Genomic DNA, 72,089 nt, shown 5'->3' on the forward strand with positions numbered 1-72,089 from the left:
AGCTTTATATGAAGCGCAGGAAGAAGAATGTCTCCGGGAGCAACAAGGGGCTCATTTGCGATGTCCGAAGTTCCTGCCTCGTATGTTTGTCTAGGTGGCCATGTCGACTGCACGTAGGGCTTGGAAGTTGCACGGCTATCCCAGAGGCATAAGAAACAACAGTGTTTTGTGGAGCCTGACTGCAGTCCCATCAGCAAACCGATCACTTTCAAGTCTCCACACAATTTTCATTTGTATTCTTCACATTTTATGGCATCTAAGAGGGCCTGTGTGTTTTATTAGCACCTTTCATGTGCACTGAACGTCCTAAAGGCACAGAAGGTTTCATATTCCCACTGTGCAGCAATGTCACCTTCAAGTTTTTCTTCAATGAATCCATGAACAAACGCCAGTGAGAAGGATCACGCTCCTGTGAAAGGCAGCAGAACAATCCATCTATGTCGTTGCAAAAACATAGTGATCCATCAGCAGAAAAATATGAAGAAAGATCATCATCTTTCTTGAGCAGACATTTTTCCCTCAAACGAGATGGCAAAAGTTCAGCTTTGTCCTTCGGTAGTCCCAAATCTCGAACTTAGTAATTCAACTCTCCTTGAGAGAACTGTTCAGGTGTGTCTTCATTGTTGGCTAAAAACTCTGCATCCTCAGCTGCTTCATCTAACTCAGTTTGGGCTACATCATCGTCCTCATCGTCGCTCTTGGCGATACCATTTTCTGATATTGGAATGGGAAGATATTCATCGTTGTGCGGCACTAGTCTTATAGCGGATTCCAAACCAGGGTAAGCAATCTTGTGCTTGTTCTTAACAGAAAACCCGGATATGTTGACACTGAAGAAGTAACAATCTGTAGCATGATCTTTCGGCTCCCTCCGTATCATAGGAACGGCGAATGTCACTGCGTGTTTTCTCTTATTCAGCCAATCTCTTAGTCCATACGAACAAGCTGTACACAGTACATGCGGTGCCCATTTTCTGTCTTGATCTGCAAGAGCACAGCCGAAATACAGATGACAGACCTTCTTGATATCGTTCGTGATGTTGCGTCACTGTCCCCTGGGGGTGAACGAACCACAGACATAGCAGAAACAATCGGGGCTATTTTTGCATTGCCTTGACATTTCAAACGATTCAATGAACAACAACAGCCGCAAAAAAAGCATAAGCAGTGTTAAGAACAGTAATATATGTGAATAGTGTTATATAGGCTACGGTTTCAACATGAAGGTTCATCACTCATCATAAAAACTAGACGTTGTAGGAAAAAAATGGATAGAATTTTTCGGAATCAGCACAAAAAACTCTCATGATGACTTTTTACTGTTGACCGGTATAACTCTCGCACTGCTTGGATTTCTCTCTGCAGAACAAAATCGTCTGGTGTCAACCTAAATAAAATTCCTAGGTAGAAAGGATTATTCAAGATATTCAGTGAAGCCTTTGACTGACAGAGATCTCGCAGGTATAGAAAATCGACTGGTGTTAGTATGAATATCTAAGTATGCCGAACCCCAGTGAAAATATTACGTTTCCCCCAACTTGGGATGGGGTACTATCACGGAAAACTGCATACTTACCCTTGAGCAATGTTCGAGGTTTGCGAGGTCAGTGAGGGTTTCACAAATTGTTACCTTAGTGAGAGCTGTAGTTAGGCTAGCTAGTATGGCAATGCACGGTTACGTGAGTTCTGCTCTTCGCACCTGTACAACGTCTCTTATTCTCTTTGTATACTTACTTATTTCACGTTGTAATACTGTAAATTTCTATTATTTCTGACGCCACACACAATGCTAAAGGGAAAGTCCTTGTCACACATACGCGACTCAAGGTCCGACCGCGGCAGGACTCAAGGTCGTGTCCTAGTTAGCTCCCACGCCTTCCGATTGGCCCCGAATCTAATCTGCTCATGACTGCCTCACGACTGGTCGTGACGTCCTCAAGAACGCGACCAGATCACAAGGCGACCACGAGGTGACCGCGAGGCGACCGCAAGGCGACCATGGGGCAACCGCAAGGTGACAATGGGACAACGGAGCAACGGGTCTTTATGTTTGAAATTTTAATGGATTTTTGTCAGCCACGACAGCCCAAGAATCCAACGCGACTGCACGACGCATTTGGGGAATGCACGACGACCCCCCCCAAGCCTCCCCCGGCTTCCTGCCGACCACCCCACGATGGCAAGCGCGGGCCTCTCACGCTTTATACATCGCTCGCTCGCCGGCAAGCAGATGCCATGTGTGAAAGGTGTTGACAGATCGCCGACCACGCCTGGTTTCCCGCCAAGACTCTTGGCGCATTCTTTGCACGGTCTGGGAATAGTCCTAGCCAAGGTGATATGTGGTCTGCTTGTGGTCTGCTTGCAGTTGTCACGTGGTCGTGAGCCATGATTCCGAATCGCCGACTGGACTGTCAAAATGCGTTGCATGGTCGGCTCAGGGTCTGGTTGCGGTCTGATCGTGGTCTGGTCGTGGTCGGCGACTCGTTACACAATTGTAACATTTTTTTTCGGTGACTGCACGCTGACACGCAACAAACGCTTCACGATGCATCCAATTGAGCTAAGACTGCATCAGGACTGACCTACGACACTCCCGACTACGATGCAACGGTGACCCAACTTTTGGCAAGTCGTGAGGCGGCCACGATTTTTTAACGCGCTCGTTAAAAATTTGTGGGGCTCGAGGAGTCGTCCCAGTGGCTCACGACCGCCCTCCAGAGTCCAGGCTTTGTCGGAGAATCAAGAGACGACCGATGACAAAAGCCGTTACGAGCTTGAGTTGCGCCGCTGTCGGGCCTTGAGTCCAGTATGTGTGACAGGGGCTGAATGCTCAAATAATCACAATGTATTTAGCACCTACTTGGAAACCACATTATTGCCCTCACTACTCCGTCCCTTGAACTTATTATCTCTTCATCTTGAACAGATGAATACTAGAACAGATTATACTATTATAGAATACAATTATATTTACAGAATCATAAGTCCTTCCGGTACGACAGAAGGCTAAAGTCTGTAAGTATACACCGGTAACCTGTACTACTTTTCATATTACGAGGAGTTTGTAAATGGTATATGAATGCCATTCTTCAGGCCTTCAGTCCTCTATGCTAGCTTCCGGCCTTTCAGAATTAGGCCATTAAACTTGGTATACAATAGTCCTACAGCATTTCCAATCTGATATCATTGTTTCCTCTAAAATACCAATCCCAGAAAATACAAATAATTCCTACCTTATGTGGTTTAGTTTTCGTTTGCAGCCAGCCAGACAACAACAATGAAAAATAGTTCATAAATTAACTGTCTATTCACACGGTAAGAGGTACTGTAATTCATGACAGTTCAACTTTCAGCGGTCTTTGGTCAGTTCTGTTGTTTCCCTTGAGAAACATAAGTTTCAAATGGAAATATTTTACTTGTGAGCAAAATTTTCAAACCACCCGAGGTAATAGCGATTCTGAGAGAATTAAAGTGTAACCTATGTAACTTGGCGCGGTTTATCCCTTGCAAATAAAGCAAACGAACATACAGGCACACATTCCATATAGCAACACACGCAGATCACTCTTGTGGTACAGATAGCGGGGTGAGGAAAGGCGTGGGGGAGCAGAGGGTTCGAAGCGATGGATGGGTGGAAAGCAATATGTTTTGAAGCTCACTGTGACCAGGAAATGAAGTAGCAGCGTGTAATTTCACACATGCAGGAGCGACCGGTTTTGCTACTATTAATTTCACGCATATGATTAGCTATAGACGTGGTGTTGGTTGAGAGTCAAGTGGAAATGTTGTCTTTTACACATCTCATTTTTTTGTAATGATCATTGATACTTCTCTTTTTCATGAAACATTAAAATTCCTCATACAGTATTTCATACAAGGCTTTTCTTCCCTACAAATATCTTAACTTTATCCACTACGTCAAATATGCTTACAATATTTCGGCATTACAATCACTGTACCATTCTAGAGATGTTTTATTCCCGTCGTCAGGTTTGTTTACATTCCCAGTGACACCTCTCAGTCGCGTCATGTGGTGTTGCGAGGGGAGGATGCTCGATCGCGTCGTGCGGTGTTGTGACAGATGGCTGCTAGAATATTAGTGATGGAGTACTTTTTCTTACTATATTCATATCAGTTTAACGATTAACTCTTGTTGTGTAAATGAAGAACACCGTCATATGAAACTCCGCGAAAAGTATGAAGAGAAATATAGTGACAAAAACAATGCAAGGCAGTGTATTGGAGTTTGCCAAGTGGGGATACTGGGAACAGCAGCTCGTTTCAAGCTCACGATAATGGATGCCAGATTCTGTTACGTGTGATGAGGTAAGGTTAAGTTGGTATATTCCGTAAAGAATATTGGCGTTAATCAGTTTGGTCGCTGAAATAGTTACCCTGCGATTTTCTGAGATAAACAAATTTAAGCTGGTTCTCTCTCTCTCTCTCTCTCTCTCTCTCTCTCTCTCTCTCTCCTTTTCGTGGCCCCACATTTCTTCCTCGCCTTATTCGGTGTTATCATACATGTTTTTTGGCACGTGACCCTTTATCGAACAAGGTACCGGTATTGGCATCATTGTTTCTCTCGTAGTCCCTAGGAATGTAGTTCATCATTCTTTTCGCGATTTGCTTTTGTTATGGTAGTGATTTAGTCAGCCAGAAAAGAAAATTATGATGAACTGAAGAAATCGGTGTTTGAAGAGAAAGGATGTGCGTAATATGCGAAAAAAAAAAAAAAAAAAAAAAAAAAGGGGCTTTGCAATAATGCACTGGCAGGTCATTTCACTCCCTTAATAACCAGTCTGGGTTATCGTGTGAAGTGGCTTGAGTTAATGTGGACAGGTTTTATTGATTTTGGTATTGTTGCTGTTGGGTTATTGGATTGGATGATCGTTTATTATTATTATTACTCATTATTATTATTATTGCTATTGTTATTGTTATTATTATTAGTGTTATCATTATTTTTATTAGTTATTATTATACCATATCTCATTGTAGTGAGTTTGTTAATACTGTTTGAGTTATTTAACATACCACTACCTAATGAAAGAAAAACATTCGGGAGCCGAATGTTAATCGCCCGCCAGAATATGCTGTTGGCAAAGTCCAAGATTTTGGCCTTATTGTGATACCCTGATGGTTTCATAATAATAGCTCAAGCCGTTCAAGAGATATCATGGTGCTAAAGGCGAGCGATAAAAACTAGTTGACATTTGGCAGCCATTTTGGTGACCATGACTTTGACTCCGAGTGCTCATTTTCGAACTTGTCCAACATTTTACCATTATCTTGATATCCTGAAGGTTTCATGTTGATAACTCAAGCCGTTCATGAGATATAATGGGAACACACACACACACACACACACACACACACACACAGAGGCAGGCAAAAACATTATCGCTCCTCCTTGCTAAAAGGCGGGCGATAACAAGCAGAGGGGATGAACAATACACTTCAGGTCCTTCGTTTATTAATATGGAATTTTCATTTTGCACATTAAATACGAGACTGAGAATTCGCACCCGTATGACAGGGACATTCACTCTGTTGTCACAGTGCATGATGAGCGTTGTATAAGTGTGCGTCCACACGTGTGCTCGAACAAGTGTTGGCGACATGCAAGCAACACAGTAACAAACACGCATGCTTGGTACAGCAGCGCCCAAATCGTTTTGGCAATATCATGATGAAGTCTCAGCTGCCTGATATGGACACACTTATCCCATCGTCTCCGCTGTCAGTGTTCGAAGCTGCACTGAAACATGTTTGCTTACATCTGTCCAAATATTGCTGCATACAGTACATGTACCCGAACATGTTTCCAGATGTGTTGCCAACACATGTTCGAGGGCACGTGTGGACTCGACCTAAAGGCGTGGACATTTTTAACTGAAGCATATAATCGACGAAAGGAAAGGGGGCGCAAGATTCCATCCGTGATTCAGAGTTTGGTAGCGTAGCATCACCAACCCTGTGCTTTTTCTCATCTTGTCGATTACATGTTCCGAGAAGTGTGACTGCTCCGTAAGGTGTGTATCATGAGACGAGTATAGTGTTGGAGAGGTGAGGTTTGTGTGGTAGTCTGGCGTGTATATTGTGTGAGCCACATATAGCACAGGGGTTAATGAATGTGGTGTTTGAGGTGTCAGCATTGTGTAGCCTGTTAGTTATGTGAGTCTTTTTAGTAGGCTGAGAGTTGTTAGTGAAAGTGAGAAACGATTGGCACTGTGTCATCTTTCCCTCTTAACATATTCATTTGCCGTAGGCAGCACTTCCACTCCCACCGCCGCCGCCACCACCAATACCGTCGCCGCCGCCGCCATAGCCGCCCCCTCCAAAACCACCACCTCCACCACCACTGCCATAGCCGCCACCGATACCGCCACCTCCACCACCACTGCCATAGCCGCCACCGATACTGCCACCTCCACCACCACTGCCATAGCCGCCACCGATACCGCCACCTCCACCACCAGTGCTGCCATAGCCGCCACCGATACCATCACCTCCACCGCCACTGCCATAGCCGCCACCGATACCGCCACCTCCACCACCAGTGCTGCCATAGTCGCCACCGATACCACCACCTCCACCGCCATTGCCATAGCCGCCACCGATACCGCCACCTCCACCACCACTGCTGCCATAGCCGCCGCCACCGATACCACCACCTCCACCTCCACTGCCATAGCCGCCACCGATACCGCCACCTCCACCACCACTGCCATAGCCGCCACCAATACCGCCACCTCCACCACCACTGCTGCCATAGCCGCCACCGATACCGCCACCTCCACCACCACTGCTGCCATAGCCGCCACCGATACCACCACCGCCACTGCCATAGCCGCCACCGATACCGCCACCTCCACCACCACTGCCATAGCCGCCACCGATACCGCCACCTCCACCACCACTGCCGCCATAGCCGCCACCGATACCGCCACCTCCACCACCACTGCTGTCATAGCCGCCACCGATACCACCACCGTCACCGCCACTACCACTGCCGTAGCCGCCGCCGCCAAACCTGCCTCCTGGGCCGCCTTTGCTGGGCCGGAGATTGAAGTTGATGGTAGCAGTTCCTCCCACACGACTTCCTCCTCCGCCATATCCTCCACCACCACCACCACCACCAATGCCACCCCCACCTCCAGAACCACCGTATCCTCCACCATGACCTCCAGCAAATCCACCTCCACCTCCGGAACCACCGTATCCTCCACCACTTCCTCCACCATGACCTCCACCAAGTCCACCTCCTCCTTCAGAACCACCGTATCCTCCACCACTTCCTCCACCATGACCACCAATACCACCGCCACCACCATCACCACCACCACCACCGCTGTATCCTCCACCACCGATGATTATTACACTACCTCCAGCACCTCCACCTGATCCACCTCCTCCATACCCTCCACCACCACCACTGATTTTTCCACCATCACCACCACCACCACCATAACCGCCTCCACCGCTGATTAATCCACTTCCACCGTGACCTCCTCCACCAATTCCACCTCCGCCATAGCCTCCACCTCCACTGATTAATCCACTTCCACCATGACCTCCACCAAATCCTCCACCTCCACTTCCGCCATAGTCACCTGCATCGATGATTATGCCACCACCACCACCTCCACTTATCAATCCACTGCCACCATGACCTCCACCAAATCCACCTCCTCCGCTTCCACCTGCACCATAGCCACCGCCATCAATGATTATGCCACCTCCCCCACCAAATCCACCACCACTGCTTCCACCTGCACCATAGCCACCTCCACCAGTGATTATGCCACCTCCACCACCTCCTCCTCCTCCACCAAATTCACCACCACCGCTTCCGCCCGTACCATAACCACCTCCAACAATGATTATGCCACCTCCACCTCCTCCACCATAGCCTCCATCACCACCACTAATCAGGCCACTGCCACCATGACCACCATCAAATCCACCTCCACCACCACCACCATAGCCACCTCCTCCACCGCCACCCGCCACAGCAAGGGTGGAGGCAGCTAGCACCACCACGCAGGCTACCAGTTTCTGAAAATGAAAAAAAATAATGGCTTCAGTATACACAATAAGTCAGTTTTGTATTGTGGAAGGGATTAATAATATCGCAACACATTTTAGTCCGACAGTGATGAAACTAGTAAAAAATTAACTGAAAATTTTATTGGATTCCGTAGATCGCAATACTGGATTTCTAAAGTTATCATTCACTCTCTCATTATTTATCGTTCTAAAGCAGGGGTGGAGAACATTTCTCCTATTAAGGGCCACTAGGATATTTGTAACATCATTCGCGGGCCATACAAAATTATCAACTTAAAATCAACTGTAGTCCAGTACGTAATTATATATATATATATATATATATATATATATATATATATATATATATATATATATATATATATATATATACATAGTCATGTGGAGAGGATGGAGGGTGAGAGACTGACGAGGAGAGTGTATGTGAGTGAGGTGGAGGGGGAGAGAGGGAGGGGGAGGCCGAGGATGAGATGGAGGGATGGAGTGGAGAGGTATATGAGAGAGGGGGGGGGGTGAGTTGGGAACAGGGCAGTGAAATGGCGGGAGACAGGGCGACGTCGAGGCGATTTGTTTGTGGCCACCCCGTGTGGGATTGAGGCGTCTGGCAAAATATATATATATATATATATATATATATATATATATATATATATATATATGTATATTATATTCGTTCATGAGTTTATGAAATTGCATTTATGAACTGCCTCGCGGGCCTGATCAAATGGTCTTGCGGGCCTTATACGGCCCGGAGGCCGGACGTTCCCCACCCCTGTTCTAAAGTGTAGCGATATTTATGTCCGCCACTGTGCGTACCGTAGCTACCGATAAAGGATACCGGTATTATAACTAAATGATCAAGTAGCTAATGCAGTTAAAGGTAAAACAGAATGCAAAATCCTCCTCCTCATCATCATCATCATCATAATCTTCAGCCAGATTAAAAAAAAAAAATCTCCTTGGTTTAAGACTTATTGCACCGTATTTTTTGTTTTCTAGTCTTAGTTAACCTGTTTTTTTCTTTCCTTTTTTTTTTTTTTTTTATTCCAGCTACCGCCAGACAATAATGTTCGAATTTGAGATACATGCCTCCTCCTGAAGAATTTAATATACTTAGCCTGCCCGCGTTTTGCCTACTTGGAAATTTGTTTTGCTTATGTCGTTTCTCTGGGAGGTGGCCTTCAACTTACTGACACTGTGGCCGTCAGGTGCCGTACGTTATTAGGGAATATGAGAGAGAGAGAGAGAGAGAGAGAGAGAGAGAGAGAGATTAAATAGCAGGTATATGCATCAAAACTGCCTTTTTACAAGAAACTTTACACTAGCTAAAACTCACAGTATTAAAAACTACTTAAACATGTAGCGGAAGATTTCTCTTGTGTAGCTAACCATAACTAGAATCTAATATTCAGAAACACAGAAAATGTTCAGTTCACGCAACACATGTCCCTCAAACTCTCTACAAGCATTCACATTTGCCAGGCAGTTTATCACCTTTTAATGGCAAAAAACTCATGCAGTGGTAATAGCCATAATATCGAGGGCAAAGAGCACATTTTTTCTCCCCTCGCACCTCCTGACTGCAATTAACCTCATCCACTTCCGGCTGGTTGAGTGTGAAGAGAATGTTCATCTTTGTGCAGTTATTGCAAGTGACGGGCGTTGCAGATGCGGAAATTTATCATGAAGAAGGATATTTTGTATCGATGTCTAGGTCGTGTTTTGGCGTAATTTACACTTTCCACCAATTATACATCTTTACAGTATGAGTAAGCGTGTTTTGGTGATGTATCGGTAAGACTTCGATCTAATCCTCTTAATGATAGTACCTCAGAGTTTAAGCTATTTTGATGGTTTTACGGTAAGGCACTATAAGTCTGGGGAGAAGACCGTGCTGTATGTTCAAAGGTTCGAGCCCTGAGGAGGTGACTGGAGGGTTTTCTGTCTTGTAAAATGCTGCCATGGAAATAGGTTAGTCTCCTCCCCTTACATGATCTTGGACTTCCTTGCGTCCAAACTCGAGTGATGTGGGATTGGATGTTTTTGCTTTAACCTGTTGGGAGATCTGTTGACGAGATACACCTATTTACTGTCAAAATTGCAAGAACTAAAAAGTCACTTGTTCAGCAAAGGTTGACGGTTGTATTTGTTCCGTGTGTGTGTGTGTGTGTGTGTGTGTGTGTGTGTGTGTGTGTGTGTGTGTGTGTGTGTGTGGAGGTGCTCACCATGACTGTGTAGCAGGAGATGTGAGTGAGGATGAGGGGCAGGTCTGGTCTTTTATACTCATTCACTCCCTCATACCTCCCCCCCCTCCCTCTCTCCCTCCCCCGTAACAGTTCACTCCCCCCTTCATCTTCTCTTCTTTCCTTTTTTCTTTTCGATTTACATCTCTAAATTATACATCTCTTCCCTTTCCCTCCATCTTCCTCCACCTCTCCATTCCTTTTATCTCATTTTCCATTTTCTTTCTCGCCCTGTTCTCTGCCCCTTAGTCCTAACCCTCCCCTCTCTTTCTTCTTTTGTATTTTCACCCCTTTTTCTTGCTCCTTTCTCTGTTTCTCCCGTCAACTCCTCTCTCCCAAACAATTCTGTTCTTTTCTCTTCCTCTTCTACACGCTTCACTCTGTCACCATACCTTCTTCCTCTCCATCCGTCACTCTCCCATCCTTCATTCTCCCATCTTATTATCTTACCATCCTATCTTCTCTTTCTTCTCTCCCCACTTTGCTGTCTCTCATAAATTCTTCACGACGATGCTTAACTTGCTTATTTATTTTGGTTACTAAAAGGTGGTGCCAAGTAGAGTTTGAAGGGCCTCTCTCACCCAGGAAAAGTAAATCACTTCCTACAACGCTTTCACTACGAGTGATCTTCCCAAACCTACTGTAATTTTTTAATAATCTGGTGGTGGTAAAATATGAAGAAAGCGTCATCGTACTAAAAGATTAATTTCCCTTCTTTAATTTCTCTTCTTCCTGTCGTCTTTTCCGCTGCCTGCGCCGCTTCCTGTCCTAGCAGTATACTGTACCTCATTCCTCCCACTCCCTTAGCCCTCATCCCGTCTCCACCGTCCCTCTCCCTCCCCTCTCCCATCTCTTCCTCTACCTACTCCCCTTCCTTCCCTTCTGCTACACTTCTTTCCTTTCTTCTTTCCCCCCACTCACCTCTCCTCGCCCCTTCCATTAGCCCCTGTCCTCAGTGTCTTCATCACTAGCTCGCCTCCTTCATTACTGTCCTACTTCCTTCCATCCTTCCTACCTCCATACCTCCCTGAAACCTCTCTACTTCTTTCCCTCATCTCTCCACTTTTTCCCTCACTAGTTATTCCCCTCTCATCCTCACTACCTCTACTCTCTGTTCCTTTTTCCTCCTTCCTGCTCTCCATCCTCCCTCAGTCTCGTCCCATCTCACTCCCTTCTCCTACCTACTCCTTCCCCTTCACCCAAATCATTGGCTACCTCCATCCATTTATCCTGCTTCACCACCACCCCCTCCTCTTCCTTCGTCCAGAGTCCCTTCCCCTCGTCCCTCATTCCTGACGTCGCTCTCTTTCATAAAAATGTTGACTTCTTTCTTTTATTTGAATTTTCACCAATCTCACTTTTCGCTCCACGTCACATTGTTAATTTCACTCCACATTCATCCCTCTCCCTCTCACTTCAACCCACGCTCGCATATACTTCCACTGGCCCCTCCTCACCTCCATTCACGACCTTTCCCTGCATCATAAGACTTTTGGCCTTCGGTTTTTATTTTAATATTTTCACCAATCTCACTCTTCTTTCAACATCCTGTGTTTGTCACTGTCACTCCACATGGCTTCTCTGTCCACTCTTATCCACACGTACTGTTGCAATCAGTAGTTTAGTAGTTGTGGTATTTTATGCTAGTTTGCTCGAGATGAACTGAAGTTGCAGAGAGTGTCATAAGGAACCTGAGTCAATTCTCGTTCTTTCTTAGATGATACTCTTTCTTCATCTTTTCTTCTTGCATGTTACTTCCATATACTATCTCTTTCTTTAATAATTTCCTTTGTTTCCATATACACGTTTTTTTCCCTTCATCAGAAACATTTTCTTCCCCTCATATATACATCCTTCCTTCCTTCCTTTGTCATCCTTCTCGTTTATTCATTCTGTTATATATCTCCTTCAGAGCCACGATAGTCTTTTGCTTTTCACATACCGGTACTCCTTCTCTCCCTTCAAACTTTACCTGCTCTGTTTTCTCCCTTCCCTTCCTTCTTTCTTTCATTCTCTATTTTCATAATATGTAGACTGCATTGCTGTACTTATTATTATTATTCTACATCATCATCATCATCATCATCTTCTTCTTCTTCGTTTTCATCATTCTTTCTCTCTTTTTCTCATAGCCTATTGTCTCTTCCCTTTCCTGATACTTTTCCTTATTCCTCGGCATAAATATTCTCTCCATTTTCTTATTCTTTCCCTTCCCTCTCATATAAACTTTTCCTTCTCTTCCATCTCCTCCTTCCTGCTTCCTTCTTAATTCTTCTCTTTGATGACTTTATTTTCATGCCTGTTACCGCCAGCCAGTTTATTGAATTAGAGTGATTTAGAACTAGCTACATATGCCTTCACTAACCCCTTCACTACGAGGGAACTGTCAGTAGCCGAGTAAAGCAGTGTGATAAAAGCTGAAGCTAAATAAGTAAGTAGGTCAATAGACAAATAAATGAATAAATAAATGAAATAAGTACTTGCGCAGGCAACTGTTGTTAAATATTCTTCACTGTCATCTGCTTCCTTTTGTTTCAGGTTTACGCCTTCATTTAGCCCCTCGTAATTGTACAGTTCTCTCTCTCTCTCTCTCTCTCTCTCTCTCTCTCTCTCTCTCTCTCTCTCTCTCTCTCTCTCTCTCTCTCTCTTTCCTGTTGGCAGTGAAGGTACTTAAACTCACTACAGACTTGTCCGTACCCCTTCACTGTGATGACGTCTTTTTATGTTTGTCTTGGTACCTTCAGACAGTTTTCTCCAGCTTTAGTGTGAGTTTTCGAATTAGAGGCTTTAGTTGTACCGTCACTACTACAGTTAAATAAAAATATAACCACTTATTTTAAATGAAGTCTTTGCCGAGTTGGGGAAAAAATAAATTGGTACCGGGTAACAATAATAAACTAGACAAAGATGTAATTTTTCTGGATGGATTAAGAAAGATTTTTTTTCCTAAGCAGTCATGTACGAAAAGCCTTTCCTTAAAATTAAATAAAAAAAAAAAAAAAAGGTAAAACAAACTTCATTGTATGTATGGGTTCACGTTTTACCCTTTAGCTGCGGTGTGTGTGTGTGTGTGTGTGTGTGTGTGTGTGTGTGTGTGTGTGTGTGTGTGTGTGTGTGTGTGTTTTAGCCAAATAAAATTGCCTGGCAAATGTTGGAGTAAATCGCGACTTTCCCTATTCTCGTCCACGTTTGTCCGTTGTGATAGCTTTTATGTCTTGGTGTTCTAATCCGTTTTGAGCATAGTAAAGTCGTTTGCCATTAACTGCAGTGAAATGCTAAGTGTTTATGCCGCAGCTACAAATAAATCGTCGCTAAGGGAGACGTGCTCGGGAGCCTCCGCAAGTTCAAGAGAATGCGTTGCTTCGCCTAGCCATTTTTCCATAAGCCCTCCCTCTCCTCCAAAGTCTCACCCCCAACAGAAAACGGGAGCGTAATATCTAGACCAATAAACTTACCTATTCAGGGTGTTTCACGGGCCATCAATTTATACCACTCATGTAGCGATCGTTGACCCATTGTTAGTTTTATTATTTGGCAGGTAAACGAAGGCTTAGGTGCTATGTGGTAAATGAGTTGCTTTAGGGGTTGTAAAAGATATGTGAAGGGTTTAGAACGAGAGAAACTCTGGGATTGGGCGTCTGGAGAGAGAGAGAGAGAGAGAGAGAGAGAGAGAGAGTTAATACATTAGCCTAATTCTTTCAAACTAAGGGTTTTGATCACCTTGAATGGATCTGGGGTTGTGTGTCAGGGATTAGATAAATGGACATGCAGAGAGACTGAGAGAGAGAGAGAGAGAGAGAGAGAGAGAGAGAGAGAGAAACATTACATTCTAACAATATGTATTACAAGGCTGTTTTAAATATGTTCATGACGGACTAAATTTCAACTCAACTCGTATTTATGGATCATAGCAAGTGGATGAACAAAAAAAAAAATCCCCTCTCCGGTTTCGCAAGCATGAGGTAACAGGAAAATGAAAAAATGATGAATAATTCCCAGTTGAATTTCTCTCACCTTAATATGGCTGAGATTTTCGTCCTTTTGAATTTTTTTTTCCTTTTTTTATCGTAGCTCAGTAGTAGAATAAGATAACACGACGGATCCGCCTTACATCCTTTCAGTAGCACTTCTTCGTGACTATTGTGCATTCACTTTACCGTGACGGAGGAGAAAAAGAGGAAAACAAAGAATAAGAGAAGTCTGTTTTTGCGGGAAAGACAACGAGTGGGTAGAATGTCACAGTGCCTTAGAGAGAGAGAGAGAGAGAGAGAGAGAGAGAGAGAAAATCTTAAGCTATGTAGTTTTGGAGGAAGGAGAAAGGAAGTTCAGAAATTTCCCATGTCTCTGTTCACATTAACCTGATGTCAAATGGCCACCATTCAATTTTGAGCACTGACCTGTAACAGCAGATTACCACAGTAATGCTAGTCGCGATGAAGTGTTATGTAAAGGACGTAGAACCGTAGTATTACGTTATTCTGCCACTGAGCTAAGTGAAGTAGGCTGCACAGTGATTTTTTAAAATAATCCAAGTTAAAATGACAACTATAAAGGTTCTTGAAAAATATAATCTAACTTATTGCTGGAACTCGATCGTAAATATTTTCAAGAATCACACCTTTTTTCAGTTCTTATATTTATTTATTTTTGTTTCTGGAGCTCCAAAATAGTGAACGAGAAATCCCTGCTCACTGGTTTATGGGAAAGCCTGAGGTACACTGGTTAGCTCATTTAGTTTGCAGTTGGAAGAACCAGGGCTTGGATTCGTAGGATGATTTAATTGGTGGACGTTTTTGCTTCCTCCAGTTTTGACAGCACTTTAGGTCGGTGTAAACTGTAAAGAAACAATCAGCCGTAACTGTAAGCCAGCCATATCTCTCTCTCTCTCTCTCTCTCTCTCTTTCTCTCTCTCACACACACACACACACACACACACACACACACACACTTTATACACTTTTCTTCTGTATCCCCTCCTCTGTACACTTCTCAAGTTTTCTTTACTCTCTGTCTCTACCCTCATTTCTCTCGTTTTCTGCACCCAGCGTCCACATTTTTTATTCACTTTCATCTTCTTTCATACATATTCTAGTCACCTATTCTCTAGTTTTCCCTGTTCACTCAGCAGTATTATTAGGGACCTGCATGGAACATCGACAGTTGAAAGTTTTATTGTAGGGTACGACTTGGACTGCACAAATTGATTATCTGCCCTAATGACCCTCCTGGAGTCGGTAGGGGTATATTATTGTTATGATGATGATGATGATGATGATTGTTATTCACGTCTTCCTGTTTGCATTCATTTCCTTCGTTTCTTCGTGTTTTTTCTTCCAGCATCTGTCATTATGTTAATCTTTCACCATCTCCTTTCCTGCATCATCCACGGACTCCGCCATTTTAGAAGCACAGAGATGGTTAACTTAATCCATTTGTTTTATTGTTTTATTTCGAATGTTTTCGTGCATAATATACAAACTTTTCAGTCTGCAAAGGTTAGATATAGCCTTCATTAACTACTGCTGGCAGGATCTTGTAAGCCAAAAAAAAAAAAAAAAAAAGTAATTAACAAAAATAAATACTAATACTAATATTAATACTAATACAACTACTAATAATTTTTTAAGAGCAAGATTAAACTACACAAAAACATCCTTCTGGTTTAATGAATAGCTCCTCAAAATGAAGAAGTTGGTAACGTGGTCGCAAATACTTCTTATCTTTAATGTGGCGCGCGTCTTTAATTTTTCTTCGGGAGCGTCTTATGATTTTAGCCATCTTAGAAGACGTTTTATGGCCTGGACTGAAGGGACTTGAGTGACTATCATTTAAGATGCGGCTAACCTAATGGACAACTGAAATAGGTGGCGTGTGAGCTGTGTGTAAAAAAAATATATTGAGTGAATTACGGGTGTCTGAATCTAATCATTGATCTTTCAGATGTTTTTCTCACTGTAATAGATAGATAGATTGGTATACAAATAGATAGGCAGATAGATGGATAGATAGATAGATAGATAAATAGATAGATTAAAAGATAGATAGAGACAGATAGACAGACAGAAAGACAGATAGATAGATAGATAGATAGATAGCTGGATGGATAGTAGATATAGATAGATGGATAGACAGATAGACATATACGCATACAATATTCCTTGGGGTAATTAGACCTCTTTAACTACGATCGTTTGAACCAATCAGTAAGAATTAATTTACATATTCGCTTCTCGATTAATGAAAGAAATTTTTAATCATGAAACAGCATGAATTTAAGAGACTATTTCCCCTTTTTTCCCCGGCCCTTGTGCAATATGGTCAGCATTATCTTTACTTACACAGTGATTGCATGTACTGTGTGTATCATGCTGTCTCTTTCCACACCACGAAATTATTTGCGAGCGTCTACTATTTTTGTGGTAGGTAAATTGATAGACAGATAGATAAATAGACTGATAGGTAGATAGGCAAGTAGGTGGTTAGAGAGAGAGAGAGAGAGAGAGAGAGAATTAGTTTGCACGAGGAAATTAGAGACTTATTAACAGAGCAGGTATATAATGCATACATGTACATTATGCCATAGTTTTTACCAGTATTTGCAGATCCTGAGATGTCTCCTGAGATAAAATCGAAGAAAGATGATGTCACGGTCTTCAAGGAGCTGATGAACGTCTTAAGTAACTTGTAAAGATTTGTTTTGTTTACACTCAGATGGGGATACAATTTTATTTATTTATTTATTTATTTATTTATTTATTGTGAGGGACTTGGGAGAAGGAGGGAAGAGACAGAGACCGGGCAAGATTGAGAGGCGGTGCGAACGTGTGTAAGGGAGGGTACTGTAGTGATACATGAGGGAAGAGTCGTTACTGAGAAGGGACAGAAAAGCCTTGGGATCTTTAGCCACCCCTTACAGGATGCTTCGACAGACAGACAGACGGACAGCTAGATAGATAGATAGATAGATAGATAGACAGGTAGATAAATAGGTAGATAGATAGATAGATAGGTAGGTGTATAAATAAACGTGGGTAGATAGGTAGATAGAAAGATAGATAATTTACAGAAAAAAATAGATAAACCTCCTCTCACTTCATAATATCGTAACCCAATATTATATGAAGCTTCGTTCTGCCTCACAGTTTTAAATAAAGGAGTTGGTATACAGTATATCAACCTCATCACTGCCTAAAATCGTCCTGTAATCCGAAAAAAAAAAAATCCTCCAACGGTGGCTAAGACCAAATATACAACGTCATTGAGAAGAAGGGGATTAATGGATTTTTGCCTAAAGATAGTCACAAGGTAGTAAGTTTCGTTACGATGTGTAGTCCTAAAATTACTTCATTGGTATGGAGGTATTTCGTAAAGTTTTCTTACGATATGCTTCTTGAATACAAAGATCATGTATTTGTACTCATCGACATAAAAAGCGGGAATCTAGTTGTGTATTCATTATATTTATCATTCCATTGCACGCCTGTCAACACCACTTCCAGCAACAGATCAGAATGTTGCAAGTCCCCCTCCTCTCTTTCAGTCTCACTCTATCTGTCTATCCATCTCTCTCTCTCTCTCTCTCTCTCTGTCTCTCTCTCTCTCTGGGTTTGGTGGTCGTGCAGTCAATTTCCTCAAGTAGCAGTAATCATGGGTGAGGGGCTGTGGGAGTTTACACTTTCTATGCTAATGTTTGATCCGCGGATTTTCATTGTGATCGGAAGTGACTGAACTGTGGCAAGGTTACGAAACGTGTTATGGTTAACGGTAGTGTGTGTGTGTGTGTGTGTGTGTGTGTGTGTGTGTGTGTGTGTGTGTGTGTGTGTGGCTTGATTGCAGCCGATTCACTGAAGGAACTACATGATTTTCATCTTCATAATAATGTCCAAGCTCCAGATTCAGTGTGTTCACGTCAGGTACCGGGTATACTTCCTTGTAACTCCTACCATGATTCAATGAAAATAGCCTAACTACATCTTTTTAGCTTCGTAGTAATTTTCAAGCCTGCCTTCAGACTCACCCTGTTTACATGGACTGTCTTTTCTTACAGCTCCTACCGAGAGTTACTGAAAAGAACTACATATAATATTTCTCTTCATAATGGTTTTCAGATTTATTTTCTTAGGCTACTCTGCTTGTTTAAATCAGCTGTCATTTCTTATAGCTCCTCGCCTGATTCACTGAAAATACCATTGTCATTGGCACTCTGACGACGGATTAACTGCTTACTTTTGATGGTAATTCCTTTCCCATACCAACATAAATTTCCAGAAACGTCCTTTAAGCCTTTTGTGAGGAATTTGTGTGACGCTGTCTCTTTTTATGATACCTTTCTTTATTGGTATTTCATGGCAATCTTTCCAGATCTTTATGGTAACGGTGCAATCCCTGTAAATACTAAATTGTACTTTAACATATCTTTGTCTTGTCAAAACTGTGCCCTCGAGCTGATATCACCGTCGCTGTTTCAATCAGTTGAAATGGTTTTTCATGAACAGTACATGTCACACAGAGGCTCTCTTTTCTTTAAGTTTTCTCACTTAGATACTTTTATCTGGTCCGCTGTTGAATATGCAACAAGATATCTGGCCGATTCTCTTAACCGGTTTGTGTCAATGTTAGACAAGTTCGTTTGGTTTGATTTTTGTAGAAATTTTATACACGACATGGAGATGTATTGTTTGGATGGTAGCTTTTAGGCTTTTAATGTCTTTTTCGCGAAGCAGCATAACACTTTTAGTAAAATGGTCTGGGTATTGCTTTGATTTATCAACATTAAAAAATATATTTACTGTTCTCTTAAATGTAAAGTCACCTACATCCATATTAAAATCAGTGGTGCGATTGTTACCATTTCTTGCATTACCCCACATCTAGGATTCACTGTGCCCAATCTTTCTCTGTGCAGAGCTATCTGTTCGATCATAGTGTTGTCAGTTTGAGGTTTGCAGTAAATTCCTCGTCTATTTCGATCACTTCCTCCTGCAATTTGTTACTTCTGTATTAGGGTTCCTCTGGTCAAATGTCTGTTTTTTTTCCTTTACCAAACTTTCTTTTACTTGTCTTCAGGCTTTCTTGATTCCTTAAATTTTCTTTAGTTCAGCACCTATTAAACTACCTGATATTTTAATTGTTCTTCTTAATATTTTTTTTTTTGGAAGGGGGTTCAGCTGTGTGCTCTCTCCTTGTCCTCATCATGGTGTTCTTGGTTCCTATTTGAAAGAGTTTATCAGTCTTTGAACGTTTGCCATTGCCATTTTGGAGCTCTATGCCTCCTACAACCAGAACTGTTTCGTTTACCATTCTGGTGAAGCTTTTGTTCATTTATGCTGTGTTGTCTTCTTCTTAATCCATCAGCTGCAAATAATAAAAATAATCACAGGCTGCACAGCTGCTACACCCACAGACCACCCACATCAAGAAACCAAAGTCCTCAAAGTCAAGGATCACCTAGACATGAGAGGCACCCAGTTTCTTGCTCCAGCCTCCACAAACCCACAACATCCACTACAGTACATGGCAGCACATCTACCCACACCAAGGAACATCAAAACAACACCCAGCACACGATACCATACACAAATACTGTCATCTGTCCCCCCTTGCCCACCTCAGACCAGCTTCCAGAAGCATATCCACACTCAGATCACTCGACGCTCCATTCAGTCACTTAAAGACAACACACAGCTGCATGCACGGCCTCCTGACATCCACCCTTCTGAATCCTATCTTCCTCGTGAGGACAGGGTCCACCTGGCCAGGCTGAGATGTGGGCACCATCCAGCCCTCTTAAGCTACCAGAAGAGGCTGGATGACTCCGTCGCTGATGCCTGTCCAGGATGCAACACAGCACCCCATACTATTAAGCACATTATGGAAGACTGCATTGCACACAATCACCTACGCCAACAACACAACATACACTCTTTGAGAGCTCTGTGGGAAAGCCCGGTCTCGGCCATGGCCTTCCTAAGGGACTCGGGGCTGTTCGGCCAGACTGCCTAGGGAACAACTACTACTACTACTACTACTACTAAAAATGTTGAACTAAGAAACCGACCAAACTCAATGTAAGAGTTTGACTATTACTTCCATGTCAGTCTGTCCACCCCTCACCCTCCCTCTCTCTCTCACTTCCAAGAACTAGAGTTTCCTGACTTTTCATCAGTCTGGTCGTTGCCTACGTTTACGCTTCGTGATGCATATACATTCTTCACTCTACTATTTGGCCCTTTCCGTGTCCAATATTCCCAGTTTCTTGTGGACAGAACATTCACCTCTCCAAGGCTGTACCTTTTTACAAGCTCCAATTGCATTTTACCCGTTGTATTTCTGTTACACACTCCAAAATTCAGTCTCATATACCGTTTTACATGCCTGCTTTTACATTAAGGTCCCCTGTCATCAACGTATTCAAGGTTATGAGATTTTTCATTGCTATCTCTACATCATTATATGACTAATTCTTTACTTTCACAGTTTCATGTTCGAACAAGTACTTGGATTATCTTCATCGTGTAGCCTATCTCATATTCTGTTTAGTGATTAGGCCTGATTTTCTTCGAGATTCTTCGGTATTACCACCTTGGTGGTTGGTGATTTCAAATGCTACGCCTTGTTCCTTTTTTTCGTGTTTCTATCTGGAGCCTGATATTTTGGCCTCTTTTGCATACTATGAGGCCAACAGACGATTCTGTGAACTCTTCCTCGGGTCGTCTGGCCCCGTTAAGACTTACGACATCATAATTCACGTCTCCCATTTCTTTAAGACATATAAACAACACAACTGTGCTAGCCAGGGTCAAGGTGTTATGCATTACCATTTTGAGTTTGCAAATACTTGTTTCACATCGCCAAGAGTGGCAAACAACGAGCTAATAAAAATGGCGGCTATTCAGAGGGATGATGAAATAGGTGTAGCTTTAAAGTTTTATTGCGGAAAAAGATGTTTCAAAATAAGTTAAGGTGTCAGCAAGTCCAAACTAAGAACAGGGTAAAGCCAAGTGAGGTCAGGTTTTCTTTCCTTGACCTTCACGTGCTTATTTTCCATAGCCTCCGCCTGTGGAGCTTCCATACCGGCCACCTCCAGAGCCACCACCAAGGCCCCCACCTCCAGAGCCACCACTGCTATAGCTGCCACCAAAGCTGCCACCTCCAGAGCCACCACTGCTGTAGCCGCCGCCAAAACCACCACCTCCGGAGCCACCACCAAAACCACCACCTCCGAAGCCGCTGCTGCCGTAGCCGCCACCAAAGCCACCACCTCCGGAGCCACCACCAAAACTACCACCTCCAGAGCCACTGCTGCTATAGCTACCACCAAAGCTGCCACCTCCGGAACCTCCACCACTAAAACTGCCACCTCCAAAACCTCCACCTTTAGAGCCTCCACCTCCGAAACCGCCACCCCCAGACCCGCTGCTGCCATAGCCACCACCTCCGAAACTGCCTCCGCCACCGAAACCGCCACCCCCAGACCCGCTGCTGCCATAGCCACCGCCACCACTGCCGCCAAAGCCACCTCCGCCAAAGCCTCCACCTCCAGATCCACCACCTCCAGATCCACCACCTCCATATCCACCACCTGACCCGCCTTTGAATGATCCAAGGTTGAAGCTGATGGTTGCAGTTGCAGGTGCTCCACCGTACCCTCCACCACCACCACCACCACCGTAGCCTCCGCCGCCACCGCCACCTCCTCCACTTCCACCTCCACCATATTTACCACCACCACTTCCCCCGAATCCTCCTCCACCTCCACTGTATCCACCACCGCCTCCTCCAAATCCTCCTCCACCTCCACCAAATCCTCCTCCTGCGCCATATCCTCCACTACCACCACCTCCAAATCCTCCTCCACCTCCACCAAATCCACCACCACCACCTCCTCCTCCACCATATCCACCTCCTCCGCCACCGCCACTACCGTAGCCTCCACCTCCTCCACCTCTGCCTCCGCGACTTCCCGCCATGGCGAAGGTGGCGGCGGTCAGCACCACCGCACACGTTAATAATTTCTGAAAATAAATAAAACAATATATGTAAAAGTTGAATATGTAATAGATAATCTACTCGAAAAATTATCATCATCATCATCATCCCTACGTGTCAACAAGTGAGTTGGTGGAGGGTTGGTGCCCCTCCCTGTAAAACAACTAATTCAGTGTCAAATGGCCACCCTTTACGGGATTATGGTGTCTGGCAATAGAATAGATAGAATAGATCATCATTATCATCATTATCATCATCATCATAACCTAAAGCTTTTAAAATAAAGCAAATATACACAAGAGCAATGTTTAACTAGGCAGAGCTACAGCACGAACGAATCAATCTTCACTGACCTAAAATAAAACTGATGGAGGTGCCTTTACCGTCGTGGTCAATACACTCTGGACTGGATTTTATCTCATTAGCTAAAATGAGCTCTGAGCGACCATGTAGATGAGAGGGAGGTCATGATGGGCTGAGAAACAGATCTCTTTATTTTATCTTTGGTTCAGACCTTAAAACAGACCTTAATTGTATATCATTATTATACTGAAGTAATCACAGTATTGTCTGTGTAGCCAGAAAGCCCAGAGAATATTAATCATGACGGTACCTGTAGAACATGAGTCGTCATATCTGTAATTGCACTGTACTGATAGGGCAGATTTTTGGCAAGTGTCTTCATAAGCATGCCCTGAATCCATCTCCTTAGATATCAGCGGATCTAATGGACCCTCAAGTCGTATCGTTTATAAAGGCTGCAAGTAGTAACCTGGATGATCTTAAAATAGATGAAGTATTAGATCTTATTGTGCGACTGATTGATACTCTGCACACGCCGTCAAAGGCATGACGTGAAGAGATGTATACTGACCTGTATTGATCCGATAGGCCAAAAAAAAAACTCAGTCGGATGAGAGACTGTGCAATAAACTAACTATATAAAGATTAAATGGACTAAATGAAGAAACCAAGAAACCTAATCCGATGTAATATAAGTGAAGCTGATGTGAATGGACATGAAATGTCCTGATGAGACCGGCATAACGTAAGGGAGACGAATGACCTTAAGTAGACATAAATGCAGTTAAGTAGCAGTGAATGGCTCTGAGCTGACGTAAATTTGTGTGGCTTGTGTGGTTCTGTCTGCACTGGAATGGGTTTAGCAGAACTTGAATTAACTTTACTAAACCAGAAAGTATATGAACGGGATGAGTGGGTTTGAAGTGGCCTGGATGGTGATAAATTTACCTAAGTTGTAACTCGACGTGATGTGATATGATCGGCCTTGAAACGGTGTGAAGAACCTAAAAACCAGCACGGATGTAAAAAAAAGAATACTAACATCTGAAGTGAGGTGCAGGAAGCGGACCGTGACTTGGCCAGAATGGACTTGAGGGACCTGAATGACTTTAAAATGACCATACCTGAGCTGTGAGCGCCTTTGTTGGCCATTACGATTGTTGTTGTTCTTTTGACAGTGATACCATATGATGATTACGGGGTGACGGACAGATTGAAACGACACAGGTACACTGTCAACGAATGCGCATGTTTTATAGATTTATTTTTAATTCTTTTTTAATCCATAGATTTATTTTTAATCCTCTGGATCCTACTTCAATTGTGGTATCGAAAGGAACATTGGTAATAACATGAAACACGCGAAAAACAAAAACGAAAGCGAGACGTGGTAATCTTTGTTCCGTCAATAGAAATCTCTCTCTCTCTCTCTCTCTCTCTCTCTCTCTCTCTCTCTCTCTCTCTCTCTCTAAGAAAAGGAAATCGCTCAACCCATTCACCTCGAGTTCGTCATTTTCATTTTCACCTCCTGACGGTTTTTCTCAGCTTAGGGGAGACTTTTTGTTTTCAGTTTTGCCGCTTACTGACTATTTTATACAACTTCAAAAAGGGCTCTCGAACTGGAAAGGTTAATGAAAAGTGTATCTAACCTCACCCGTTTAAAGAAAATAAAGAATTCAAGTGCAAACCTGTGTCTCTTTCCCACCCAAAATTTCCACTAAACGCCAGATCTAGCTGAACATACCGTAATCTAGGCCATCAGCGCCGTTCCCTATGATGTTGATGCAAAAAGGAAAAAGTATAGTTTAAAGCTGAAGAAGGTCGTCTAGAGATTGCAATAAAATAATGGAAAATGCATGATACAACTGGAAGGGTTAATCTTGCACCCCCCTCCCCCCTCCTGCTCAGCGATGATTTCTGAATATATGACATAGTTACGCAGGGTCGGTGGTTCTCTCTCTCTCTCTCTCTCTCTCTCTCTCTCTCTCTCTCTCTCTCTCTCTCTCTCTCTCGTGTTCATTGAGAAATATATAGATGATGGAACCACCAGTGTGTTTCCTTGGCGACTGAACACATTTTTACATTTTAAGACACATTTAGCCTCGTATACATAGCTTGAGTTTTGTGTGTGTGTGTGTGTGTGTGTGTGTGTGTGTGTGTGTGTGTGTGTGTGTGTGTGTGTGTGTGCGCTAAGGGGTTGAATTAGTAAGATCTGACAAAGTGAAAACGATTAAATATTCATGCAGTATCATCTTACACCACAGTAGCCAAAACTTCTAGTAGTTAAACACACACACACACACACACACACACACACACACACACACACACACACACACACACACACACACACACACACACACACACACACACACACACACACACACACACCTCTGAAATGTACTGTAACTTAAAAAAAAAATGATAAAAAGAAAGAAAGAATCCACGCAATCTCTGCCCAAGGGTATGTATTTTGGCGACTCATTCAATTGTGGTATCGAAAGGAACATTGGAAATAACATGAAACTCGTGAAGAACAAAAACGAAAACGGGACGAGGTAATCTGTTCCGTCAACTTAAATCTCTCTCTCTCTCTCTCTCTCTCTCTCTCTCTCGTTGCAGATAAGAAAAGGAAATCGCCCAACTCATTCACCTCGAGTTCGTCTTTTCCATTTTCTTTCTGTCTCCCGGCGGTTTTCCTCAGCCTAAGGGGGGACTTTTCCAACTAGAGAATTTTACCGCCTCCAGTAACCCCTTAAGGAAATCGTCTGGGGTTAATTGGAAGAAAATTCAAGTGACCATGAGAGAGGCAGTGGAGACACTAGACACAAAAGGAAAGTTAATTTTAAGAAGGGCCGAGTTGCGGTATCTTGGGCGGGTTTTCTTCGAGTGCCCATTGTTTTGTTGGCCTTTGGACGCCGTTATTTGGGTGGCTGAGGCCGTGTTGTAATTTAGTTGGGAGGGGTGTGGGTGTGGGTGTGGGTGTGGGTGTGGGAGGGGTGTGGGTGTGTGGGTGTGGGTGTGTGTGTGGGTGGGTGTGGGTGTGGGTGTGGGTGTGGGTGTGGGTGTGGGTGTGAGAGGTGTGTGTGTGTGTGTGTGTGTGTGTGTGTGTGTGTGTGTGTGTGTGTGTGTGTGTGTGTGTGTGTGTGTGTTGCTTGCCACTTGAAGGTCTGTTTGCATGTAGGTTGGAAAATGTAACATCTATACGTGGGGCCTACGAAGAATGGCATATTACCGGTACTCGTATGTATGGGCATGTGTCTGTATGTGTGGATAATGTGTTTGGAGTTGAGGATGTGTGTGTGTGTGTGTGTGTGTGTGTGTGTGTGTGTGTGTGTGTGTGTGTGTGTGTGTGTGTAAAGAGATGCTCACCATGGCTGTGTAGTAGGAACTGTGAGTGAGGAAGAGGGGCCTGGCTGGCCTTATATACTGCACTCACACCCACCAGCTCACACACAAACACACCCTCATACCCCCTCCCCTCACCCCACACCGCCCTCCCTCCCTCTGACCTTCCTATCTCTTCATTCCCCCCCCCCTCTCCTTGCCAATTGCTTAGTTTCTCTTATTGCTACCCATTCTCTCTCTCTCTCTCTCTCTCTCTCTCTCTCTCTCTCTCTCTCTCTCTCTCTCTCTCTCTCTCTCTCTCTCTCTCTCTCTCTCTCTCTCTCTCTCTCTCTCTCTCTCTCTCTCTCGTATTTAGGCTACCATTTTTTGTGCCCTTCTCACTTCTCACCTTTTATCCATTCTTCCAAATCTAATAGGGAAGAAGCTAATGAAGACTATAACTCTAGGTTCAAGAAGTCTCCCCTTCCTATCATGATCAGTGTCCTAGTACTGCAGAGAAGAGGTTAATGAAATCTATATCTAACCTCTCCAGTTATCATCATCATCATCATCGTCTTTGTAGAGAGGGAGAACGTCTTGAAATTGTAGGAATAAGAAAGAAAATAACGTCTGTGGATTGATAGGGTTGATCTGCTGCCCACTACCTCCACCCTCATTTCTTTTCCTTACACGCAACGTCATCATCTTTTTCATTAATTTTCATCTCCAACCTTCACCACCCCCTCTTCAGCCTTCATATTCCACGTTCTCCTTTCCTCATTTCCACTCTACCTAACACTCCCCCAAGTTCGGCCTTCGCCTTTGATTGACCATAGTTTTGCATGATTATCGTGTACTTTAGCATTGTAGTTTGTGCAAACGATCACTATTTAAGAATGTTGTAGCCCGTTTGGTTGTGTGGGACCTGATTTCAACTGAGTTTTCACCCTTCACCTTTCTTTGATTCTGAGGTTGCTGAAAACGTAAAGAATATGAACTTTTTGTTTTTGTTTTTAGTGCTTGTGATCATATATATAGTGCAAAAAAAATCTTAAAAGTCATACCTAAGAACTTAAAAACATTCGTTCCTTGTGAAACGTGAAGTTGCGAAAATCGCGTTCCTCTTTCCCTGGGCATACTGTTCCATAATTTTCAGAGCATTCTCTTTTGTTTCTAGATCTTACTTCACCTTATCCTCTTGGTAAGAAATAAAGTTAATTCTCTCCGACAAGGAGAGTATGTTTTCACTCCTGTTTGTTTGCTTGTTTGCATGCAGGATTACTTAGAAACTAAAAGAGAGATTTAGAAGAATCGATTATCTTTTGGGACCGCTTTTTGTTTGTTTGTTTGTCTGTTAGCAGGATTACTCAAAAACTAAAAGAGATTTTTGACCAGATTTGGTGGATAGATTGTCCATGTCCCAGGAAACACTTGATTAACTTTTGGGACCGATCCGGATCGCATTACGGATTCTGGATCCGGAAAACACTTTCTGTGAAACCCTAATCAATGATGAGAAAACGTAACCCATATGAACGGTTGTTTGGAAATTACCGGTACGTTACCTTTGTCGGAGAGATGAGCTCCACTGAGTGCCCCTCTAGCTATCTACCGTATACACTAAACAGTGCAATTACCGGTAGGAAATAAAGTTAATTGTTTATTTGTTAAATAGCGCTACGTCAAATATAAATATTTTCATTACCGGTAGGTTAATTTATGTAAAATTTGGTAAGATACGTAGAAGGATTAGGATGGTGACAATGAAACTGGAGACAATGCACGGAGGCATGTAGTATTTTCATTTATCCTTTTTCCATTTTTTATCGATCTCTCTTAATCTGACTCCTACCACAGCATCTCAACCCATACCCTGCTCATCTGTTGTGTTCTTGGTTTCACATCTGTATTTCTGCACATTTCTGTTGCCTACCAGTACTGCAACTGCAGTGTTGGAGAGGGTTGTCTTCACGTGGTGGCACCAATATGACTGGGTGTTGGAGCAACCTGGTTATACGCATGTCCCTCAACGCTATCCATATCCTCTAAAAGTATGATCTGCAGTGCACAGCATTCACATTCAGATGTGCTTGGGGCTGGAACTATTACTACACATACTGCTGTTCCTATATTCAATCAGCAGTCTTACACCCACACTTGCACATAGGCTATATATTACTGTATGTCTTTACCCAATTTCAGTTTGCTTCCCTCATCGTCCTTTTTCGTCAAGCAGTGCAGTTGGGAACCAGGACATAACGATTGTGGTTCGTAGTCTACGGGAAAACTGAATCTTAAAAAATATATATTGTCTGTCTCAGTGACTCCTGTAATCGATAGGTATAAGTCATAGCTTGCTTTTGTCCTTTTCCTACTCCTCCACTTCTGACACTTCACTTGTCAACATTCACAGGTTATATGAAAATCATCCTCTCACTCTTACTTTTACCTGCGGCGAAGCCTACAGGTTTATAAGTGGTACACCTGGGGATTTTATTTTTCTCTCTCTTTTTCTCTCCTTCAAGGAAAGTTCTAATACCTGCTCTTGGAGAGCTCTGAGCTTTTTTCTTATGAAATACAAAATTGCTCAGCTTGAAATTATGAGTTGATTTAACTTGTCTCTTGTGTCAGCTGACGCATCAGCTGTTAGGCGATTTTCATATTTTTTTTTTCTTTTTCAAGGAAAGTTCGAATACTGAATCTGGTCTTGGAGAGTACTGAGGGATTTTCGTTTGAAATTCAAAGTTGCTTAGCTTGAAATTTTGAGTTGATTTAACATGTCACGTGCTGCGCCAGCTGATGCATCAAATGGCTGCTAGGCGATTTTCAGCTTCGGACGTAAGGAGGCATTCTAACAACTTTCATATGAAAAACGACGTTGCTCAGCTTGAAATTTTCAGCTAGTTGATATGACGTCATTTGTTGCATCGACTGATACATAGTTTCGCTGCAGGTCTGTGAAGGTAGTCTCTTCTTGTCTTGCTTTTGTAGATGCAGTAGCCCTACTCTTGTCTTTTCATATCAGCTGTATGTCCACTTAGGTTTTATGACCACTTTCACTCCATCATGTTACGTTACTGTTTACGCTTTTGCCTTTGTACACACTTCTGCTGTGCTCTGCTTCCTCTCCCTATCTTTCTGTTCTTCTTCCTTCATTTCTTGGCTCATTCCTCTTCCTTGTCCCTCCCTCTTCCCCACACTTCCCCTACCCCCTCCCTCCTCCATCCTCTGCCCCCACTCACCGCAGGTCTCTTTGTCCCCTCCCCTCTCCCTGCCATTCACGGCTGCTTTTTCCCACTTCCATCCCTCCACACTCCTTCCCCTCCCCTCTCAATTGCCCTCTTCCCCTCCCCAACCCCTCCTTTTCCATTGACCTTGAACTTTCTACTAGCTATATACTTTGCATTTTTTACTCTTGCTGCTAAATTGCTCTCTCTCTCTCTCTCTCTCTCTCTCTCTCTCTCTCTCTCTCTCTCTCTCTCTCTCTCTCTCTCTCTCTCTCTCTCTTCCCTTGCGTCTTATTTACCATTTTTTGTGTCCTTGCTTCTCACCTTCATCCATTCTTTCAAATCTTCTCTCAGTGTTTCTCCTTCAATTGTTCTGTCCTTCATTATCATTTTTTCTTTTACCTCATTCCTTAGTTTCCTTCGTTTCTCTTCTTTCCCCTAGTTTTCTCGACTATCTTTTTCTCTCCTTTCTTCTTGGTTATCTTTTTCAATAAGATTTTTTTTTTCTATATCTCTCTGTGTCTTTCAGTTCTTATTTCTTATAACTGTTCTCATTACCTCCTACGTCTTTAATATTCCCTCCATCATCATCTACTTTCCCTTTCGTATTCTTACTTCGTCTATTCCTTCATTCCTATCTTCCCTACCTCTCTTTCTCCCAGTTTCTCTCCATCATCTCCTCTTTTCATTACTTTTCTCTTGTCCTTCTTTCATTACTTTCGATGTTCTCCCCTCCCCCACCCTATGCTCCCTCTCCTTCCCTCCTCCTCCTCCACATTGCCTCGTTCGCATCCTGTCTTCCTCTACTATCATCTTCCTTCTTTATACCTCCTTCCGCTTTTCACCATTTTCTTCTTCGCTTCTCCTTCTCTCTTTATTTCCTCCTCTCTCATCCTTCCCCTATTTTAATCTTATTTTCCAATTTTTCTTCCCTCATTCCTTTTGTATTCTTCATCATCATTCCTTTCGGTTCCTGGGCTCAAGTTTCCAGCCTTTTTATCATATGTTTTGTCCTTCTATATCTTTTTCTCCCCCCCCCTCCCCTCCGCCTTCATTCATTCTCCTCTTCATCTACTTCCTTTGCCGCTCTTCTCCCTCCCTTCCTCTCCTTCCCCCCTCCTTCTCTTCATTCCCCTCACTCTTTCCATTCACGCGTCCTTTCTTCTAATTTTTTATTTACTTACTTATGTTTTTTTTGCACCTTTTTCTCTGCATCTCTTCCCTCTCCTTTTCTCCCCTCTCCCCATCTCCCCTCCCTCCAGGTCCCTTCCCTCCAGGTCCCTTTCCTATTTCCCTCCACCCCATCTCTCTTCCCTCAACCCCAGCCTTTCCTCTCCACTCCATTCCCCTCCATCCTTCTTTCCACCCCCACCTTTCATTTCTCCATCCCCCATCATCCCTTCCTCCCTCCCCAGCGTTTCCTCTCTCCACTCCCAAACTTTCCCCCCCTCCACCCCAGTCCGTTCCCCCTCCATCCCCCCACCTTTCCTCCTTCTCTTCCATCTTTCCTCTCTTCCCCTCCACTTTTCCTCACTTCCCCCTCCTTTACCTACTGTGACCCTCAAATCACAACTCATGCATGCTCTCTCTGTTTTCTCACCTGCGACCCAGATCCACCCCATTTTCCTCCTCCTCCTCCTCCTCCTCCTTCTTCTTCTTCTTCTTCTTCTTCTTCTTCTTCTTCTTCTTCTTCTTTTTCTTCTTCTTTTTCTTCTTTACCTACCTGCATACTTATTTACCTATTTTGTGCTTGTTTTTGTATAAGTACAAAAGAGACCAACTTGTAATGCATTAGTATTTTCAGAGTTTTGATCCGATTTTAACCAAACTTGGTCAACCAAGGGGTTAATATGTCGTTTTTTAGAACAGTAGGTCAAAGGTCATGATTACTTCGCAAAGTGAGAAAAGTTTTATCCAACTTAAACCAGACTTGGGGGAAGGGTGAAGGCAAAGCCAAGGATGAAGGGATTCGATTTTGAGAACAACCAGTCAGAGGTCAAGGTCACAGGATAAGGTAAAAACTCGATCTATGTATGGTGTAATGGACTGGTATTTACTAGATGTCTGTCACCATTTATTGTGCTTGCCTGCGCTAGTTTTAATTGTTCTGTTATATCCAGACGGTTTTATTAAGCTTAGGGAAGACTTGTCCTCTGGCGGGATTAGATAATTATAGGCCACCCTTAGGCTAGAAGAGGTCAGTAAAATCGTTCAATAAAATCGTTTGGTGAAAAGCTTGTCATCGCAGTGAAAGGAAAAGCTTATGACGTCTACGCTGTGATTGTTTGGATGCCATTGCTCCTTTGCTTTTGTTCTTCCTTGTGACTTCTCGTTGGCTTGTTTGACTCACTGAGCTTCTGTTTTTTTCTTGTTTATGACGATTCCTGTGTTTGTTCGACTGTCAGCTCTTCTCTGATTTTGTTCTGTGCTCTTTCAATCCCCGTTATGCACAGAATGTTCTAATATTCACACGTGTTCTTGCGTGCAGTGATTGAGGGGAGGTTCTGTGGTTGAGAGCCCCTGACCCGTGCACTGTATTTTTTGATTGTGTTAACAGACGAGAACAGAATTGACGGAGGAGGGAAAGAATGCGATGAGAATGGTGGTAAAATGTTAAAGTGAAGGATTGCATGAGGCAGGGTGACTTGGACTGTAGGCATGGAATAATGATGAGTTGTAAAAGAACGGATTTTTTTTTTTTTTTGTCAATCATCTCATAGATAGATATAGATAGATAGATAGATTGACACAAATAGATAAATAGATAGGTGGATATAGAGACGCAGATAGAAAGTTGCGCACGCGCACGTATGTTTGTGTGTGTGTGTGTGTGTGTGTGTGTGTGTGTGTGTGTGTGTGTGTGTGTGTGTGTGTGTGTGTGTGTGTGTCAGTTTATTTCAGAGCACTTGACGTTGGTATCGCTTCATTATTTTACCATTTAGAGTTTCAGTGATTTTTTTATATAGATACGTAACTTTTTTTTTACTTGATCTTGTTCCGATGATGAACCTAAGATTATCAAACTGCTGTTCTTGCGGTAAATGGGCCTCTTCGCCACAATGCAGATTCTACAGCACTCCTCTCTCTCTCTCTCTCTCTCTCTCTCTCTCTCTCTCTCTCTCTCTCTCTCTCTCTCTCTCCCCACCGTTTACCTCGTCACCTGTCTTCATTATCGCCTGCTCCTGATCCTCCTCCTTTTTAAATTTTCCTGTCCCATCATCATCATCATTATCACCTTTATTGCTTTCTGTCCTCCCTCATCCACCTCCACTTCCTTGTCACCAGCTTCCAACCTCTTCTGTTTTCTCCTTTCCTCTTTTCCTTGTTCTCCTTAGCTTCTTTCCACATGTTACTTCTCCTCCTCCTCCTCCTCCTCCTCCTCTTCTTCCAATTACTCTTACTCTTCCTCTTCTGCCGTCTTTTGATTTTGCTTATTTTCAAATATGCACATGACAGCACATTAAGTGACCAAAAGCAGACATTTGGAGAGCATTAATCTGTGACTGTGCAGAGTGAAGTTCTTTTATAGTAGAGGGAACAGCAGCAGCAACAACAACAACAACAATAATAATAATTATTATTATTATTATTATTATTATTATTATTATTATTATTATTATAATGATAATAATAATAATAATAATAATAATAATAATAATAATAATAATAATAACGATAGCAATAGTTATTTTTGCTTTGATATCTGATGCGCATAGGAAAAGCAAGGTTAGGAAATACAGGAACAGTGAATTCAGAGAAGAATGAATAATAGTTAGCAAATACGTAAACAGTTGAAGAATGAGAAGAGGGGAATTGTGAGTAAGGTAGAATGGTGCAATGGTACAGGTATGAGCAAAAGTTCATAGACAATCTGTGGCAGTGTAAAGTGTTGCATTAAGAAGTTATACGTGACAACAATAGGAATCATACAGCAAAAGAATATGAGAAGGAAGGAAGGAAGGACGGATACTCTCGTTTAGGATGAAGTGAGAGCTATGGAAGGTACGACAAATGGCGAGCAAAGAACTGTCGGTAAATATTTGCTCAATGTTGTATATGATGAAGGAACGACTTGAGTATCTTTGGACCCGTATTCCCGTTTCTCAAGGAGTCTCCCTAGCACCTGTTCCTTAGTGATTTATTTTTGGATACGGGTTATGAACATAATTTTCTTCGTTATTTATGAAGGGTATGGAGATATTAGAATGATTTAACTACCACAAAAGAGGACAGCGAGGTGAATTATGCGGAATAAATCGATTAGGAAGAGGTATTAGGGAGCTTCCTTAACCGACGGGCCCACCCTTGATATACTCAGGGTTTAGGAGTCTCGATGTAGTTGGAAAGTAAAGAGAAAGACAAAGAAGAAGAAGATGAAGGAGTTGGAGATGAAGAAGCTGAAGAAGAAGAGGAAGTAGAAGAAAAATATTAAAAAAAAATAATGATAATAATAATAATAATAATAATATGATGATGATGATGATGATGATGACGATGGTGAAGAAGAAGAAGAAGAAAAGTTGAAGAAGAGGAAGAAGAAGAAAATTTGAAGAAGAAGAGAAAAAAGAAGAAGACAATACTGATGATGATTTAGAAGTTGAAAATGAAGAAGAATGAGTCGGTTCTTTAAAAAATCAACTATAATTTTTTTTTAGCTTATCATCCCATTTATTGAATATTGCAGATGATATAAAAAGTACCGTAATTCTAAATACTCGAAGGCCAAGAAGGTGAACAGCTGCCGAGTTAATATTAATCGCTTGTAAAAAAGAAATCTGGTGGTATAGTGGTAGAATGCTCTGCTCGGGGTGATGACTTCGCCTTATGAGAGAGAGAGAGAGAGATAGAGAGAGAGGAGGGGAGACAGACAGACAGACAGACAGACAGACACCAGCACGCAGACAGACAGATAAGCAGCGACACACACACACACACACACACACACACACACACACACACACACACACACACACACAGACGGATCGACAAACAGACAGACAGACACATACATACAGAGGCAGACCGAAGATTAAATAAGCTGCAATCACAGGAGTTCACAGAAATCCACCATGCAATATGAAGTGAAGGTTAGGTGAATCGTTGAGGCAGACGCACGCAACGCACTTTTGTAGAGCACCGTGACTGCGAGATATGTATGTGTGTGTGTGTGTGTGTGTGTGTGTGTGTGATTTCGCTTTTGGTTTCGTTGGGAGATGGGGATTTTTCGTTGCATTTTTTTGGCGCTAAATGTCTGTTTTTACGCCTCTACGGGAAAATAATGAGAGAGTTTACGAGTTCAGGTATATGTATCAGTAGTATCAGTAGTAGTGTCTTTTTACTTTATCTTGACCTAAAATTGCCATCTCCATCCAGAATGCTAATTTGTGACACTTGATTAACGCTACAATATGATGCTAGTCACGAAAAAGTGCATTACAGAGACTGTTGAGCTGTGTCATTGCCTTTTTCTGCCACTGGGCTACGTGAATATGCTACAAAACTACAAAACTTAGGGTCAAGCTAAGGTGAAAGATTTGTATTTAATATTCGTTGCATAATAAAAGCAATAGCAGTAGTAGTAGTAGTAGTAGTAGTAGTAGTAATAATAATAATAATAATAATAATAATAATAATAATAATAATAATTTATTATAATAATAATAATAATAATAATAATGATAATTAATAATAATAATAATAATAATAAATAATAATAATAATAATAATAATAATAATAATAATAATAATAATAATGATAGTAATAATAATAATAATAATAATAATAATAATAATAATATATTATTATTATTATTATTAGAAATGTTCCTAATAATAATATCATCATTATCATCGTAGTAACAACAATGAGAAGAGGAAACTCTCAAGCAGTTCAACATTTGGCCTCGTCTGTGACCTTGACCCTCGATCGATTGCTCTCAAAGTCCCATTCTGAACCCTTCCTCCAGGTTTAGTCCAAATTTTAAACGTATTAGGTGACATTACCTCAGAACTGGACTTTTAACCTTCCCCTGTGACCTTGACCTGATTGTTCTCATAATAGAATCCATTCTTCCTTGTATGACCCTGAATCCTTCCACAAAGATTGATGTCAGTTGGATAAAAAATGCTTAAGTTGAGCTTGATATGTGCCCTTCCTCCTTGACATACTTGTTTCAAAATCAGTGTCGATCCTTTGGCTAATCTTCAACCTCCCATCAATCTAGGTCCAACCCAGGTAAAAATTATTATATATAATTTTTTTCTTTACTCACAGAAATATGGGTCGAAATTTCACTTTGCCCTGTGACTTTGACGTTGGATTGTTGACGTTTGATTGTTGTCAGAGTCCAACCTCTTGGTTTTTGCGTTACCCTCAACCATTCCACATAGTCTGGTCTGAATCGAAAAACAGCTGTATACACTGACTTTATTAGATGAAACTTTGACGTACCCATGTGACCCTGACCTTTGATCAGTTATTCTCAAAATCTGTAGGTTAACCCATTGGATGTCGTTGTAGTCCCAAACCGAATTGTCTTAGTCTGGTCACACACACACACACACACACACACACACACACACACACACACACACACGTCGAGCAAAACATAACCCCCCTCTTTCGCTACGAGATGGCTGGTGTAACAGTAATCTATCACGAGTCTTTGGAGCCATTGTTTGCCTAACGACCCCCAGTTTAAACACTCACGCAATTTCAAAACAAAATTCACATTTTTTTATGCTCAAGTTCTGTATGTTCATCACGACTTTAATTAACATTGGCATTGTTTCATAATGATTCTCTCTCTCTCTCTCTCTCTCTCTCTCTCTCTCTCTCTCTCTCTCTCTCTCTCTCTATGATTTGGCCGAGAATAATGAAAAGTTGACAGTGAGTGGAGAAATTATTTGGCGTGACTTGTGGACTGAGTGGAAGGTTGTGTGGGTGGAGGAGGATGGATGAAGGAGTGGATTGGTGGATGAATGGGTGGAAGACAAGCTAAGTAAGTGGACGGGTGCATGAATGGATGGATTTGGCTTTGAGTCATTGGATTAATGGTGGATAAGTCGTAGAGTAAGTGGATTAATGGAAGGATTAGTCATTGAGTGAGTGGATAAATGGGTGGTTGATCACTGAGTAGGTGGATTGATGGGTGGATTAATGGTTCAGTAGATTCATTAGTGGATATTTGGGTGGATTGGTGGGTGAATGGTTGAGTAAATAAATGAATGAGTGGATTTATAGACGAGTGGGTGGATTAATGGATGAGTTAATGAATGAATGTGTGGATTAATGGATGAATGAGTACACTGGTGAATGAATGGCTGGCATAGTGGATTAGTAGCTAGTTGATTTTGTGGATGAGAGGTGAATTTATTGCGTGGGTGGATTAATAAATGAACTAGTGGATTAGTGGATGGATAGGTGGATTAGTGGTACAATGAGTGGCTTAGTGTAGGATGGATGTGTGAATAGGTGGTTTAATGGATGAATGAAATTAGTGAATGAGTCGGTGAACTAGGGAATGAGTGGATGGATGAATTGGTGAATGAGTGAAGGATTAGTGATTGAATATGTGGATGAGTGGATGAATGTGTGGGTGAGTGGATGAATGGGTGGATTAGTGAATGACTGGTGGACTGTTTAATGAATTTTTAAGTGAAGGGTGTGGAGTGGAGCTGTGTGTGGAGGAGAGGGTGTTTTGGGTGTGGAGGGGTGGGGGTGTAGGTTATAAAGGGACTGGGATGTGGAAGGATGTGGAATATACAGTATGGTGGTGTGTAGAAGCATACGGTAGACTGTGGTGGAGTGGGAGTGATGGATGCTAGGATGTGTAAGGGAAGTGTAGTGTTGGAGGTGTAATGGGATGGGTGTGTGGAAGAATGTAGAGTGTGGAGAGGTGGAGGTGTAGGATATAAGGTGTGTGGAAGGATGGGAGTGTAGGATGTAGGGAGTGGCTGTGTGTAGGTGTCTTGAGTAGCCTGAAGGGTGTGAAGAGGTGAGTGTATGGGATGTAGAAGATGGAGTAGCGTAGTTCCTGGATAATAAAATGCAGTATTACATTATTAAAGGTTTATTCGCCTGAGGCCGCGACAGTTCCCGACACTGGAATAGCGTTAGCTTTGTGGTTGTGTTATTACATTACCTTAGTATGTACAGGACGGTTCTTTTGGCTGGTTGAAGTTAGTTTTTTTTTTTTTTTTTTCGTTGCCGTTGTGCGATTTTTATTTTCCGTGGCCCTTACCACCGCCATAGCCGCCACCATGGCCGCCTCCCAGACTGGTGGAGAAGCTTCCGCCGCCAGTAAACCCGCCATATCCGCCGATATGTCCTGCGCCTGCACCCACACCGCCTCCATAACCGCCACCCCCACCATGACCGCCACCACCGCCATAACCGCCACCACCGCCATAGCCGCCACCATGGCCGCCTCCCAGACTGGTGGAGAAGCTTCCGCCGCCAATAAATCCGCCATATCCGCCGGTATGTCCTGCCCCTGCACCCACACCGCCTCCATAACCACCACCACCGCCATGACCGCCACCACCGCCATAACCACCACCGCCACCGCCATGTCCACCGCCTCCATAGCCTCCTCCAAGACCGGTAGAGAATCCAGCTCCACCAAATCCGCTCCCACCATGGCCAGCACCGGCACCCACACCGCCACCACCACCATATCCACCGCCACCTCCACCACCATGTCCACCGCCACCGCCGCCATAGCCACCTCCTAGACCTGTGGAGAAGCCGGCTCCACCAAAGCCGCTGCCTCCATGCCCAGCTCCCGCGCCAACTCCTCCGCCGCCACCATAGCCGCCACCGCCATGTCCGCCGCCGCCGCCGCCATGGCCACCAGGCTCGGCTAGGCAACACACCCCGAGGAGGAGAACCAGGGAGGCAAACACCAACTTCTGCAGGAGGATAGGCACACACACATCAACCCGTCAACCCAGTCTTGACAAAGACGTCTTTTATATTCACTTCTGCCAGCCATCAGAAAGTTGTACATATAAGAAAAGACGTTTGGCAATGAATGATTTAGAAATAAGCACCATTAACCTCTTTTTGCATCGGTAGACCCACATGAAATCTGTAACTAAATAAAATCGTGTGGTGAAATCCAGAAACAGAAAACCAGAACAGTTGGAGAACAACGGAGTTCCCCGTGAGAGGTTAATTTTTCGACTGATTGATTGATTGATTCATTGACTGACTGAATGGTTGGTTGGTTCAGATACCTTAATCCATCGCAAGATCGGGAGAAAGGTTACTGGTCTGCATCCAGAATTAATCGTTAACCAGTTGGCCACAACTGACCTGAAAATACCATTGCTGGGTCACGGAAGAACAATTGCAGATGATGTCGCTACATTTTATAATCTGACAGTTACGAAACTGTAACCAATTAATCTCACACATTTGCTGGGATCCTATGATTGCCTTTATGGGTTTCGTAAGCTTTTGATCACGTCCTGGCATTTATCGTGATGAGTGGATCAGTATTTATGCCCTCTGTTCGACGTTAGATATGCAGTATATGTATAAAAAAAAATTATTATTGTCACCCTCTTTCATTCATATATATATTCCAGGATTAATTAAGTCGCTTAACTTAATCCTACTGCTTTTACCTGCTTTGACAATTTAATGATTGACAATAGATTTAACACCCGGAAATGAAAGAGGAAAAACAATGCGTGCTGAGGAAAGAGAAGCATCAGGATGAGAAATATTATCATTATTTTTGCTTCATTGTCGACCAACACGCAAAATAAATGCAGCAGATATCATTCTGAAATCTTGAATATTGCTGTTTTTTTTTTTTGGGGGGGGAGGTGGATCCTGATATGCATTTGAGCTGTAGAATGGCTGTTAATATGACTTTTTTCACCTACGATGCTCAGTAAAGAATAATTACCTATACATTATTATATTTATTTGTACCAATTAAGTGACGTACCTGTAACGTATCTTAATATATACTCTTAATACTTTTGTTTTCTCCATAATTATACCCTATTAACACCTATGAATCACCCTGCAGGTCCGTTACCTTGCATTATTAAATATTCCTCGGATCTCTACATATGTTAGCAGTTGTATGCAGTAGTAATATAGTTATTCATATTAATTATTGTCATAGATTTGTATTTTTATTGCATTCTTGGTTTTTCTTTAAATTGTCAACCCCAAATCTTACCATGTTGGTGTGACAAGAAGCAGAGTAGGTCACAGACACACTGGGGATTCCTCAGCTTCTGGATTTATATAACACGGAACATCTCCATCATTGCCAACCACCACTAGATTTTCTAATTTGATGCGTTTTTTTCTGCCCATGTACCACGAAACAGCAATATATATTCTTCCATTAAATTTGGTGAATCAGACTTGCTGGTGGTTAATATAAAAAAAAAAAAAATGGATGCTTGGTTGTTTCTTGTTTATTGGTGTTGGATGAAAGTTTGTCGATATATGACCCTCGCTGTTCAGAAAACGCGGTGACGTCACAATGAAGTTATTTTTTTCTCAGCCCATTGTTATGACTCGCTTGGTCCTGTCGATTATAAATACATATTATTTTTATTTTTTCCCTCTTTTTTTTTTTTTGTGGTGAAATCCCAACGTGGCGTGATTTTATTTTTTCTCATCCACATCAATTCTTCCTGTCTGTGGCCATTGTGGTTTTAGTCATCCTTGTTTGCCACACTTAGTATTTTTTTTATTATTAATTATTGTTTGAGATCAATTATAGCCTAGTTACCATGCTATGGTGTGTGTGTGTGTGTGTGTGTGTGTGTGTGTGTGTGTGTGTGTGCTGAATGAAGTGATTTGTTATATGTAATCCTGTTGAAAGTTTAGCATGTACGGGAATTATACATTTTTTTCTTATAAATTGCCATGCATTTAATTTCATTTTCAACTCACCATAGTTAGTCTCTCACACCGTGGTTCAGTATACCACTTCCATTGTAAATGGATAATGGACACCTGTAATCTGATGTAAGCTGTAGATTTTTTCCCTTCCCCTGTTCATCTTCTGTTTAAAAAAAAAAAAAATAGAGGGAGCGAAAGTGAGAGACTGAGTAGAAGTATTATGAAAGTGATGCACCCAGTTAGCCCACGCATGGAGCACAGAAGCTTCCCTCAGCTTTCTCCCTGTCCCCAGAAGGGAGGATGGTTGCCTGCAGTAGAAGGGCAACTTTAGTCTGCAGTTCACGGGGTTTATGTTAGGATGAACTTGGAACCACAATAACATGGTCGTCACAAATCTGCTTCACCTGACGCCATGGCATAGTGTTCACCTGAGTATGAGTCATAGGCCTTAACAACTTCCGATTTACTTTTGGAAATGGCTGGTTAATATCCTTTTGTAATTTGTTTATGCAGAATATGGCGATAATGGAAGGATTCATGTAACAGAAGAGAACAGTAAGGTGCAATAAACAAAATAAATCGCCTAGGAAAAGGTGTTAGGGAGCTTCCTTAACCAAAAAGAATACAGGCCACAGAAGCCTGAGCGTGTTTATATGGTACCATTAACCCAGTGATGGTTGGGTAACTCTAGTATTGTATTCTACCTAATGCCAGATGATTTTATGAAGCTGATTGAGTCACAGGAGTTTGTGTGTTAAGAGAAGATTAAATAAAGAAGTATAAGAGGTATTAGAGGTCGAGGAGGTAGAAGAAGATAACGTCTTCACTAGACATCAACAGGTAAGCTAGTTGTGCATAAAGGAGTATATGAGGGAGGACGGTTTATCAAGGAAAATTCGTTCCTAAGTAAGGACAGAGCTGCCTGGAGGTTCCTTTGTAAAGGCTGCCGCCTCCTAAGATGAGGAGTCAGGAGATGGATGGATAAATAGATCAATTCCAGTAGTTCTGTTGCACCTGTAAATCATATGATGGTGCTGAAACGCGAACAATTGATGTATTATAATGAATCAGTAAAAGGAGTGAGGAAGAATAAATGAAAAACTGCTTTGCTCAATGCCAGCCTTTGTGACTTAATTCTGAATGCTGTTGTGACTGTTACCTGCTGAGTGAGTGGTTGATGGTCTAATGGGGTGATTGAGTGAATAACTGTGACCTATTTATCACCCCAATTAGTACAGAGACTTTTTTTTTTTTTTATTCCTGCTACCAGCAAATGATTTAATTCTCGTTACCACCCCGACGATTTCAGTACGACTTGAGAATAACCCCTAGTAATGAAGAGGTTAATTGAAGGATATAGTGAATGATATAGATGTGCCTCAACAGGTAGGCCTGGAATGATAAATTAGATAACACGATAAGTTAGTTGAGTAATGTTTGAATGTATATGGCACTGATGGCTGAGCGAATAATGCATGAATGAATTATATTAACTGAAGTGTTCCATCCATCCATCATCCAATCCTACGTTGCCCCAGGAGGAACGTAGGAGCCCTGGGCTAGGCAGTTGGTCCTGACATTTAAGATAAGAGTGACAAACCTCACTCATCCCTGAGTGGCACTACGTGAGCAATAAACCCCAGCCACCCCAAGGATATAAACCTTCACCGGCTCAATCCGATTGGAGCACAATAATTACCCACTAAACCACCAGGCGCCAAAATTTGGTTATATGGTTACCACCCAGCCTAGTAAATAGTTTCCCGGTGTACAGGAAACCATTTGGCTTGTCACTCAGTGTAGAGTCACCCATAGGCAGAAGAAAGAGGAAAGAATGAAGGAAAGTAAGACAGAAGAGGGAGTGTAAAGTCACTCGTAGGCAGAAGGACAAGGAAAGAATGAAGGAAAGAAAGATAGAAGAAGATGGAAGGAAAGAAGGATGGAGGAGAGGACAGGACAGACACCCGAGAGCAGCACTACATTGAGTGAGTGGATGGTGAGCGCCCCCACTTACCACAAAACTGAAGTGTTTTCTGGTTATTTAATGAAAGAGTGAATGATGCACTAATGGATGAATGAAGTAGACAAAAGCATCTTGATAATAAACGAATAAATAAATGACATGGACGGCTGGGACGAGAAAGCCAGATATATATTAGGTAAGTACTCATAAATGACCTTAAATGAATGAAATAATATTAAGTTTTTGGTGTTTAGTAAGCACCAAGCTGGCCACCATTATCATCACCATCATCATCATCATTATCGTCGTAACCCGTCCGACAAACTTTTAGTTCATTTTTCTTTTATTTATCATTCATACATCATTCTTAATCGAAAATTTAATTGCATTGTTATAAACAGAGTGTCTGGGATCTGAAGCCTGCCTTGCTCTCGGTTTTTCCACTAATTACTGTACACTAGTTTATTGCCCCTCATCTCACGACACAAACATTCTTCATAATAATACTCCGTCACCTCAGTCCTTTTATCTTTTTCTCAGTTACTATCTTCTTCTTCTTCTTCTTCTTCCTTCTCCTCCTCTTCCTCCTCCTCCTCCTCCTCCTCCTCCTCCCCATCATCATCATCATCATCATCATCATCAACATCTTCTTCTTCTTCTTCTTGCCACCGCACGTTTACGTAACTTTATGATCAATTCAGCAGTTATATTTCCACCATTACGAGGAGTCTCCCTTAAACTGAGTAAACCCATGGGACGCCAGCAAGAGTAAATTAATGACATCGGGCATTGAGGGTTAATGGATACCCGGACAGCGTCGTCGGAAGGGACTGTAAACACTCCTGGCATCTAGAAAGGCATCACCACACTGACGGAATTAGTCCCATTACAAAGATTATTTTTCCTTCCTTTTCAGGTAACCACCAAAAGAGTTTATTTAAGTGAGGAGGAATTTCTAGATTTCTTTCCTAATTTGAACGAAATCTTTGGGATGTTGCCTGAAGAAAATGAAGATAAATTAAAAAAAAAAAAAAAAAATCTGTGAAGGGGTTGTTGAAGACCATACCAACCACCTCGAAAAACTTCCCCTAATCTGAATGAAATAAAACTGTTACTGTCAAAACTATAACAAAACGTCACTGTAATGAAAGGGTTATGCTAATTGACACACACACACGCACACACACACACTTTTCTTTTTGATTGGAGAGTTGTTGCGAATGACTGCCCACCTGAGTATCTGCTTGCCGCTCTCCTCCTCGCTTCTCCCCTCCTCCCCCTCCGTGACAGGCATGACAGTGGGCCGTGACAGCCAATGACACGGCGCTGGCATCGAAACAGCGGGTCGGTCTGGCGTGACGGTGGTGTATGTAGGCCACGACATTACCCTTTCACCACGAGGACTTTCTTTTTATAATTGTCATCCCAAACGATTTTCTTCAGCGTAGGGGAGGGTGTTCGGACTGAAGAGGTTAAATAGTGTCTTTATTAGTTCCATTTGACCAAACTGTGATAATGATGATGATGATAATAACAATAATAATAATAATAATAATAATAAAAAAGTAATGATGATGTTTATAATGATGGTGATGATATTAATAATGATAATGGTGATAATAATAACAATAATAATAATAATAACAATAATAATAATAATAATAATAACAATAATAATAATAATAATAATAATAATAATAATAATAATAATAATAATAAAAATAATAATAGTAATAATAATTAATGATAATTATGATAAAAATAATAAAATAATAATAATAACAACAACAACAACAATAATAATAGCAAGATGAAGAAGAAATAGACAAAGAAGCTTCTCACTACAGTTACTTCATTATTTCCCTTCCTGTCTCTAATTTAAACAGCTTAGGAAAGACATGTGAAAATGAAATGCATAAATACAAGTTTCATTACTCCTGCCTTAACACGGAACTCTGTTAAATGCAAGAAGAATTTCCAACAACCGCAAGAATTACTCAGGTGGCTAAAGATGCGATGTATGTCCGCTGAGGAGCGTGTGTGTGTGTGTGTGTGTGTGTGTGTGTGTGTGTGTGTGTGTGTGTGTGTGTGTGTGTGTGTGTGTGTGTGTTTTGCTGCTTTTGTTTACACCTTTGTTGGCATTCTTTAGTTCATCTTTGTCGTTACAGTCGTCATTGTTCTGATCACTGTTTTTTATTTTTATTATTATCATGACAAACATTATCAGTGTTTTCTCTGTCAGCGATATTCAGACACAGTTTCACTTTTCCGTCACGCCTCATCATTTTTCCTCCATGAATAAACACGGATTTTGATTTTTAACAGACGTGGACGTTTCGATTAACATTTTTTTTTACCCCAAGAAAAATGAATTACTCGCCAGCGATAATTCCTGCAAATTTCCCTATTATATTTCCGTGATTTATTGCCAGGCTATCTAGGAGAATAAATTTGACACCGATCGCACGCCTTCCGTAATCTCTTGGGTCAGTGGTTCTAATTCCTTCTCTTCCTTAGCGATATATTTTTGAATGACTTACTACATACTGCACAGAATTTGTTTGTTGCAATTTCCAGACGATTTTGTTCAGCTTAGTTGAGACTTGGAGCTTGAGGGGTTAGATACAGCCTTAATTACCTCATCACACCTAGACATCCTCCCCAAGTTAAGAAAAAGAAATTATTAAGAATGCACTAAGAAATGAATTACCGGAGTCACGTGATTGATATAGTGTTTATATTGCATTACTCATTAACGTTTTAGGCGCATGCACCTTTATTTTATCCCATAGACGTTTATCCATCGTATTTTAGTACTGCTGTTATGACCAATGGAGGAAGAACCTGGATCCTTACCCGTGATCGGAGGGTAAGAGAGTATGAATTACATAAGACATGGAGAAGTTATAGTGCTATTTTTGTTTTAACACTCACGCTGTAAATTCTTGGAGTAAATAGACATTAATATTATTTTTACCCTCATTTCATTCAATTAATACTGTAGTGTGACATGCCAAGTCTTAGTATAATTTCCTCCCGTGTCAGAGTTATAATTTAATATCAGTGCCTAGTGTATGTGTTTTGCTTTTCGTGGTAGTCAAGAAAATCACCTCTTATACCCTACATAGATTTTCTCGGCAAATTTTGCAAATTAATGTATCCTTATTATTGGTGTATAATGAAAGTAAAAGTGAGTGTGTATAGGACTGAAGCCACAAACGGATACCGAAATATTCAGTTGAATTTATTCATATATTTATTCATTTTTTTTTATATTGATCGAGGTACAAGAACGACTAATTGGGTTACAGAGAAAGAGAGGACAGATGATTAAAACTGCGCTGTAGTTTATACTCTTACACGGATCTGTGGTTTTTGATGTAATAAATCTCAGTGTGTGTGTGTGTGTGTGTGTGTGTGTGTGTGTGTGTGTGTGTGTGTGTGTGTACAAATTCTCACCGATTTACAAGACTGATTGAGATGTAGAGAAAGAAAGAGAGACCGAAGGATACACATTCCATTACAGGCAGTTCAGTTAGCCGGATCTGACGTGTCCAGACCCCTTTCATCCTTGAGACAGTTCCGGGTTATAGAAATCGGACCCTTCTTCAAAACCAACGATACCAATCCCGCTGGTAAATATGCGTGACAGACAGTAAGACAGCATGCACTCCGAGCTGTCACATTAACCCCTTCACTCCTATAGCGTATTTTTCACCTACGTTTTAAGACTCCAAGAAAGTGAGGGCGACACGTGCTTACTCTGGCCTTGTTCTGGGAGAGTTGTGATTTATTTATATACTTAAGAGTGAAAGAAGAAGGAGGAGGAGGAGAAGGAGAAGGAGGAGGAGAAAGAGGGTCTTAGACTGGAAACCTGATTTTTTTTTTTTTTTTCAGAACTGAAATTAGAACCAAAATCAAGGTCTGATGATGGCTGGGCACATAGATTGAAGGTAGTCATAGTAATAAGAAAATACTGATTGAGGAAGACAATTCATGAGTTGACCAGTTGCATTTACAGGAAAGACTGAGAGTATAGGTTAACTCCTACATTAGAGTTGGACAGAAAAGGGATGAGAATGCTTTGGTAGACGGGTGCCACACGCCCTTTATGATAAGAAGGGACGCAAGCAGACAATTCAAGCAGGCAGCGACCAGTGAAATGCAGTACCAGTCCTCCCACTCCACCACCCAGCACCATCCCTCGTTCACTACTCTTTTCTCCTCACACCTCACAATTTTTCTCTCCCCTCGCCCTCCCCTCCATTCTCACTCATCACATCGCCCGTTCATTCTTCTCCGCCTCCCTCACAATTTTTCTGCTCCCTTTCCCCGCTCCTCTTCCCCTCCCCTTCTTCCCCCTCCCATCCTCACGCTTCAGGCCCGTATTGAATTCTCAGATACTTCCACCCCATTGTCGCGTCTCATACAATGCCCATTTTCACGGGGTGCTTCATTCTCGCCCTTCTCTGGCCCATTATTCACCACCACTCCATCCCATCCCTCCCATTCCAGTCAGCCCACCCTATCTATTTTTATTCCTCCATCAGATTTCTAGGAGATATCTATGACTTACATCTTGCCAGGCGACCTACAATCTCCGCTTCCATGCCAAACCACCTTCCTAACCAATCCAATTCACTTGCAGTTACACCCATTCATCAGTCCATTCATCCATCTCTTCATTTATCTATTCATCCATCAGTCAGGCATCTTATTCCCCAGCAGTGCATGAGAGTAGATATAATTTTATTTCCTTATTGGCCATTCATTCTTTTGCAGTTTATTTCACGTAACTCAGTGTCAGAAGACGATACTGCAATTCCACATCGTTTCTATAGTGCTTACCTGTAATTAACATAATGATCTACTGTTAATTTTTTATTACAACTCTGTATTTATGATGGAGAGAAGAAAATTTAAGTCCAGGTTAGAGCAAAGAAAGTATAATAATGTAGATAATGCCATAAGTAACAGGACTTCAGGTGGGGGAATGACATCCTCCTACGCATGATCCTCCTCCTCCTCCTCCTCCTCCTCCTATTTCTCACCAAAGAAAATAGTGTACTTCTTGGGGAGATTGTACAGTATTTTTTTTTTCCGGTTTATTGAGTATTTGTCTGCAGTTTATTGAGAAAGGCTTGACGATCATAAGACAAATATTAGCAGTGAAAAGTTAAGCACATTTTCTTAACACTCTTGGGTTTCTGTGACCTCCTCTAAACTGGATGAAATCGCTTGGCGTAACCTGGAAGAGAATATTAGTCATCATCATCATCATCCTTATCATCATCATCATCATCATCATCATCATCATCATCATCATCATCATCATCATCATCATCATCAACATCTCTCATCTCTCAAATCCTTACTGTCAGTGGAAATAGTGATAAGTGGTAAATTGGAGGAGCTTGACGGGGATGGTAATGATGTTTGGTTTCAGAATAGTTTAGGGAAATTATAAGTGTTAGGAAAAAAATCACATAATTTCATGAACACCGCAACAGCTGTAACTAGAAAAACTGATGAAAAGGAAACCGAGAAAAGAAATAAATAAATACACCGGAAAAAGTCGTCTCTTTGCTACAGATAATATCTCTGTTAGAACATCCTTGGTGCTGAGAGTATCATCACGTTCGCTGTGCTGGTGGGAACAATTATCATTGCGAGTAAAGTTATGTGTTTATGTTAGCATTTGAAGGATAATTTTGCAGCGCTTGACCGGTTCAGGAAGTGTAGTTTCATCCGATCTTGTGGTGGGATAGTTAGCATTCCCAGCAGTAAAATTTGCAAATACAGCCCAAGAAAAATAAGTAACGTAGGAAGTAATTTTATCTGCTGGCGTTCTTAAGATATTTTCGAAATCCTCACAGGTGCGGGAAGTGAAGTCTTGTCTGCGCCTGTGCTGAGATGATTATCATTTCCTCGTCATAAAATCACTTAATACTACACAGGTAAAACGAATCGCCTCGTAAATTTTCACCACCCCAACCTCAGCTCAAGCTTTCTGTATTATTCCCTCCTGTATTGCTTCTCTCATTCCTGAACATAGTGACTCTTTTCACTCGTGTGTTTGATGCGCATTTTACGTAAGTTTATTCGCTCTTTTTCTTATATTAGCTGATTGTTTTCATTCGTGTGCCTCAGTTTTGTAAAGCAATTGCCTGTGTGTGTGTGTGTGTGTGTGTGTGTGTGTGTGTGTGTGTGTGTGTGCTTAACCCTTTGAATGCGTTGACGTAATTTTTTTGCATATTCCTGCTAGATATAGACGATTTTTTTTTTCACCTTTGGGTTTAATGAAGCCAAGATCTTAGCCATCCAATTCAAAAGTCACTCCAAGCTGAGTAGAATTACATGAACATAAAGACTATATAAAAACTAGATGTTGTACTGAACAAGCTAAGTACCTCTTCTTCGTGACTTTATTGCCTCCTTACACCTGTAGTGATCGTGTCCAGATGGTTTTATGCAATTGAAGGTGAATCATGAGAGTCTGGAAATGTTAGCTTAAATTGTCTTCCATTTTATATTAAACTTATTTCCTCATCACTGGTGTCTCTTGCCTCTTGTTACCTGATTTCCACGCTGCTTCAAAGCACACACACACACACACACACACACACACACACACACACACACACACACACACACACACACACACACACACACACACACACGCACGCACGCACGCACGCACGCACGCACGCACGCACACACACACACACACACACACACACACACACACACACACACACACACACACACACACACACACACACACACACACACACACACACACACAGGGAGAATGAGTCGCAAAGAAAGAATGGCGGACGCTACCCCATTCTACGTCTCTTCTTCGCTCGTGATCGGAACATTACACAAGCAGTTCGTCATGGATCGCCGCTAACCACATCGTGCGGGTCGTCTGAGCCAATACGACACGCAAAAAAGCAACAAAAAAGCACACACAAAAAAAAAAGAGGAGATAATGAGGACCGGGGAAAAATCCGCCTGCTCTCTCTCTCTCTCTCTCTCACACACACACACACACACACACACACACACACACACACACACACACACACACACACACACACACACACACACACACACACACACACACACACACACACACACACACACACACACACACACACACACACACACACACACACACACACACACACACACACACACACACACACAATCTGCAAAAATAAAATAAGCGTCCATTCTACCGGCATGACACACGGTTTCCGAATAATTCCCAAAGAGATGACCTTGAGTTTAAGTAGAGCGAGTCTCACTGATGCAACGGGGATTGTCTCTGGGGATGTAACAATCGGGTATTATGGAGAGCGGAGAAGTTCTTTTGTCGATGAAATTGACACAGGAGAGCGAGCTTCCAGACGACAGCGACATGAGGCGTTGGGAAAGCCTGTGAGACGACCTGCGGGAAGTGATTGAAACTGGAACACTTAACAATTTGGGGGTTCCTGAGTGTTGGAATGTGTGTGTGTGTGTGTGTGTGTGTGTGTGTGTGTGTGTGTGTGTGTGTGTGTGTGTGTGTGTGTGTGTGTGTGTGCCATGAGTGCGATTGTTGAATGTTGGTCTTGGGGTAGGGAATGTTCATGTTAATGTGGCAGTTGGATTAAGAGTTGTATTTGGAAAGAAGTTTGGTTTTGATGTTATTTTTATTATAAGTTTTCATTTTGACTGGAAAGTTGGACAATCTTGGTTCCAGTCTGATCGCTGGTCTTTTTATCTTGGTGTAGGAGATGTTGTTATTGTTGTTGTTGGTGGTGGTGGCGGTGGTGGTGGTGATGGTGTTGCGATGTAGTTGTAGCGATTTTGCATTTATGTTTTACCGGATTCTTCCTTCGATCTCTCTCAGTTCTTTTTAACAAACTGCATTTTTTACAAAGTTTTACAATGCCGATCATAATGTGCTTGATACAGTATGTCAGTCACATATTATCCGTTTGGGCCTTGAGGACAGTAGCCCAGAATATTAAAGAGCAGGAGACCAACCTGTGTCCGTGGTAGAATTTTAAATGAAAGAATAACCTCAAGCCATCTCTAGGACTCAGGTTATGACGTTTAAGCCACATTCCGCCACTAGACCAACAGTTTTCTCTGTAATTATCTCTGTATGTTTTTCTTTTTAATTTTTGGTATTTTTATTATAATAAAAGATCGAAATAATTTCATGCTGAAGCAGTCGAAGCCATGAGCCAGATTGCTTTGAGGTGTTTTTATGTCAAAGGATTTTGATTGTTTTTATATTTCCTCTAAGAAAAAACACTCAGATTTTATCAGACTTACACTAGCATTGAAATTCCTTCAAATCTTTGTTCATATTCATTTTGCTAGTGACACCGCTTTCCCTTGTAATAGTGATAATGTTTTTTTTTTTTTTTATTGTAAATTACGGTGTGAGGAGTAAGTAATAAAGATGAGGGTGAAAAAAGATGAAATAATAATAATAATAATAATAATAATAATAATAATAATAATAATGTGTTTTATAGATGCCTGATTGCTAAAAATCTTTATTCTTATATCTTTTCCATTCTTCAACATTATAATCAAACCAACACCGAATTATATTTTCCCGGTGAGGGAGATTCCACTAATTTCTGGATTCAAAAGGTTAGTTATTAACACTCATGCTCTGGAACTACTTAAATGTTTTCCAGTGACCTACACTAGACTAGATTTATTTATCTAAGAAGGATATTAGCGATCAGAGGGTTAGATTAGATTAAGCGCGACTGTTTCATATCCTTCAGTTAGTTATGCATTTCATCAGTTTAGACAGCCAGATATCTGACCACTAACCAGCCAGCAGTACTATGCGAAGGAAATGTTTTTTCAAGAAATTTCCGTAGGCCATTTGAAGTTACCCATAGATGTATTTACAGAGATAGCGCCGTATATACTCGTATATTTGCAGGGTTTAATAATGTGGGTTTATATCATGTATTTCTTTATATTGTTGGGGGGAGGGGGGTTGGGTGAGTGTGTGGCTTGGGTGTGTGGCTTGGGGGATAATTGAAAATAATGCTCTGGAGTTTACCAGAAATCACGGCATCGGAATGAGGAATATAATATTAACTGATGGTTCAATATAATGAAAAGAACAGCGGGTACCGGCAATAGTGAAGAATAAAGTGCTACGGAAATAGAAGATATAAACACTTTGTACGACATAATTAAATTTCATGACATCACACCTGTATCATGGCCAGAATGTGTTTCTAGTAGCAACCATTGTTTTTTTAATTTTGGATGATTTTTATATTTGATAATATTTTTAGCCTGTTTAGCTTTGTGTCATCTTGTCCTGTGTATATATTGGCAGTTCATGATTCACGTTGCATTATATTACTCTATCTTGGTATACCTTTAACTGCTTGCTGGGTAGGATGATCACACAGTACAGTACCTTCGTTATATTTGTTTCATAAATGTCATTCATTCGTTTACTTATTTAGTGACGTTATGTTCTGTAATATTAACGAGTTATTTTGTATCAAGCCAAAGTACTCTAATCCTTTCGTTTTGGCAAGCATGGGGAAAAGGCCATCTGTGTCTTTTCCACTCTGATCTTTTGGGTTTAAAGCTAATGTAACTGTAAAAATGTATTCCCTTCGTCTGCGTGAGCCTCGTCTCCTTACTTCATCTCAGGGTTGCACTTCTGTTTCCCTGAGTGAGCCTGTTATCATTGATCCTTTCAGTGCCATGATGTCTTGTTTGCAGATTTTCTTGCTTCCTCCAGACAATTTTTTTTCAGTTTAGGGAAAAAATCAGGTAGTGACGAGAGTAGTGAAGATTATATTTGACGTACCGAGTTCGAAAAGTCACTCCTACGCGTTGTAAAATTCTGTGGTGGTGGCAGGAATAAAGGGTTAATATTTAAGCCATTTACCACCCGTAATCATGACTGTTTGTAAATTATGAGTAACTGTGTGTCTCTGTTTTATATTATTATTATTATTATTATTATTATTATTATTGTTATTATTATTATTACTAAGACTACTACTACTACTACTACATGCAAAAGGGGTAATGGGAATGGACGCTTAATCTTCCACAAGAAGAATAATGAGGCAATGTAAATGAAAGAGAACAGGACTCGAATTTCCCGAGAGGGGTAATGATAAAGGTAATATAAGTGGAAATACCAAAGCAACAGAGAAAGAGTTGTTATATATAAATGAGGACACACATTACGGGTAACAGTCCCAGAAGTATAGGAGTCTTGTGTGAGAGGGAGATAAATGGGGATGTTAAGAATACTACTGGTGGAATTAATATATTAAAAAAGAATGTACATGAGGGATAATGAGAATATCAGCTAATAAGGTAGACTGTATTACAAAAGGAACCACTATGAAAGGTAATAAAATAGCAGCAGTTGGGAAATGCATCAGAGGAGAGACACCTGAGGAATAATAAAAACACCATTGGAGAGTTTCAGTGTATTAAGAAGACATGACAGTTCTTGGCTCTGGTTAGTTTAGTGTAGCTGCGGTTTACTTCCTCCCGTATCCTTTGCCACCACCACCGCCACCGCCGCCATGTCCACCACCGAAACCGCCACCACCGCCGCCGATGTTGAAGCTGATGTGACCACCGCCACCGCCACCATGACCACCGCCGCCGCCGCCACCATAACCACCACCACCGCCGCCACCGTAGCCGCCGCCGCCACCACCGAGGTTGAAGTTGTTATGGCCAGAACCACCAGCGTAGCCGCCACCGCCTCCGCCACCACCATGTCCGCCGCCGCCACCTCCACCATGACCACCACCACCACCTCCACCATAGCCACCACCGCCACCTCCACCAATGTTGAAGCTGTTGTGTCCTGAGCCGCCAGCGTAGCCTCCGCCACCGCCGCCGCCACCATGACCACCGCCACCATGACCACCGCCACCACCTCCGCCGCCACCATACCCGCCGCCGCCGCCGCCACCAATGTTAAAGCTTATGTGGCCTCCTCCGCCACCGCCACCACCCCCGCCGCCGCCATAGCCGCCACCGCCATGACCTCCAGGCAGAGCGAGAGAGACAGCCACCCCCGCCACTAGTAGGGCACACACCACCTTCTGCGGGACACACCGGGACAAATCAGCACACACACACACACACACACACACACACACACACACACACACACACACTTTCACCTGAAGATGTCACATGTTATTTTTTACCTATTGCCGCCAGACAGTTTAATTCATCTAAATAGAACCACTTGCAAATCTTTCCAAATATAAATATAATCTCCTGAAGGTAATTAGAATTAGCCACATATAACGTCACCGAACTGAAGGAGTGAATCTCTTACGTCTGATCTCGTTCCTCTTTTACTCACTTCCATATTTACCACACTGTCTAGAACCTAAAATGAATTCAGTGTTTTGAAATACTGTACTGTACTATATACTGTAAAAAGAATAATTATGCTTCAGTGCGTATCTTAAATCACTTATTGAAGGTGAGGAGAAGGTGGTACAAGATGTCATAAAATAAATATGACTGGAATATACAATGCCGAAAAAATTAGGACATAAAAATAAGGACGTGAATATAAGGATATGAGGTGGTTAAGGCACAGTAGTTGAATTATTCGATTATGATTAAAAGTTGTTGGACGAAGATCTTGATAAATATAGAGATACGTAATTTTCTACCATCATCATCATCATTTGTCATCGCCATGGCCTTTTTTTCTACTTAAGTCGTGACCCCGCCCCTCATTACCCACTCTACGGTGGATGAGAATGGACGTGGCTAAAGAGACAAGTTACCTGGCGTCGGGTATAGTAAGTTTATTTCGGTCCAGATGATCTTACTTCAGTCGCAACCGAGAAGAATCCCTATCGTTATCTTTCATTAAATCTCAAGCGAATCTTAGCACAGATGCTTCCTATAACTATCTTTGCTTCTCCAACTGTCATTCCTTTCTTAACTCTGATACAGTGAATCCCTTCATAACTATTCTTCATTTTCCAACTTTTTACCCTTCTTCCCATAACTTATTTTCTGACTCTTCTTAAATTCAGAGCCTTTACTTCATTTATAAATATTATCCCTCTTTACTCTTCTTCTTACAACATTCTTCCTTCCATCGTTATCTTTATTCTATAACGTTACTCACTTACATGAATACTTTCCCATTCTCTACTTCCTCTCCTCTCAGTATTTTATTCCTTTCTTATATATCTAGGCCTCTATAGCTATTCTTCCTATCATTCTATAAATATTCATGCTCCAATAATACTTATTCGAAAGCCATATTTCGGTAACTGTTATCATCTTATTCTTCCTTCCACAGCTATACAAAAATAAATATATAAAATTTTTCAACCTTTATCTCTATAGCTGTTTTTTCCTTCAATATTTTGCCCTGACTACTAATTTTTCTATAACTATAAATCCATAATTGTTCTTCTGCAACTCATCTATCATCCTTTTTCCCTTCTGTAACAGTGAATTAATTATAATATTTTTTTCAACTTTGTTTCTCCTTTTCCTTCTTTAACTAGGATCTTAAACTGTTCAGATATTAACCACCTTCCTATAATTGCTCAACCATCATCTTTCTGCAACAGCTATTCACCTATAACCAATTAATTTTCTCAATCGTCGTCTCCGAGCTTACCATCTTGGTGGATTGGGTGCCAGATGCTTGTGATGATGCTGTGACTCGGCTCCCTTTATATATACAACTCTTGCAAGGCCGTGGGGGGGGGGGGGGTGACTGGAGTGGGTGGAAGGCGGTGATTGGGGTGGTGGTGAAGCAGAAAGCGTGGACCTAGAAAAATGACGATTAGGAAATGATTAGGTTGATGAAATGATGAGTGAACTTGGAGAAATTAGAGTGGAAAGAAAGGGAGGGAAGTCAGGTAGAAGCAGATAGAAATTTTAGAGGAAAGTAGAATATGGGAACAACAGAATCAGAGCAAACGATTAAGAGTGAACTTAGGTATGTTTGGGTGAAGCAAAAAGATAAGGAAGTTAAGGAAGTGGAGGACAAGAGATGAAACAAAGGTAAAAGAGAGATTAGGATGACGATGTAAAATTTGAATGACCAGTTTGATGAAATTAAACAAGGTGAAATTATAGAGAAAAGTGGCAGGTAGATAGATAATGTCAGGTGAATTTTGGCGAAGGTATAACAGATTGCACAGTGTTATGTTAGAATTATGAGGAAGACAAAGAAAAATTTAGATCGATTGGCTAATTAAAGGATTTTGTGAAACATGAATCTTAATGTGAAAAATAGATATCCAAGACCAAGAGAACAACTTTAATGGCATGTAGGTGAAAAGAGAGAGAGAGAGAGAGAGAGAGAGAGAGAGAGAGAGAGAGAGAGAGAGAGATGAAGAGAAATTAAATATACTGGTTGATGAAATGAGGGAAGGAATTAGGGTGAGAAAGAGACACGACAGAAGGCTCTAGCATCCGTCTTCATTTCGAAAAGTCTCTCTATATCTTAAAAAAAAAAAAAAAAAAAAAAAAAAAAAAAGCGTCTGATGGAGGTAGCAAGAACAAAAAAAGAAGACGATGGCCCTGGATGAAAAAAAAAATGTATCTGATGGTTGTGAGAAAAACTTTAGAGGGAGAGGAAAAACAATGAAGAGGATCGTGAGCGAGTGATTGGTGAAAGAGAGACTGAGGTAAAAATCGATTGAAGGAGAGAGCAGAAATGAAAAACGAGAACAAGTGAAAGAAAATCTGATGTCACTTGAAAATGGGGTAAAACAAGAGTGAGAGAGAGAGAGAGAGAGAGAGAGAGAGAGAGAGAGAGAGAGAGAATTCAGACGTTTGGCGATGAAATGATAGGCAAATTTACGATAATGAGGTGAAAATAAAGCGAGATTAATGAGAGACACGTAGACGATACTGGGCCGTACGGTAAGTTTGATGTACATGGGAATATCTCTCTTACAATCAGGATCAAAAGTTCCTCTTGTTACTCCACCACGTCTACTTCAAACGTTAGATTCATCAATTTCCTCCCTGACGCATCATATTAAAAAGAATGAAGTATGGGCAGAGAAACATACCAAGCCTCTCTCAGCTTAGAATTAATAGCCAGCAGAGGAAAGTGGGAAACAGAACAGGTGAAATATTAATGAACTTTTGCCCCGACTGTAATTTTCCTTAGCTCTCTATTATTGGTGGTATTAGTATCCTTTTGAGTGTTATTTCATGTGTGTTAAATATTCATCTCTTTCTCATAAATGACCTGCGAGATAACTGGAACACGTCTTATGCACAAATAAACCGGCAAGGGAAAAGTGTTAAGGAATAGGTACTTGGAAGTCTAATAATTCCATGGGAGTGAAACCCATTGTAAAATGAAATAATAAAACGGTCTTTCTGTTCAGTGACGTCTACTTTATGTTTTGTTTTTGTTACCAACCAGCATATAATAATAAGCCCACTAACTCCATCACACCAGGCCTGAATAATAGCCCACTAATACCATCACACCAGGCCTGCATTAAAACATCCTCGTCAGTTGCATCACACCAGTCTTAAATGAGAGAGCCCCAGCTTGGAATTAATATGGACTGTGGGTATTAGTGTCCAAGTGGCGACATGTGAAGAAGTTTGGTACCATATGTTGCGCGTAGGAGGATCACTTGGCCCAGAATGCATAAGAAAATAAAGGTTGAGAACGATTCAAGAATACAACCGCCGATTATTTACGGTATGTAAATAAACATAATTCCCTCGAATGAAGTACCTTGACCAGTAATCTAATCATGTTGTCTTGTTTTCCGCAGGATTTTTATTGTTTTATAAGGCAGTCGATCATTAAAAGGACAGATAAACCAGATTCACTTCAAGTGGCTTTTAATTCTACATGAATTTTTACATGCAGTTTCGTCCTTCCGGTCATTAACAACTCGTTCAACCGCGCAAATATGTTCTGTATATATATATATATATATATATATATATATATATATATATATATATATATATATATATATATATATATATATATATATATATATATATATACTGAATGGCATGATTATTATTATTATTATTTTTTCTGTCTTTTTTGTGGCCTACATTTCCCTGTGTGAGATATGCTGTACACTTCATTTGACTCGTTAGATGCTGATGCATTTTAGTTTCGTATATGTTGCTTCTTTCTTATTATTCATTCGGTCTTCCTTCACCAGAATGTTTCCATTTATTTTGTCTTGATAATTCTGTGCATAACAAACCTTGCTATACTAAAATGTCATCAAGGAAAATCAAACTTATAGTGCCAGAAACAACACTCATTCATACCCAAGATCTCTCAGACTCACTCCCACAGAAGGATGCATTCACGGCGTGCAGGTTTCTGGACGGATAACATAGTTGAGCCTGATTGGGGTAAAACTGATCTTGATTTACAGTAGTGCATCAAAAACTCAGTTCTTACATCTATCAACCCTACAAAGTCTTCCGTAGGAGTACCCTTTCATTTTTAACAATATCCGACTCAGTCCTGCATCATCTTCAAACATACTTGGGGTTTAATTCTCAGCTTTCATCACGGGTTTTATTCGCCCCTGTGTAATGTACAACTCTCACGTGTGGGCAGGCTCCCCCACTACAGCTCTTCTCAACAAAGTGGAGTCAAAAGCTTTTTGTCTCATTAACTCTATTCTTACTGGCTTCCTTCAACCTCTGTCTCATTGCCTCATTATTGTATCTTTATCTCTTTTCTATCGCTACTTCAGTGGTCGCTTCTCCCCTGAACTGTCAGCTTGCATCCCTCCACGACTTCTGCAGGCGCGTACCACCCGTCTAGCAACAAACTCTCATCCCTTTTCTGTCCAGTTCTCTAAAGCAAGAGTTTACCGTAACTCCCAGGCCTTCATGTATGCAACAGGTCAACTCTGGAACTGTCTCCCTGTATCTGTATTTCCCATTGCCAATGATCTCCAGTCTTTCAAATGCAGTGTGTCCAGGCATCGTGAAAGAAACGGATCTTGAATTTGGCTCTCTGTTATCATTTTTTTTTTTCCTTGGAGAGAACAGTTTGCGGGCTTCTGGCCTTTGGTTCCTTCTTCCTTGCATAAAAAAAAAAATAGAGTGTAGTATGCTGGCAGTGAGAATGATACATCATATTAACCCCTGACGACTTCAATCCGGCCTTCAGTGAATTGTCTTTTAAAAATACTGATTGGGTGTCGAACACAAGCACGTCAAGGGTGGTGAGTTGAGATGTCATAGTTGGTTTTGAATATAATTTATACCAAACTCAGTATTTGCCTGCTTGTCTGTCACCATGTCAGTCTCTTTTCTTCTCTTCTCTTCTCTCGTCTCTTCTCTTCTCTTCTCTTCTCTTCTCTTCTCTTTTCATATAATTATATTATATATATATATATATATATATATATATATATATATATATATATATATATATATATATATATATATATGCGTCCTTTATCAAGTCAGTGGTTCTGGCCTCAGTCCTAAATGGAGCCTGAAAGCGATGCATTGGTGAGTGTGATGGACGTCACAATGGATCACCATGGGTAATGAATACACTCCACCGGCACACCACTTTGACTCAACACCTGCTACTAAAACAAAGCTTAAAAGGAATGTGACGTATTCGTAATTTGTGAATATGCATATCTTATGACGATGATGATGACTCAAACTTGATAATACCATCCTTGCTATTTGTTTCATTGTTCTGCTTCACGTTATTATATCTTGTATGTCTGTCATGGGTCTTACTGTTGTATTCTACACGACAGATATCATTACTATTTCTTTTTGGCTGATTTATCATTACCTTTTATTCCATTATTTGTATTACCTAAATGTTATTACTGTCATCGTACCTTTTCTGGCTGGTAATATACAGTGTATTATTATTATTATTATTATAATCATTATTATTATTATTATTATTTTTATTATTATTATTATTATTATTATTACCATTATGTTTATCATAATCATCATCATTATCATCATCACTGTAAGTGTTGTTATTGCTTCTGTTGGTATTAATGTTAATTGTATTATTTCCCTGTGAAACTTTTAGCCATAATGTTTAACTCGCCAATACGTGTGTTTACTCTTCATTGTTTACACGTGCGTGTTTAATCGCTCTTTGTGCTCGGATTGTGTTCCCTCGTTGTGATCATCGAAAATATCTTCTTTTTTTGCGTTCATGGGGTCGGTGCAGTTTAATTCTTCTACTATTCCACTGTATCTGCGTTATACCTGGGATCTGTTCGTCACTTTCCTCCCTGATGCAATATAGTTGACTCATTTGCCGGGTAAGGAAGATATCAGACCTCTCTCAGCTCACGAATATTAGTTAACAGAGGAGAGTGAACGGTGGGAGAGTTGAAATATTTGGAATATATCAAGCCTCACTGAGCTCACAAATATCAGCCAGAAGAGGAGAGTGAGCAGAGGAGCTGAAATGTTAGATGAATTATTTTTCCCGGATTTACATTCTGTGGAGAGTTACATGTTGCTGAATACATGTTATTGTTGATGAGCTCATTCTCTTCGTTGAAAAACCTTGGCCCATTATAAGCTTCCGTGAGAGAATTTCGATATATAATCCTCACGAGACTGTGCAATAAGAAAAAATGAATGAACGAATAATTGAACAAGTTAATATATAAATAAACCAGCTTGATATGCAGGTAGAAAATCAGCGTTAAGACTTAGTATATGCCGTTAAATATATAAGAATGAACCAAGCATAAATAAATAAGTAATATAGGGTAGAGATGTTCATTGACAGACTAGCTTTACATCCCTGTAGAACATCAGCTAATCAGCAGCAATAATAGGAACGTTTGTATGTTCCAGGAGTCAAACTGAATCAGGAAAGTGTATCAGATTCTTATTGTGCTCTACCGTGAGAGAACTGAGGATGGTCTCATATTGTGTGGTTATTGCGCTGGTTTATTCAGGTTATCTAAATCTTGGACACGGAAGATGGAGTCGGATGAGTGAGGGAAAGACGAGGAAGATAGAGTAGCAGGTGAAGATAGATGAGTGAGTGAAAGTCAAGGATGATGGCGTGGCAGATGAAGATGAACGAGAAAGTGAAACACAAGGAAGAAGGAGTAGGAGAATAGGACGGATAGTGAAAACTTTGCCCTACGTCATTCTAAGGTCGGGAGAATCCTAGTAATACGAGTGTGATGATACTGTTACTAACAATCCTCTCACGGTCGGGACAACTCTTGTATTCTATTCCAGCTAACGCCAAACGATATTATTCAGCCGAGAGTGAGTCATAGGAGCCTGAGAGTGTTGATATGCGTAGGGTCTGAGGTGAGCAAAGAAGGAATGCAGCAGCCGAGAATAACACAGTGGCTAAAGTGAAGAACTGTGTGAAAAGGCTGAAGAATGGACATGCAGTAGGTGTGAATGAAGTATATGCAGATCTGAAAAACTGTAATGGAGGAAGTGCACTGAACATGATGTGGGAAAAATTACAAAAAAGCCAAGATTGGAGAAAAGGATGGCTCTGACTGTACCCTAATATAACAACAAAGGTGACGTAAATGGGTGCGGAGATTAAGGTGAAATAATTCGCTGAGTGTTGTAGGAAGGTGGAAGCATATTGAAAGAAAATGTCAAGCAGATGTCATGATTATATATTAGGTGATTATCATGGTTGTTTCCTGAGTGGTACACGCATGAGTTACCTGTGCAGTAAGGGTAGACAGTAGAGGAAGAATTCGGAAAGGACTGTAAGATATGAATGACAAAAATATATCTGAAAATCCATGACTGTTGAGAAGGAGGGATTATGGACGGTGCTCCATATAGTGTGTGTGGAAAGTAATTTGCTGAATGTTGAGGATTATTTTATGACAGTAGTGAAACGTGCAAGAGTAGGCTAGTTGGATGCTTGAATGCGTGGTTTAGAATCGGTATCAGAGTGAGACAAGGGTGTGTGATGTTCCTGTGGTTGATCATTTTGATATATGGATGGAATCATGACGGGAATGAGGCTGGTGGTAAGATTGAGAGACGGAACGCTTCACATCTGCTACATGTAAAGGATGCTATATTGCTAATGATGAAAGGAAAGATTTTAAATGACTCAGAGTATTGTGAATGTGTATAAGAGAAGTAATCTAGATGTTAGATGTAAATGTTTAGTAGATAAGAATTGTTAAAATAGACAGGGACCAGTGTACTGCGCTGGCGAATGGAAGGAGATTGGAACTGGTGGGACAACAGAAGTACCCAGATGCAGACAGTAGATGTAAATGTGCCAAAAGAAGTGCAGAGTTGAGTGGCCAAAGTTTTATAATGGATGGTGCTGTGAAGGCCTTGACAAATAGTGCTCTAAATACGGAAAGGACATTAATAAAGCAAAAGGGTACCAGGTATGTTAGTGTCCACATTATTATACAGGTGTGTGAGACTGTAGACTGTCATTAATATTAACAACTAGTGATGCTGACGTAATCTGACTGGGACGGAGTAGATATAAAAGTTGCGATAAGTGACACAATTCAGTTCATAGGCCATCCCGTGGGTGGGTCCAACAAAAATCCGAAATGAGAGAAATTGAAATGGGACAGCTAAGGAATGTATGTGAAGTGCGGGGGGATGGGTAGGGTAAGGAATATAGTGACTTGTGGAAGATATGGATTAAGGATGGAAAGGAGCGTAAATAGATGGTATGTTACACAGAGAGAATGGATATGGGCAATATGGTGAAAAAGGTACACATGGGTGAGTCCGAGTGTAGGAGGCAACGTGGAACGCCGAAGTTATAGTATGCCAGTGGATGAATAAATGTTGGTTGAAAACTGAAAAAAGAAAAAAAAATGAATGAAAGAAACTCTTATGAAATATGTATCGAGCCGCGTTCGAGAAGGGTTTGCATGTTTCTTTTTCCCTTAAATGCAGTTGACTAAATGATTTCTGAGCGACAAGCACTATTAAGTTCGGTTCTATTCGTGGACTGTTAGGCCTGTGGAGTTGAAAATCTCGAAGTCGTGGATGTTGAGCAAATGGATGTGTGACCCACTTAGCTGGACATACCCGGTACCTGTTTGTAGTTTTGCTGGTTTTTGTGCATATCCTGGATAGATATATAGATATAGATACGTAGATAGACAGGTAGATAGATGGATAGACAGATATATAGATGGTAAAAATGATAATCTGTCACAAGGAAAATCATAACACAGTCACATTAATAATTATCAGCTATGTCCGAGATATCTAAACAACATTATAGTCGAGGGATTGGAAGGTAAACACAGGGACGAAGATTATACCGTGTGTGGCTTCATATTTACATAGACATTATAATTAAAACTTAAGCTTTGGTACCGCTGGGTTTGGATGTAGTCAGTCTGTTACACACACTGTTGTACTGAGAAGGCAGAAAATAGTTCACCCTTACAGCAATATGAAATATTATGAAGCTGATTTAATGGCGTCTGTTTATGCAATGTGTTCTTTGTCAAAATAAAGGTTTATATATTGACAAAATTATGCACAGGCTATACAGTAGAAGATTTTATAATGCCCATGCTAGAATGAAAGGCAGATGCTACTGTAAAGTTACAAGTGGGAATAATAAAAGAGGCAGTAGAAGTAATAGTGTTTATTGGATAGGCACATTGTACAACAGTTCTTGACTCTGGCAAAGCTCAGTCCTATAGCTTCTGCGGCTTACTTCCTTCCGTATCCCTTGCCACCGCCAAAGCCGCCACCTCCACCATGGCCGCCACCACCACCTCCAATACTGAAGCTGATGTGGCCGCCACCGCCGCCTCCATAGCCGCCGCCACCACCGCCGCCTCCATAGCCGCCACCTCCACCACCGTGACCACCGCCGCCGCCGAAGCCACCGCCGCCACCACCAAGGTTGAAGTTGCTATGGCCAGAGCCTCCAGCATAGCCGCCACCGCCACCGCCACCGCCACCGCCGCCACCTCCATAGCCACCGCCACCTCCAAAGCCGCCACCACCGCCTCCACCAAGGTTGAAGTTGCTGTGTCCAGAGCCGCCAGCGTACCCGCCGCCTCCACCGCCGCCACCACCGCCACCTCCATAGCCGCCACCGCCACCACCAAACCCACCACCACCACCTCCACCAAGGTTGAAGTTGTTGTGACCAGAACCACCAGCATACCCACCACCGCCACCACCGCCGCCACCGCCATAACCACCACCGCCACCACCAAAGCCACCGCCGCCGCCACCGCCTAGGTTGAAGTTGTTGTGTCCAGAGCCACCAGCGTAGCCACCGCCGCCGCCGCCGCCGCCGCCGCCACCGCCAAATCCACCACCATGACCACCACCACCTCCAATGCTGAAGCTTATGTGGCCCCCTCCTCCACCGCCATGGCCGCCACCTCCACCGCCACCGCCGTAGCCGCCAGGTTTGGCAAAGGATGTGGCTGCCACCAGCAGCAGCAGGATACACGCCACCTTCTGCATGAGAAATAAAGTCTCATCAATACACACACACACACACACACACACACACACACACACACACACACACACACACACACACACACACACACACACACACACACACAGAGTTAACCACATCAACTGTTCACAAATATTTCATCCTTTGATGGGATGTAACTTCCCTACGGTCAAGAAACCGTTTGGGTTAATAAGGATAAATACTAAAGTAACAGCTCATGAAAAAGTTAAGTATTGCTGAAATCCAGTGATGTCATATTTGCGTGGGAGAAGAGGCAACAAATTAACCTCCCTGCTGAGAGGGGTGGCGGCTGAGGGAATTCTGGCCAGTGCTGGAAATGAACAAATAATAAGAATTGTGATGAATCAGTTTTGCATTGGTGTGTCATGAGGGCATCAGTACCATAAGGTCTGTTGGGGAGAGAGAGAGAGAGAGAGAGAGAGAGAGAGAGAGATCCCTGGCTTATTGCAGTATATCTGGTTTGTAACAGTGCCGTAGTAGGTCCGTTTTCATCTAACAGAACGGGATCATTTCACAACTTGAAAAATACGTCACCGTTGCCTGAAATTTGACCAGCCTTAGTTATGAAAAAGGAATGAGTCTCCTTGGTTACCATTCCAGTCAAATCGACCCTCCCGTCTGATTACCCTTTGTCATCAATTGAGCTGAAAGGGATTAGCAATTTTTGTCAGGTTAAAGCAATCGCCCTATAGTGGTAAAGGCCCAGATTGACTGCTTGGCATAAGGAACTGAGTTAGTAACCTGCCCTATGTCCTAAGCAAAGTATATAGATAATTGACAGTGTGAGTGTATGCAGGTTATCAGTGAATTACTGTAGTTACCGGTAAGCTATATTTGTGCCGTCAACTATATGCACCACTAAACTAATTTTGAGTTTGCATATTCAGTCATTTGTGTGTGTGTGTGTGTGTGTGTGTGTGTGTGTGTGTGTGTGTGTGTGTGTGTGTGTGTGTGTGTGTGTGTGTGTGTGCGCGCGTGCGTGCGTGTGTGCGCGCGCGCGAAACAGACCGTCAAGCTGGAGTACAAGTTATTATGAATGGTTATGTGTAGTCTTCAGCACTTAATAACGTTCGTTAGTCAGAGGTGCAACACTGACTGCGTCATGAAGAAAGAGTGAAATGATCCAATACAATTCAAACGAGAAGTCATCGTCGCTTTCCCAATCACTGTTAAGCTATCACCAACGAAGTCACACGGGTCATCATCATCATCATTATCATCATTATCATCACTAGAAGCACTAACTCATCTTCAGTTGCTAATTCCTCTCACAATGTCTTCCTTCCTTCTCCCTTCCATTTTTCCTTCCTTCCTTCCTTCATTCCTTTGCGATTATTTTCTCTTAATATTTTCAGGTATGTTTCACGTTTCGTACCATGTTGGTGGGCTGGCTGTTGGTGGATTGTGATGAGACGTTGACGGTCCTTCGCTTATATACATCATTGACAAGGCCGGCGTGGGGGAGGGGGTGATGGGGAACAAAGGGAAGACCCGGAGGATGACCGGAATTAAAATTGAATGTTTGAGTACGACAAGGTTAGACGGTGAAGATGTGAAGGGGAAAATGTCTGTTGGTGTCTCTGATGGGGTTGTGGATGGAAAGGATAATGGTTAAGTGTTAAAATATATGATGGTTGTGTGGAAGTGGAAATGGATGAACAGTATGAAAAGTGAACATAGAAGAAGAATAACACACTTGAGTAATTACCACTGTTCGAGATGAAAAGCAGCAAAGTGAATACAGTACATTAAAAGTATACGTGTAAAGAGAAGTAACAGGCCATAGGTTACCAGACGTGATAAATGAGTGTTTAAGAACTTTAACACATGTCAGTAAATACTATAAAAATTTGGTAAGGGAGGACAAGCAGCTGTGAAAAGATCACACTGCCTTTTGTTTTCATAAATAAGTAGTCTGCAGGATTTACTCGTTTACCCCACACAGTACGAAAACATCTTTGTAAATACTTTTGTTACTGTCAGATCATTATTCATGTCATTGAAGCCCTTCTGTGGCGGAGAGGTTAAAGCAATTTCTCTTAACCCTCTTCTACACTCTCCTGCTCCAGTGACTCGCTCCCAGCTGAATAAAATCATCTGGCGTCATCTAGAGAGAAATATTTGAGTTGTCCCGACAATGAGAGGATTAACGACTTCTATGACTCACTCTCAGCTTCATATAATAATCTGTTCTCATTTGGAATAGAATACTAGAGTTGTCCCGGTCATGAGAGAGTTAAGACGGTACATATACCTAATTTTATTCCTCGTCTCAAACGATCTTTTTTCGCGTTGGAGGGAGGTCTGGTAGTGAACGGCTTAAAAATGACGACGGGAGCCTGCAAGGATGAGAAATGGGTAGCCTGCACCCTTCGTTACGTATTCCCGTTAGCACCGAGTAAGAAATGCAAGATTTCATTTATTCACAGTTTCATGCGTTCCGGTAACTCTCTATCGATGCCCTTTTCATTATATTCTTGGTATTTCCATTTTTTTCCCACGAAATTAAAAAAGACATCAAACTGGAAGGGTTAGATATAGCCTTCATTAAGCCCTTCATTAATAGGGCCTGGTCTTAAGCAAAATGTAATCGTCCTACGGTGGCAAGGGAAAAAAAAACGTGACATCCTCGGGCTACACTAATAATGGCAAAATTGGGGGACCTTCTTGCCCCATCGAGCACTCAGTTTTCATTCTGTCGCTACATTGTCTGCTTCTCTGTTTTATTTTGGCTGCTACAAGACTACCCCATGTACATTCAGAGGGATCTCGTATTCATGGGGGGTGGGTTACGATTGTTCTCAAAACCTTTACCACGTGATGTCTGAGCTAAATGCACAACTAGAATGAACGGTAAAAAGACGCCGGCGTGTTGAAAGGGGTGATTATTATGGCTGTTTATACTTTTTCCCTATGTGAGAGAGAGAGAGAGAGAGAGAGAGAGAGAATACGTACCTGACGCCGAAATAAAAAGTTGAGTAAACAGGGACATAGAGGAAATAAACTTTGTTTAAAGTCTGACCAGCCTGAGAATCTAACTTTAAATTTGCCACTGACGTGTTGGATGTGCTAACCATTGCGCCACCTGCTCTTCATATAGAGTGGGAGACCTTCTGAGACCTAGTGTCCTCCTGTGCACCAACATATAGTCTATACGTCAGACATTTCACGCCATTAGTTGCCCAGAAATATTAGACCGTCTCTAATTCAATCCATGAGGTCTGCAGAGTACTACTGTAATCTGTTCGGTAGCCAGAAAGAAGAAAACAAGAAACCATTGTGCTGAAGTTGTTAATGAAAGAACTCCAGTGTGTAGTAAAAATAAAACCACTGGATGATGAGGTAAGAAGTGGATGGTTGAATTATTCATGGTAAAACATGAAAAGAAAGTGATGAAACATACGAGAATCTTAAGGAATAAGCGAGATGGGAGAAATACGAAAAGCTAAGTAAAAGAGGAATGGGATAAGCCTAAGGAAAACCAAGGAAGAACAGAAGCAGGAAACCCAAGTGAAAAACAGTAAGGAAAAACAGAGAGAGAAAAAGTCTGACAAGCTATAAAAAGAAAAAAAAACGCGAAAAATAAAGTCAGACAACAGGAAAACCGTATTAAAACAAGGAACTACTGGAACAGGAAAAAGTGTGAAAAAAATAGCGGAAAACAAGAGTAGAAAGATGCGCGGAAAAATAATGAAAAGTAAATAGAAAAATAAACAAAATTTGGGAATATGTACGAAGTAATAGAAAATCGCAGCCAAACTTAGAGACTGACGAGGAATGTGTGTGTGTGTGTGTGTGTGTGTGTGTAACAGTGAGATGGTTAGGAGGGAGAGGAGAAGGAGAGGGAGACCGAGAATGAGGTGGAGAAATACAGAAAGAGTGGACGAGTCATGGGATGAAGGGACGTTAGATGCTACTGAAACGCTTACAGGTTTGTCATGTCGCGGCTTGCCCCTTACAGCATGCGGCGTCAGGCAATAGTTAGATGGAGATAGATAGATGGATAAAACTAGAGAGAGTATGATGGATGGATACAAACAGATGAATAGACAGACAGATTGATGGATGGATGGATGGAAGAATGGATGGTTCGATAGATGTACTGAAGATAGACTGATAGTTGGATGGACAGATAGACACATAAATAGGTAGTACACTTAAGGATGCGCGTAGGATAGATGAATGGAGAGATAGAATATGTGGCGAAGGTAAAAAAGACTATGTCGCAATAGCCCATAAAAATACCATTGTTTAACTGATCGAAGGTATGATGTGGCAGGATCATGAAGTGGTGAGACGGGAACTTCATGACGGAATGCTGAAGTGAAAAATAAGAGAAAGTAAGAGTAGAAGAGAAAATGGAAGAGAAACGCTCTGTGTATCCCCGAAAATCAGTTACCCTTATTATTTTTATTATTATTGTTATTATTATTATTATTATTGTTATTATCATTATTACTATTATTATTATTCATTTGTATTCGGCTTATGGGAGACTTTTCTAGTTAGAGGAGTTAGATGCATACCAACTCCTTTACTAATAAATTCCCATACCATCAGAATGAAATTATCTGACAGTAGCTAAGATACAAATCATAATTATGTCACCGGAATAAAGTACTTAACCCCGAGATTCAGCCGACTTATTTTATTGCTTTGTTATTACTGCCTTCCTGACCATTTTCGCTTAGAGGAGGCTTTCGGACTGCTTTTTCTAAATCTCTTACTAAAAAAAAAAGTTCTCCCTTACAAGTAGATAAAATCGTCTGCAGGTTGAGAGAATAAACCAACAGAATACGTCACCTGATTCAAGGGGTTCAGGAAAATAAAGCCTACCATAAAGCCGTGCCTGTCATACTTCATCTTAGTTTTTTCTGTAATAATAACCTACATGTAAAGGTTACACTCAGATGCTCAGAAAAAATCTCCTGTATGGGAAGAACGACCCAAGAGTTATCCAGAAGTCATCATCATCCCAGCAACCCATGGGTGAGCTGAATCTAGAAACCAGAGAAAAGAAAAGTAGGGATGTATATAAGAAACTTTCAGCTAAATACAAAAAGACATGGACCACATTTTCCTTTGCTCCCCAGTCATGTCCACATACTCACCATTCACATTTAATAACTGCTTCACACCATCAACTTCTGCTAAAAATATGCACTGGACTCTAGTCATATTTGTCATCTTTAAAAATTTTACCCATTTACATGTTTTTCATTTTCAACACGGAGCAAGATTGTAAACACACACACACACACACACATATATATATATAGATAGATAAATAGATGGATAGATAGATAGATACAGGAAAGAGAGAGAGAGAGAGAGAGAGAGATGTATTTGAAGCCACAGAATGTGGTGTAAGTTTTTTGGTTGATCAGATAGAGTCAGGAAGCTTGACCCATTGGACTGGGCGAACTTTGGCTGTCTGGACGTTGCTACTCCTTACCCTGCCCATGGGTGGAAAAGGAGGTCCCGATGATGATGGATATATATATATATATATATATATATACGGTTTGTGTGTGTGTGTGTGTGTGTGTGTGTGTGTGTGTGTATACAAACAAGCAATAACAGGCTATGCATTTAGAGCACACATCTATCGCTGTCACAGCTCCTAGTGTGGTATGTTAAACTGGAGACCAAACGCGCGCGCGTGCGTGCGTGCGTGTGTGTGTGTGTGTGTGTGTGTGTGTGTGTGTGTGTGTGTGTGTGTGTAATTTCTTGCAATATCACACCATGTAACAAGAACAAGCAAAACCTAATATGGAATTCAACTGTCAGTGTCGCCAATCTTTCAAAAAATCGTGACCCTATTTATGTGCCCTGGTTGGCGTCACCTCACATCACGTCACATCACTCCTCTGATCACGCAAGTTCCTTTCTATTTAGTGAGGAAACAGATTTTATCTGGAACTACATTCACACTTTCTGTTTTATTCGATTAAAATTTGGCAGTATCTCAGCTATGACTTTCTGTAACATCTTTAACGCCCAAAAATATCTCTTAAAGTTTATTTAATTCTGTGGTAACACTTTTATCTAAAATTGTCAGTTGTGCCGCAGTTACTTTGGTTGTTCGTTAACACTATCACAATATATCTTAGAGAAGGAATGTAAGTTTTTTTCCTTTTCTTTGTTTTTTAGTAATCTGAGCCGAACCCTATGTATGCGGGAGAGAAATTTCAGTGTCCATTAATCGGTCAGATTATTACTGAGTCACGTAACTCCTTCGCCTTATACTGCCTGTCTGCCGTGGCCTTCACTGCTACGTGGATCCTCCCGCACTGCATGCGATAGCCGGAATCATCAATTGCTCTCTTTCTTGTACAGAATTCGAATAGAAATGTTAACGCTACATGTGGCTATTGGGGGCGCCCACCATCCGCTCAGTTGGTAGAGTGCTACCTTCAAGTGAGTCCACAGTGAATGACTGACAAACAGTTTCTTATAACTCTGGAAACTACATACAACGCTGGGTGGGAGCTATAGAGCCAAAGTGATGTCCGGCCAAGGGAATGTTGGGATTTGATGTTCAGATAACCATACTTGAAGAGAGTCTTCAGTCTGAGGACATTATTATTATTATAATTATTATTATTATTATTATTATTATTATTATTGCATGAATGATTAGAAACAATTTCCAATAACGGCCTCATGTTTTTTTTTTCGTTTTAGGTGCAGAAGTACTGCATATACAGTATACTGAGCAAAACAGCAGCATTTGTGTCTGAACGGGTGAAAGGTCTGATCTAGCCTTTCGTAATTGTCTGAATGGTGATACAGTACGTGTCGTAGGTTGCAAAACGACTTTGCATATGACGTCATTGAAAGTGTGATAATTTTGTCTTAAATGTTGTTAGTTTCATTCATCAAGCTGAGCTGAAAAGTGTTAGTAATGGAGTAGGAAATTCTGCTGGCTTAACGTTGGTAGTTACAAGATCGTGACCAAAATTACGACATTGCAATGCAGTATCACCACAATCATTGTCACGACCACTGCAACTACCACCGTAACGACCATCAAATTCACTACTATCACGACTCTCAGCAGCCACCGCCAGAGCCACCATCACTGTCTTCACTACCCTCATGATTATTAACATCTTTACCCACACTGTAGCCTGTACCTTCACCATTACCATCGCTGCCGTCGTTTTCGCTCTCTCTGCCAGTATTACCGCCATCACCATAGCAGCTTAATTACCACCATCATAATCAGTATAAATTTCTGTCACCACTGTATTTGCCTACTACGACCACCGTTTTTATTATCACTACAGTAATCACCACCACCACCATCACCATTATCGACGCAGCCACGACCACCATCACCACCTAGATAGCAGAACGGACAATCACCACAACCAACATTCTCTCCCAGACAACCACCATCCCAACCACCACTTCCATTGTCTCCACCAGCATCGTGTAGCTTAAATATATCGGGGTATTAAATCTCACAAAACTAACCATCATCTTAACACCTACTAAAACGGCAACAAAATTAATGATCAGAGCATAATAACTGGTCATTTATGAGGACTGAAGATGAGTTCCTGGTGAAGTTATGTATTATTGGAGTGTATCGAAATGCAGGGTACATGGAAGAAAAAACTGAAGAAAAAGAAAATACAAAAACTGGCCAAATACAGCCCCATACAGGTAAGATATTAATGAGTAGAGAGCACGATGCGACATGCAGTTAATATGGGAGCCGAAGTGTAACATGTTCTCTCTCTCTCTCTCTCTCTCTCTCTCTCTCTCTCTCTGTGCGTGTGTGTGTGCGCGTGCGTGCGTGCGTGTGTGTGTGCGCGTGCTTGCGTGTGTGTGTGTGTGTGTGTGTGTGTGTGTGTGTGTGTGTGTGTGTGTGTGTGTGTGTGCGCACGAGCTTACAATTGTGTGTAGTGCGAATAAATCATAGTTAAATACTCGCCGAGACTCGTAAAATTTGAACGTCAATAATTATTATGATCCGACTAATAGCTCTGTAAGTGTGTGTGTGTGTGTGTGTGTGTGTGTGTGTGTGTGTGTGTGTGTGTGTGTGTGTGTGTGTGTGTGTGTGTGTGTGTGTGTGTGTGTGTGTGTGTGTGTGTGTGTGTGTGTGTGTGTGTGTGTGCATGAGCTCACATTTGGCCCCTTAAGAGTTTTGGGCTACAAGGAAGTTGATAATATCGACGTAGATTAATTTCTCAGTGTTAGCACAAATCGCTTTTAAGAGAGAAAAATAGTGTGAAAAAGAAGAAGAAGAATTAGAGCAAAAAGGCTCGTCATTTTACGGAGTTACCCAGAAAAAAAAAATACATAGGAGGAAATATACCAGGTCTTTCTTTCTTTCTTTCTATTTTTCTATTTTTTTTTTTTTTTTGCACAGCTTATGGGACGATCTGAACCAACTCTTTCACGGCAATAACGCCTTCCTTCGCGCTACTGCTAGACGATTTTATTTAGCATAGGAGAAAACCGTCTTAGTTGAGGAGTTAGAAATAGTCCTCGCCAGCATCTTCACTACGGCAGGTTGTTCTTAAGATGAATTAAATCGAATACTTCAGAACAAATTTGATAG

General features: G+C 41.6%; 1 protein-coding gene across 1 annotated transcript; it reads right to left on the bottom strand.

The window, feature by feature from the left end:
- Positions 1 to 21,349: 21,349 nt before the first annotated feature.
- Positions 21,350 to 37,692, bottom strand: LOC145399766 (uncharacterized). Its single transcript, XM_080272315.1, has 3 exons — positions 37,402 to 37,692; positions 21,670 to 22,327; positions 21,350 to 21,573 (listed from the first exon to the last, which is right to left on the bottom strand). Exons 1-3 carry the CDS (start codon positions 37,690 to 37,692, stop codon positions 21,350 to 21,352), a joined length of 1,173 nt encoding a protein of 390 aa, XP_080128441.1.
- Positions 37,693 to 72,089: the final 34,397 nt, after the last annotated feature.

This window comes from Coenobita brevimanus, chromosome 50, assembly GCF_032717465.1.
Source record: "Coenobita brevimanus isolate Jiangsu-jjx chromosome 50, ASM3271746v2, whole genome shotgun sequence".
NCBI lineage: Eukaryota > Metazoa > Arthropoda > Malacostraca > Decapoda > Coenobitidae > Coenobita > Coenobita brevimanus.

What these genes read in the sequence shown, in the direction of transcription:
- LOC145399766 (XM_080272315.1), bottom strand. Translation starts at nt 37,692, where the DNA reads ATGGCGGTGGTGGTGGTTATGGAGGCGGTGTGGGTGCAGGGGCAGGAC. An exon ending in TGGTGGCGGCTATGGCGGTG is followed by an intron (nt 22,328 to 37,401) that starts GTAAGGGCCACG and finishes ATTTATTTTCAG; the next exon opens with AAATTATTAACGTGTGCGGT. An exon ending in AGGTGGAGGTTTTGGAGGTG is followed by an intron (nt 21,574 to 21,669) that starts GCAGTTTTAGTG and finishes GTGGCTCCGGAG; the next exon opens with GTGGTGGCTTTGGTGGCGGC.